This window comes from Saccostrea cucullata, unplaced genomic scaffold (assembly GCF_032062105.1).
Source record: "Saccostrea cucullata isolate Sc308-1 unplaced genomic scaffold, CSIRO_AGI_Scuc_v1 ctg2324, whole genome shotgun sequence".
Taxonomy (NCBI): Eukaryota; Metazoa; Mollusca; class Bivalvia; order Ostreida; family Ostreidae; genus Saccostrea; species Saccostrea cuccullata.
This window is the reverse complement of record NW_026918989.1, coordinates 42484-114572: the sequence shown is the minus strand read 5'-3', so window position 1 is coordinate 114572 and position 72089 is coordinate 42484. Positions and strand designations below refer to the sequence as shown.

At 33.1% G+C, this 72089-nt stretch overlaps 4 protein-coding genes and 1 long non-coding RNA gene across 5 annotated transcripts; 4 read left to right on the top strand and 1 right to left on the bottom strand.

The window, feature by feature from the left end:
• Positions 1-4870: 4870 nt before the first annotated feature.
• Positions 4871-6584, bottom strand: LOC134276674 (uncharacterized). Its single transcript, XM_062758950.1, has 2 exons — positions 6394-6584; positions 4871-6110 (listed from the first exon to the last, which is right to left on the bottom strand). The coding sequence occupies exon 2, from the start codon at positions 6104-6106 to the stop codon at positions 4871-4873; it is 1236 nt and encodes a 411-aa protein (XP_062614934.1). The 5' UTR covers positions 6107-6110; positions 6394-6584.
• Positions 6585-18966: 12382 nt separating this feature from the next.
• LOC134276666 (ladderlectin-like) lies at positions 18967-21615 on the top strand. Its single transcript, XM_062758943.1, has 4 exons — positions 18967-19186; positions 19462-19550; positions 20533-20629; positions 21419-21615. The coding sequence occupies exons 1-4, from the start codon at positions 18967-18969 to the stop codon at positions 21613-21615; spliced, it is 603 nt and encodes a 200-aa protein (XP_062614927.1).
• A 19735-nt stretch (positions 21616-41350) lies between these two features.
• On the top strand, positions 41351-42543 carry LOC134276657 (uncharacterized). Its single transcript, XM_062758931.1, has 4 exons — positions 41351-41620; positions 42103-42237; positions 42343-42408; positions 42523-42543. The coding sequence occupies exons 1-4, from the start codon at positions 41393-41395 to the stop codon at positions 42541-42543; spliced, it is 450 nt and encodes a 149-aa protein (XP_062614915.1). The 5' UTR covers positions 41351-41392.
• A 76-nt stretch (positions 42544-42619) lies between these two features.
• On the top strand, positions 42620-43111 carry LOC134276636 (uncharacterized). The gene is made up of 3 exons (XR_009994087.1): positions 42620-42703; positions 42822-42898; positions 43005-43111. It is a non-coding gene; the product is annotated as an uncharacterized LOC134276636 (long non-coding RNA).
• Positions 43112-43118: 7 nt separating this feature from the next.
• Positions 43119-45336, top strand: LOC134276648 (uncharacterized). The gene is made up of 4 exons (XM_062758922.1): positions 43119-43135; positions 43280-43956; positions 44095-44382; positions 44540-45336. Exons 1-4 carry the CDS (start codon positions 43119-43121, stop codon positions 45334-45336), a joined length of 1779 nt encoding a protein of 592 aa, XP_062614906.1.
• The last annotated feature ends 26753 nt before the right edge of the window (positions 45337-72089 follow it).

The following is a 72089-nucleotide window of genomic DNA, read 5'->3' as shown; positions in this document are numbered from 1 at the left end:
TTTTTATGATCTGACAACTGCCACTTACACAAGGGAGCCGAGACATCAATATACAGTCGATTAAAGACAATCCTTAAACTGCAAGTGGAACCTACATGTAAGCACGCACGTTTCCTTAACTATATTAGCCTTAAAACGCAAAATCATTGCTTTAGCATATTAAGGATCGGGCAAGAGTATTGCCCGTAAAACCACATTGTTTTATGACATACATTGAAGCGAAAACGTCAATAATACTTATACCTTAAAAAAAAGATTTACCGAGGCGAAAAACAATCCGCGGTTATTATTGATATTTTTCTGGTGAATAACAAAATATTTTCAACACAAGGGTCGATAATTGTAAAATAATAATAATAAGCAACATTGTTAAGGCTTGAAAAAGGGGGCGGGGCCTAATTTATACGGGAAAGGTTTACTGTGACGTCACAAAAGATATGACTTTAATGTATTTCTCATAATACATGAAAATGAAATAATTTGCAACTTCTAACTGTATTAGCATAATAAACAACCAAATAACTTATCAATGCATTAAAAAAGGTGCTATTTAAATCCCATGTAGCTGATTATAAACAAAGCACTGAACATCCAAAGTCAATTAAAGTGCCCCAAAACGAGTTTATGATGTCACAAACGGTTTTTGAAGACATAACCCCACATCTCTAGTTGTTTGATGGGTTAAATGTTATGACAAGTGATGATCGATTTGAAAATATTGATATTACGATGTATTCATCCCGTGTACTTTTCAAAAGTATTTATAACCCTTATTTGATCAAAACAGGATGTCACAAACAAGGGTGGTTGTATTCGGGTTTTTAAAAATAATTTACTAATACCAAAAAAGAAGGCCTAATATTGTATTTCATAACAATGAAGGGATAAACCACTCATTTTTACTTACAATTTCTCTGCGATAGCAAAAAAAAAAAAAATTTGCTTCGCGAAATATGAATGTCCCATTCAATGCAGTGGATTACGTTACGATTTTCTTACAGCTTTAACGGAATTGTAATTGACATAAATGGTTATGTTACATGGATAAAATTGATCATCAAATTATCAGAATAAAAAAAAACATAATGATTTACGGACAAATGAAAACTTTCAATTTGTGCATTTAATTGTGAATTACGTTACACGATCTTGCACACAGTTCCTAAATGCTATGAACTTCAAATATCCTGACTGAGATACACACTTGTGCCCATTATTAATCACACATGGACAATGCCTTCAACTGTCATAATAAATTTTATATTTGAATTAAAGTTGAAATCCGTGAACTACGTTATAGTGAATTACGTTATGATCAACTTTCTTTTTGATGTAAAAGAATCTTAACTAGGCGCAAAATTACCATGAGTCTTAATTCAATGTCATCGCTTATCATACGGGAACTAATAGAGAGGAAGTTTACAGGCTGGAACGGTTTTGACTAAGGCAGTGGTGTTAAAAATTAGTTTAAAACTGAAAATTTGACTTTTAAACGAATAAAACTATTTCATCGTTAACAGTGCTATTGGAATTTCATTCTGAATATGAAGGGTATATGTTCTACTAAGATATCATAAATATAAAACATTGATTCGCTCAGCGTTTAATTCTGAAAAGGTCTGTATAATAGTGTTACGTAATCCAAAACAGTGTAACGTAATTTACACATTATATAAATACAGCTTTAATCTTAGATAATGACTAGAATAAATTATGCTGAGCACGAAAGAAATTTCGGTGGTGGGAAAGGGCCAAAGAAGGAGATAACTACCTGGAAAAAGAGGTTTAACGTGTAAGAAAAAGTATTATGTATCCATTTCATAATTTTTCTAAAAATCACCAACATCTCAATACAGAAATAAACAGATCTTTTCAATAGTAAAAGGGTCTAGAAAAGGTCCAAAATTTGTTTAAAGAACTACATAGAACACACTTAATTGATAAAATTCTCCTTACTTTAAATGTTTTTATTTTAATGCAATAAGTATTTTGATACCCCGGTTACCCATCAACTGGTTAATTTCTTTCCATAATCCTTTCAAAGCTAGAACACCTTATCTTATCCTCCTTCAATGAGTAAAAAGTCTGTAAAACAGTTTGTCGTGTGTTGCCACCTTTGTGACGTTTAATAATTTGTTTGAAATTCTCAAATGTATTATTAATAATGACATATAATTTTTAGCAGACACAAGATATCAAGATGAGAAATAAAACCAATTTTGTAAAGGGAGATAATCCAAATTTACAGTAATTACCACTTAGATTTAACAGAAAAATCATGAAAATGGGTCTGAAAACGCTAAAACATAAATTTAAACAACAAAGAAATGGCGGAGGCGGGGCGGCAGGAGGTAAATAACAAACTTTGAAACAACGTCCGTCTTCCAAGGATGTAGATGGGAGAAAAGGCAGAGTAACGCACTGCATGGTCAGAATTTCATTTGTTAGATTTTAATTGGTCAGATTTTGATTGGTCAATCTCTGCCTCTCCTACCACGGTAAGACATGGAACAAAATTAACATTACAAAGCACAGCTATACAGTATTTCAGACTTTCACATTCAAGGAGGACACTTATTGATTATAATAAAAATTTTCAAGTAAACTTATAATTAAATTTATTTATTTTAATGCAATAAGTATTTTGATACCCCGGTTACCCATCAACTGGTTAATTTCTTTCCATAATCCTTTCAAAGCTAGAACACCTTATCTTATCCTCCTTCAATGAGTAAAAAGTCTGTAAAACAGTAATTGTAAGAGTAAAAACTTTACCATCAGAATGTTTATAATTTTGAAAGTGAATCAAAACTTTACTTTTTTGAAAAGTAATCTGTGAAACTTGTAAAACCTTATTAGCAGTGCCAACTGATGTTATCTCTCCTATTCTGAGGAAGCCGTGAAAAGCCAATAAAAACATTGTTTGAAATAATGCCCTTTTATATATGTTCGATATCGTATGTTCTAAAGCATCACAAATTTTATGCAGAACTACTATGGTTATTGGTAAACGAATATCCATTGAAGGTCTTGATTTGCGACAGGAACTTAATAGTTTCTGAATGAGAAAGCATGATGTATTGTCAGGCAAATTATTAATTTTATGTATATATGCTATTGATGAAATAAATGACACGATAGAGGAGGCTGCATAACCTTCAGCAAATAAATAAGAGATAAACAAAGCCAAAGTTTCCTGAGACAACGGAAGATCATTACTCATATCAAATTTGTTTGCAAAATTTCTATAAATAGACCATGCCCGTTTATATGCTTGAGTGGAAGCTGGTGCCAATGTTGAAGTCAACAGGTTCCTCAAGACTGGTTCTAAGGAGGTAATGTTGGCAGATTGGGAATCACCGTTGGTTCTTTGTCCATCCAAGGAGCAAGTTGATGGAACTGCTGCACCTTCAAACGAGACAAGCAATCACATAGAATATTTTCCTTGGTACCCAGATGCCTAGCTTTAAACAAAATGTTAGACTGCAGACAAATTAGCACTAACTCTCTAACCAAATACATTATACTTTTATCCTTAGACGATTGCTTGTTAATGATATGCACAAGGGCATAATTGTTTGTGTAAAAGTAAATGCATTTGTTTTTAAAAATATGACTCCAAACTTTAAGAGCTAACACTATTGGGTAAAATTCCAAGAGAGTAATATTACATTTTTTCCAATTATCATTCCAAGTCCCATAGAACCAGTGCACACCTAACACTGCCCCGTATCCTATAGATCCTGAAGCGTCTGTATACAGTTTTAATTCATTGGAATCAACCCACCTATCTGGTAAGAAAACCGACCTACCATTAAATTTTTCCAAGAAGGCTAACCAAGTACATAAATCTGCTTTTACTTCTTTGTTTAGTCTAATGCGATAATATGCTTTTGTAATGCCAATAGTAGTGTTGATAAGTCGCCTTAAGAACGCTCTACCTGGCAAGACTACATTACACGCAAAATTAAGAAGACCAATCACTGACTGCATGTCTTTCAAAGTAATCTTTCTGCTTGGTAAAAGCTGTTCAATTGTATCTCTACATTTTTTAACTTTATCAATAGGTAACCTTGCCTCCATCATCTCGGTGTCTAATTCATATCCCAGAAAAGTCATTACCTTGTTAGGACCAAATGTCTTATCCTTAGCCATAGGTACACCTATGTCGGCGCAAACTGTTAAAAATGCCACAAGTTTTTTGTGGCACTCTGTCGCAGATTTGTCAACAATTAGAAAATCATCTAATACATGAGTCATAAATTTAATTCCTAATTTTTCTTGTGCAATCCACTGAAGTGCTGTACTGAACCTTTCAAATATACGACAGGAAGAACTGCAACCCATCTGAAGACATGTGTCAAAATACCAATGACCTTGCCAAGTGAAACCAAAGTATTCAAACTGTGATGCATGTAAGTTGATAATTCGAAATGCATTAGAAATATCTGTTTTGCAACAATATGATCCTTTCCCACACTGCTTAATGTTTTGAATAGCATCCTCTACAGAAGAGTATTGAACAAATGACTCTTCCTCGGGTATGCCATCATTGACAGACTCACCTTCCGGATATGACAAATGATGGATCATACGGTACTCACCCTCTGTTTTCTTACTAACTAGACCTAAAGGGGAACAATTTAAAATTGGCAGTGGTTTCTCTTTGAAAGGACCCATAATTCTACCCAAATTTATCTCCTTTTCTAACTTTTTGCTAATAACTTCTGGTAAGTCCAGTGCCGATTTTAAATTTTTTGAAAGAGTATTTCTACTTTCCCCTGTGTAACCAATGTGGAACCCATATCGAAAACCATTAACTAAAAATTCTGTTTCTACCTTGTCATACCCCACCAACCAGTACTCTAATCTACTGGGATTTACTGGAGTTGGACCCTTTTGTGGGATAGGTTGGCTTTGAGAATTTAGCATTACCTGTGTTGGTTGATGTGCCATTTCCTTGAAATGGTTTTTGGGTTCTGGATTTGTCCAAGAAACGAAATGGCCGTTGAATTGGTTTTTTACATATGTAGATTGGATGGAAGCCACCACAGTTATAACATCTGTGCTGGAATTTGCATGATGAACCAAGCCTACAAAACCTTCCAGCTTTGTGATAGGCAAAGCATGACCCCTGAGGGACTTCCTCATACGTACCAAATGACGAACGGTCTGGTGTTATTTTGCTTGACTTCTTTTCTGATTGTTTGAGGCGAGCATTAACATATATCTCCATATGGACATCACCCCATTCTACCTCACCTTGTTCTATGAGTTCCCTGAACTCCTTATCATATTTTCTCCAGTCCCCCTTTTCCTCTGCAATTTGCCTTACTGATTCCATGTGTTTTGCAAGCTTTGGCTGTGCAAGTGTATCTTTAATGCAATATATTGTCACATACCTATTCCACGCAGTTACCCAGTCATGCAGGGATAACGAACCATCCCTAACTTCGTCGTCATCTGTGGATCGCATATTGTGGATAACCACCTTACCTGTCTGATCCTGTTCCTCTACCTTGATAGAATACTTACTTTTCCCCTTTTCCTTTTTTAACAACAGAGCCATATCAACATATTGTTTTGACCAAATTTTAGATTTTATTTTGTCAGAAACAGTTGCCTCTATCGGTACTGATGAGCTTACAAAACCTGATTTCTTACCCACATTTGCTGCAGGTGGAAGTTCAGTACCTACAATCTGTGAACTGTGTTCGATTACAGCGCCTGATACCAATCCTGAGATACTTGCATCCACTGACTTATTTGTTATTTGACAAACTGACCCAGAAGGACCTGCTGTTAAGCTATTGCTTGATGTAGTGGAAGCATTATTTCCCCTTTCTCCCCCCATATTATGAACAGAGATACTCCCCTGATGTTGCAGTAATGGTTTTATCTCTGCTAACACCTGCTCCGTGACTGCCTTTGTTATGGTTTGGGTTAATGCAGCCAAGGTTTCAGGAGGAACATCAAGGGGTTGAGTGCTTGTATCGACAGCCACAGCATCATTGGTAGTGGACTCTCCAGTTCCGTTCTGTGCACGACGTGGTCTTTTCACCTGACTTGTTTTGGACTGTTGGGCTTTATTCCTTTTGCCTGGCATAATGCTGGTAAATATATACCTATATAAATTTAAAATTAAGGAAGAAGTATGTATCCAATATATTATGTTATGTATAAATATAAACTGTAAAAGGCTTCGGCCTTAATTGACAATGAACAAGAATTGTAAGACCTCACTGCAGCCAGTGTAGGCCCCAACTGTAAGAGTCAGTTAGCCTACATGACAACGTATTTGAGCATATTGATATTTAACATTACATTATATAACCACTTTCATCGCTCAGTACAATGTGTAAATCTAATACAACAAACTAGAAAGTGATGAACCTTTTCCTTCAATTAATTTTTCACTTCATTGATTCTGCCGCTTCTCGATAAAACACCCTGTATCACCTACAGTTGTTGACAAAAATTTTCCGGAAATAGAGTAAATAGTAGAACCAAAAGTGTTTTGGAACAGATCTGTATTTCCCGAATTGCCGTAAGCCAATAAAAGCACCCATTGTGCGACTGCAAAAGCCATTAGTCAACATTACTAAGCCGCTGCTGATCAGTAAGAACTATCCGCCACATAAAACGAAAAGTTGACATAAGTTATAAATCACCACCTTTGAAGCCGACAACCCTCGCACCGTGTCAAATTCCCAAGAAGGCTGTAGTGCCTTTCCCACAGATAACAACCTGTTCGGCTGTTGTTAATTGTTTTCATCACTACTACAAACGAGGTACTTGAAGGGCTTGTAATGTATCTAAGCGCAGTTGCAGAACAATAAAACCTTAATAAATGAATAATGAAAAACCACTATTTGTACAAGACTCAATATCATATAAAGGGGATAGCAAATACAAACAGTAAACTTGTACCTTCAAAAATGATTTTTTTTTTTTTTTTTTAATTTTAATTCCTCCATAATCTGGACCATTGAATCGAACATGATTAGGTAAATCAACTTGTTGTTGAAATCGATATAAAAATCATCAAGGTAAAAGTGGGCCTAACATGAATTAAAAACCAAAACGGCTAAATGTCAAGTACAAAAGACTGCCAGAAACTTGTACCTAGGACTTGCCTAAAGTACTGTAAAAATTCACAATATTTTAGTAATCAACTAATACCGAAACAAACAAATTGGCAGATATTTTTCCAACAAATTGTTTTCTTTTTATACAGAAAAAGGATAAATCTGGAAGGCATCAACATGCACTTCTAGACTTATCAAATAAACAAGCGATGGAAAATAAATCGCCGGGGTAAAAGTTGAAACTAAAATGAAAAGACCCGTATGGGTACAAACTTGGCAAGTACAAAAGACTGCCTGAAACTTGTACTTAGGACTTGCCTAAAGTACTGTAGAATTTCACAATATTTTAGTAATCAACTTATACCGAAACAAACGAATTGGCAGACAATTTCGAACGATTTTCCTTCACAGAAAAAGGATAAGTCGATCTGGAATGCATTGAAATACATTCATAGACATCAAATAAAAACCGATGGAAAAAATCGCCATATGCATGGTAAAAGCTGAAACTAAAATGAAAAAACCCAAACGGGTTTAAACTTGGCAAGTACAAAAGACTGCCTGAAACTTGTACTTAGGACTTGCCTAAAGTACTGAAAAAATTCACAATATTTTAGTAATCAACTAATACCGAAACAAACTAATTGGCAGACATTCTTCCAACGAATTTACTTCACAGAAAAAGGATAAATCTGGAATGCTTTAAAATACATTCCTAGATATCAAATAGAAAAACGATGGAAAAAATCGCCATCTGCATGGTAAAAGCTGAAACCAAAATGAAAAAACCCAAATGGGTTGAAACTTGGCAAGTACCAAAAAACTGCCTGAAACTTGTACTTAGTATCTGCCTAAAGTACTGTAAAAATTAAACCAACAACAAAACAATCAATTTGCTGATACTTTTTCCAACCGAATTTTCTTCACAGAAAAAGGATAAATCCGTTTTACATTATTAGACATCCTAAATGCCTATCGTACTCAGTCTGTTAAAATAACAAATTGTTGTATAATTTCAAAGAATATCTATCTGAAAAATTGACGAACAATAAAAGTAACAAAATGTTGACAAACTTTTATGACTTAGATGTATATCTATTTTCTCGCTGAAATTAAAGCTCCCCTTATACTCCTATATAAATGAACTGTTCAGATGAACTCCGTCATGAACAAATTTACGACTGCAGTCTCCTTCACGGGGAGAAACGAAATAATTCCCATGTTCCCAAAATACGCAGTAACCCAGTGCTGGCAATGCATCTCTCAATATTGCGTTTACTTTGTCTGCAATATTATTGTACCCAAAACGAACACCAAATCGTGGCAATAATTTACAAACAATTATTTTTGCAACTTTATAGCGGCGATGCATTACCGATACCACAGATTCAATTTCTGCAGCTAACAAGGTAGCGTCGGTACTAGGACTAATATCGTTCTCCCCAATCATTAGAACAACTACATCTGGACCTAAAGCAAATACGCTCTCCATATCCTTAGATATTACATCACGAACCTTTCTTCCACCCACACCCCTGTACAGAACGGAATGCGTTTCTCCCAGACCAAGGCTCGCAGAATATCTAATGTCACCATCTTTCAAGAATTCATGAAAACGACGCACAATTGAGTGTCCAAGAATGACAACTGAAGTTTTACTCATAGAAGACATAATGAAATAAATTTACTCACCAAAATCTTGATAAAATAAATAACAAACTTTGAAACAACGTCCGTCCTCCAAGGATGTAGATGGGAGAAAAGGCAGAGTAACGCACCGCATGGTCAGAATTTCATTTGTTAGATTTTAATTGGTCAGATTTTGATTGGTCAATCTCTGCCTCTCCTACCACGGTAAGACATGGAACAAAATTAACATTACAAAACACAGCTATACAGTATTTCAGACTTTCACATTCAAGGAGGACACTTATTGATTACAATAAAAATTTTTAAGTAAACTTAAATTTATTTTTTTTAATATCGATACTTACAATCTGGTATGTGAATTACGTTACATTGTTTGTTTGATAATATATATTGGTTTTGAAATAAAATTTAATGCTTTATCCCACCAAACTTAAGTGAGATGCCAGAAATCGTGTAGATATAATGTTTAGATTATCAGACTTTCAGAATATACAGCTTTTTATTTCATCTGACATGTAACAGGGTGTGTGAAATATGACTTTATTTGATGTTTTACAATTATAACAATCTAGATATATATACTTATGATGTCTATTGCAAAGCTAGTGCAATATTTATAATGATTTTCTGTATTCTAATTTGTAACAATGCAGTTGTTTAAGAAATAAAAATCATTAGATTTGATTTTAGTGATGAATGTGAATTACGTTACAAAGAAGGCAGTTTGTTTCTGTCTCAAAATAAACGTTTACACTGAATTTCAAAGTGCAAAAACTTGAGAGTCATTTTGTAAAAGGTATACTCACGTAAGTACATACAAATTTTTTGTTAATTTGACTATGCGAGTCTAATCAAAGAAAAAATAAGATGCTATTTTCTCAAAATCAATTTTTTTTACGTGGATTCATTATATGTAAATAGGGAATAATGTTTAATATACTGAAAGTTATTTTTTTTTTAATTAATTTTAAATTACAACATTTTTTTTAATTGGATAGTTATTTTATCTCTATCAAATACAACTACTTGAAACATCATTTTGAATGTTTTCGTAATAAATAATTTTAATTTTTAATAATATCGTAAGAAATAACGTAATTCACTGCAAAAATTACATTGGATATGATGTGTGCAGAATATAACACCCCCTTTCAAAAGCTATCATCTGTGTTTTCTGATCATTCAAATATTGTTCTATCAAAATTAAAACATTTCCTTTGTATTCCTAGTTAAAAATCCTCATCCGTTTCTTATTATACTTTTTGGGGCACTTTAACTGACTTTGGATGTGATTGCGATGAACTTGTAAACATGACGACATATTGGTAAAAATGACTTATTTCATGTGCTGTGAGAGGCAGATTGAGGAATTTTTAAACAATGAAAAATGCCTTTTATCATTAGAAGGAATATTATTTACAGGTTTTAAAAAGTCGACTAATACCAATGTTTATTCTTCGTTTAGTGTAATTATTAACTAACTACCAAGAGAATGTATTTTATTAATTATGCCGTGTTTTTATATACAGTCTACGTTTATTTTACATCGAGATGCCTCATAAAATCGTACTTTCGCAAGGGCATACACTGCATAGATCTGAGCCATTTTTTTGAATATAGATAAAGGATATTTTTCTTAAACATGAAAAGTGCTGCTGCTTTCTTTAAATCGAGGGCGTGATTTTATAAGTACTCAAAATATTTGGTAAAAATCAAACATATTTCGACATTGGCCTATTTACTTGAAAATTTAGATATTAAAACGCGAATTCTATTCAAAGCAGCAACACTTTTCAGTAACTAAAAAGTGTTCAAAAACAATTAATTGCTTGAATTTTTAATTTCAACTAGGGTATGCCCTTGCGAATTTGTTAATGACCTACATTCGATAAAGTTCTGTGATAATAAAACAACTTAATTAAAATAAATTCAATTTTAAAAAATCTCCCCTTTTTGCTTGTCTATTTTCCGTTGCTTTCTCGTAGTACAGTACCCGCATCGTTATTCTTTACAATTCTATCGTGTCCTATCGTGCGTGTATCCTATCGTATCGTGCGTGTATCCTATCGTATCTTGTTTTCCGTTTATCGTGTTTTGCGTTTTTATCGTCTTTTCCGTTTATCGTGTTTTGCTTTTATCGTGTTGATCGTTTATCAGGTTCAATGATCATGTATCGTGTTTTGCGTTTATCGTGTATAATCGGAAACCCTCGCTTTTTATCTTTACTACAGGAAGAAACTACCGAGGTATTCCGAGTTTCTTTTTCGTTTCGTTAACTAAAATAAGATTATTTTATCCAAGAAAGAGAAAAAAAAGTTTTATCCCTTAGTTTTTCATCATTAAAAGAAATATTAAAGCGTGGAAGTAAAAGAATAAATATATGAATGATATAATTAATAAATAAATAATTAATAATAAATTAAATTAAGAAAATAATCATATCATATTCAAGCAGAGAATCAAAATTATTTTTTTAAAATGAAATAATCGATTCCCTTTTGTTTTTGTTTAATTCATCGGACTGTATGATTTTTTTTTGGTCAAAATTAAATATTTATAAGATTTTCTTAAATTAGTCAGAGTCAGTAGAGGATGATTTTCGGAAAGTCACGGTGTATACGTAACCCCCCCCCCCCCAAAAAAAAAATTAATAATTAGCAGGGGATTGATATGTATCTTTTTTTAAAAGCAATATTCATTTTCTTCCGATCAATCGTCTGGTAATATTAGGTATGTGTTTTCGCCTCCGATCTGCATGTATGCACATTTATTTAAAATTTTGATTTAAAAAAAATAATAACGAAGCATTTAAGACAACTTTAACATTGATTTTGTCTGTATAGGCTCAATTTTTTAAATTTATTTTGATCACTGTCTAATTAGTTAAATTCCTTATTATGTCTAAATTAAAAAAAATATAATAAAAAAATAAAATGTAATGCATGAACATGCTCTACCCGATTTATCACACCATGGCAGTTACTATAAAATAGAAGTTTTTCATTAATTTTATCTGACATTAGGTAATCTAAAAATAATAAACAGGAAAAACATTGACTTTTAACAGCTTACCTTTTCGGCGTGAAAATAAACTGAAAATATAATCAGTGTCAAATCGAAGAGATTTCCTTGCCAGTTAACCTCTCTAATCAGCACACTGCCTTTCCGTGCGGTCAACACCCCCTCCCCCTTCTCCCCTATCCCCCTAAACGGCAGCTCGGCCCGTGTGTGTTCACCTTCAACACCTGAACTGCTCTCTCACCTTGTGTCAAACAGTATCTATTTTCGGGAGTCTGTCATACCTTGTGTGAACTACACTCATAAACGATTTTTTTTCCTAAATCAATTAAATAATTGTACAATTTATGGATTTTAAAAAAGATCATTTCCCTGCTTGAATTTAAATAAAATTCATATAAATCAATTTATTGAAACAAAGTCTCTTAACTCAATCCGTTGATTAATTTTATTTGTACGATGTTTCCATAATGTTTATTTAAATAAGTCTTTTAATAAACTTGTTTAAAAAAAAAATGCTGCACTTATGGTACATGGACTTTCGGATCATCGGGTTTTCTTTCGGATCACCGGGTTTTCATCGGGTTACAGACAGAATTAATTCTATAGGAAACAATTTATTTGATCGTAGAAAAGATTGAAATAATTCTAACATTTTAAACTATGACAATTTGCTCGCATTAATTTTGTTACGGTATTTTACGGTATTTTACTATAATGATAAAAAAAGAAGTCTGATTCCGCCGTCATTATGCAAGACGAGTAAATGTATTGCACCGAATCAATTTATAGTACCGGGTATTAATCCATTTCATTCCATACATTTATAACTTTATTTAAGAAGTCAATATTATTTTTGGCTATTTGGTTAAATCATGTTTATCTAATTTTAAATTGGTTACGGACTTTCAACATCCCGCCCTTCGAATATGCCTTATATGAGATTACCGGATAGGTCTAAAATAATTTTCAGGGTTTAATAATTCATTTGCAGTAGAAACAGTACATACAAAGTTTAATAGCAATGATTTTTAATTATTTAGTCGGAAACGTCGCAATTTATTCTAATATTTGTTTATTAATTTTTGTATTTTGTATTGAAAAGAAGAAAAAAAGTATTTTATCATTCAATGTTCGTTAATTAATACGATGTTTTAAGTATCTGATGTAAATGTTTACATGTACATGTACATAAGTGAGAGCTAAGCGTAAACGTACATGTACATATGCAATTGTAGCAGATTCATATTCTGTTGGCACAGTTTACATGTATTAATGCAGAGCGCCATTATATAATTATTTATTTAGATTTCTACTCAGGAAAGTAATTTTTTTGAACTATATAGTTCTTTAAAACCGATTTCTTTAGACATTTCTTTCGGCCGGTCGTCTACGTGTATTTTTCCCTAAAATTTTAATATTTTAATTTCAATTTTTGGCTACACCGCAGATTGTAAGCATCAGACATTAAATACAAATATTAAATTTATTGCGTAAATTTCTTACGTGAAATACACGAAACTTAGTACTTGTATATATATTTATCAGGTACAAATGTATCTATATATTTTTCATAAATAATAGATCTTTTTATAGAGTTTCATAAATTTATAATAGTACCCGTGAGAAACGGCACATAATTATATAAGGGATTTTTGTGCAACAATTACATGTATGTTAAAATATCCATAATAAAAGGAGTCATAGTTTAACCTTAAAATGAGAATTTCAACATTTACACAAATATTCGTAAATTCACACCCTTGATTAGAAATTTTAAAAAAAAATTCAGTCTCCATTTCATAATCATTTAATCATTATATAAAAAAATATAAATGAATAAACAACTTTTGTAAAATTACCGGTGATCTCAATTTTTTTATTGTAATAATTAAAGGTACTTTATAATTTAGATTTGAAGCTTTGCAAGGATTTAAATTAAAATATTGCAGTAAGTAAACAAAGTAATCTTTTCGTCTTGTCAGAAAACGTTCCGCATTTTGAAACAATCCTATCAGGTTTTGCGTTTATCCTATCGTGGAGATCGTTTATCAGGTCTATCGTGTTTTGCGTTTATCCTGTTTTGCGTGTATCGTGTTTTGGGTTTATCGTGTTTTGCGTTTATACTATCGTGCGTGTATCCTGTCCTATCGTGCGTGTATCCTATCGTATCGTGCGTGTATCCTATCGTATCGTGCGTGTATCCTATCGTATCGTGTATCCTGTAAAGAATAACGATGCGGGCACTGTAGGTCTTAACAGTGCTGCGTAATCCGAATTCAAATAAATAAGACATTGAAGAGTCCATAACTACATCATCTTCAATTACGAACTTCCGTTGTTGAAAATAAAAAACAATATCCAGATTACAGTTTGTAACCTTTGTGAGTGTTTTGATAATAAGGCAAAACATACAGATAATATCGGATTAGATAGACGCTAAATTATTTGCATTTTTTCGAGCATAAAATATATATATATTAGTTATATAATTATCAACTCTGTTTTACATGTATAGTTTCTTAGAGCGTTTTAACTATTTTTTATTGTAATTTGTTCATTTGTACGTTGTATATTTTGTGTTAATATTTATGATTTGTATTTCATGTATTATCTAAAATGTTAGAGATATTGGTACGTGATATGTCTATCTCTTAATCCAATTTAATTTATCATAACAATATTATAATAATTTGTTGTATAAGTTTTGTTTCATGGAGAGGATTAACTACTTCAAGCTATGTTTTTCTCTTTAACATGAATAAATTAGTCATTTTTCTTTGTTATGTAATGGATAAAACTAATGGCGTGTTATTTTTTCAAATCAAGAATCAAGAATTCTTTGATTAAATGGACGATGTACTTTATCAAATTAGAAAACGGCTAAAAAAAGTTATATCACTTACAGAAGCTTTCAAATCTACATAAATTAATATATTTTTAGTTATCATTATCATTTCCCTACCCCAAAATAAATTACAAAATGTTAATGTGTTGCCTCATTAGCCCGATATCACTTCTCTAGAAAAAATGAAATCATGTGCGTTGTTTTACACTGTTTCATAAAGGATTTCTTGACACGTACATACACGTCAGGTAATTAGTACAGTAAAATTGGTTAGTATTTAAACTGGTTGTTAAGTATTAGATTGTAACTGCCAATTAAAATTCACGTGTTGGCATTAATACACGCTGTCGCAAAATTTACACAAATTACACTGCCATCGTTATCAATATCGAATTGTTCTCTTTAAAGAAAAGAATTTCTGCTGGTCGATATGTGCAAATTCCTTGGATTGCAAAAAATAACGACGATCTGCACAGTCAAAAGCGGTGAAGTAGAAACAACTGCTCATACTTCAAAGTTGGATCTACTTACGTGTATCTACATGGTAAGTCTGCATGCTTAACCCGATTAGGTAAGTTTATAGTTACTATAGGTTTATGTAACATTTGAATTTAAAACATTTGAATTTTAAAACTCTTATTGTGTTATTGTGTTACGTTGCTTTAAAATAAAATAAAAGTAGAAAATGATTACCTTACTAGCCAGATAATCTACCGATGGAGCTACCTTGGCCAATATCCACACCCTAACCATTACATTCCTCCCTCCTCGAAGACACAACCAAAGTTCTTATTTTCCCCCGGCAATGATTTTAAATACAAGTCCAGGGTGGTCAACGGCACAACATCCGTAACAGGAAAGAGAAAAATGTATGGCTTAACCGGGAAACGATACCGATATTCCTCCCTTAATAGTCAGGTGCTCTACCGTCTGAGTAATCTATCCAGTCCAGTATTATAGACTCAAATCATTACAATATAAAGATACAAGAAAAAACGTAAAATATGCGTTTTCATCATTGTTCTTGATTAATTACCTATTATCATACCCCCTGCTTGAAAAGCAGGAGGGTATATAGTAATCGGTATGTCCGTCCGTCCGTCTGTTACGCTTAGGTGTACCCATATCTTATCCGCAACTCTGCATACCACTGAAGGAAATTAAATAAAAACTTTCACAGAATCTTTATTACACATTGCCATTGTGCACCTCTTATCTTACTTTTTGATCTGACATATATTTTGGATTTTCCAAAGCAAAACATGAACACTACCATTATATTCATATTGAAGGCGGGGGTATCATTTAGAGAGCTCATTGCTCACAGTACCTCTACTTTTTTAAGTTTTATTGTTCTTATTATGACCTTTTAAAAAACATGGAGTTAAATCATGGCTGACCTGTTCAGCTCTTTTCTTTATACTGAATACGACTACGAAATCAATGCCCCGTTCACCTGATCACCACACAGGGCTCAGTGTGTGAGACCAGTCGACAGGGGATACATATTGCTCATAAGCGTCTGATTTAAAAAAAAAATCCATTGTACAGTGTTTTTGCCTCGACACAATTTTATGATATCAAACAGATTTTCAGTTCGATCGTTTACACTTTGTTTTAATCATTTTCATTCGATCATATCCCCAAAATACGTTTTTATTGAGAATTCTAAAGACATAAGTACTTGTATTTTAAATTTCCAGAGAAATAATTGACATAGTATTATAATGAATGATATGTGAATAAATATGTTTTTTTTTCTATTTTTTATGGTTCCGTATGCGAAGATTTGGGGATGTATAGTTTTTGCCCTGCCCTTCCATCTGTCTGCCCTGCTGTTTATTTGTCTGCTTTTTCTGCAAAAACTTGAACCTTGCGCATTACCTTTGACTGGGTGGAACTATGGCTGTCATATTTCACAAGTATATATAGTTCCTATGACAAGACCTTTTTTGGGGTACAACCAAATTTGACATTCTGAATTTGATCTTTAAGTTTGACAAACTTTTACACAAAAATACTTAGCTTACTATGACTTTGGTCATAAACTTTTAAATGGTTGGTGCTAGGACTTTTATATTTCATATAAGTAATTCTTGTGTACATCTTTTATTGAATACTTAGAAAATTGACCTTTTGACCCTGACTTAGAGATTGATCTAGATTTAAAAAATTTTAACCTTGGCCATGACGTTTGAACAGTAAAGGCTAGGGCTCCTATACTTCACATATTTATTTCTCGTGACAAGACCTTTCATTGTACACCAACAACTCTGACCTTTTAACCTTGATCCTTCAGTTTGACCTATTTTTGAAAAACTTTGAACTAAGCTATAACTTTTGAACAGGTGGTACTAGTGTCATATTTCACAACTGTATTTCTTTTGAGGCTTTACTGAACATACCAATATACAGTGGCTGGAACGTTATTGTTGACAACTTACACGAACGATCACGTTACACGAATGATTCCGCACGATTAACGCACGATCAAACCTGATACACGATCGATCCTTCACATTCACGATTCTACACGTTACACGATATTACACGATTGCTAACGCAAACGCACGATTCTTCACGCAAAATAGTTCAAATTATTTAGGAATCGATATTGCCAAAACGAAATACGGCTTTATATTGATTTTAGATTCAAAGTATTATCAATAAATATATTATATCATCGACTTTGAAAAAAAAAAAAAAAAAACGGAAATGGGAATTTCTGGTACTAAATACATGTAAGATTTTTTTTTTTATTATTTAAATTTAGATAATAAATAATATTTAGATAATTCTCCGACGTAAGAAAACGGATTTTTTTGTTCTATCAGAAGATAGTAGTAGGTGGACCGTAAAATTTGATTGAATTGGATTTCATAATATGTAGAATGGGGGAAAAATGGCAGCAATGCATGGAATGACTTAACTTAAAAGTTATATCTATATGTTTCATTACTTCAAAATGTTTATGAATCTCTGAAACATGAAAAATGACATTGCAAATTATTGTTTTACTTTAAAAATTAATTAAAAGTAAGATACAGAGATAAACACTGTTAAACAAAACCCCGAAAATCATGTGCGTGACGTGCATGTGCATTCGCCGACTAAACATTTATGTAAGCTTTGAAAAATAAATATTTCTTTATTTGTAAAAATATTTCTTTTTGATTATTTGAAAATAAAAAAAAATATCTTACCACAATTAGCAGCAAACAAGAATGATCTTCAGAAAGATATAGTAAAACATCTTAGTACGGTTTATCACAATAAGTCACGCTATTTGACGAGAACATTATATTGTACGACTTACTATATTGCTTGTTTACATGTACAAGCGATAGTTAGTTCGTTCCGCATTCAATTATGTAAACTGCGCTTTATTCCTTTTATATGTATTAAAAAATAAAATATAAACGGAATACCGTTGTTTCACAGATATCATTCCGATAAAAACTTACAAAACGAAATTTACACGTTTCTAAACGCACGTTCGCGCACAATTAAAACCGCAAACGATTGAGTCTGTTACACGCACGATCTCGCACGTTACACGAACGATCACGCACGATGCACGAACGACTCTACACGATTGGTTTGTCAACATTAACGTTCCAGCCACTGTAATTGATTTGCATTTGAGAAAGTGTAAGTTTTACTACAGCTCAACGCACTTTTTAAACTCACATGGTTTTTCGCACAAATTAAGGTCACATTACTTTGTTACTGGTATAATGCAAAATTGTATAACGTGTCAACAATGTTTATTTTAAAAGTGATTTAGAACTTCATTTTGATATTATTCCATTAATTTGAACATAATTTACATACATGTTTAATAATTGGTTAGGATTTTTATATGCTCTTGGGAAATATATTATGACAGTTTCCATATATTTTTTTATTCCCGTCAAATGCAGCTGTCTTTGTATCCGTTCATTTTAAAGAATACCTTTAAATTGCCCAGATACAGAAACAGTGTAACTTCTGGTTTTATGTATATTAATATGACACTAAAGCGCAAGATGATAGAAGTATTTTTTCATCTGTTTGACTACTTTCCATATTAAAAAGATGCATTTTTTCTAATTAACTTTATGAAATCTAGCATAATGAAAAATACCTTCCAACAAAAAAATTCAGTTTCGGACCATAAATGTCATGTTCATTATCATCTTTATCTTACTTTCACTTAGTTATACCACTTCTTCAACGACAAAAATAACGCTGTTTCTAGAAAAGATGAAGTTTTCAACAAAATTGAAATGGATCTGCACATGCACATATCTTATAAATCATTGTGCAACGATATTGGCAGTTGATAACAATGTGCTGAAGCATGATTCTATGTATAGAAACATGCTACCAAAGAACGAAACTGTGTACATGTTAGAAACACAACAAAAGGTTAGTCGAGTTCAATATGGTCTTCTCTGTTTATTACACGACAAATACTGCGCAGGAATGCTGTACAACAATGCAACAGAAAATTGTAAAATTCTGAAGTCTCGCCTTAATGAACAGTCAGTTGACAGGAGTCAGATAGAAATAGGATGGGAACTTTTTGTGCACACCAATGGTTTGTTTCTGATACATTTTCATATCAAGTGTTATACTTATCCTGATTTAAAACAAATAGCAATATCAATATTTTAAAAAGATTTCACATTTACTTATTTCAACATATTGAGAAAATATTTTTTTTTATTCCAAGAGGTTTCCTGATTTTCTGAACGTTGTTGCTTAAAATATGAGTACTGAGGACACAAAATTAGGAAAAGTATAGATTTTTACAAGCAGTTTATGGAAATAATATTTTTGGTAAGAAATTGTAACTTTGTTGTATTTTTAAAGGCTGTGAATCGGGATGGATACTGTATGATGGCCATGCATTTTTACATCGCTATCCCAACCACTATGAACTGGACGAACGCAGAAGTAAGGTTAACTGTACTGTGGAAATGTTGTCTAATTGTTATTTATAGAATAGATATCATGGAATTATTTTGATTCGTGGAAATCATTGTTCGTTGGTAAGCAAAATTTTACATGTTCGTGGGGATGTTATTTCGAAGGTTCCCTATACGATAATTCAATGACCAATATGTTAACGAAATAAACGTTCGAATGGATGTAAATTCGTGAGTAAGAGTGACCAACGAATTACACGAACATTGATTCCCTACGATCAATGATGAACCTGCAGAAGTGTCGTTATTTCATTATTTTTACGTAAGACCTCTGACGACAGAAAGAAAATATAATTGAGGATTAGAAGCATACGAACGCAAAGACTTTCCATACCTTATTGCAAAAATATCGTTTCAGACAACTGGTATTCTTGGGAAACAGAAATCATGATGAACAAGTTCAAGAATAATCTTTTTAAAAACAACACAGGGGTTATTAGAAGATATCTTTTTTCATGAAAGATGAAAATGAATCATTTATAAAATATAAATATAGAATTGTGTCATCATCTTTTGTTTCTTATATTTTCATTTTCTTAAGTTATTGACAAAGGCCATGAACAACATTTTTTCACATAATGAAATAAACATATAAGTTTCCTTTCAAAACATGTTCCATATTAATAACTGAATACTTTACAAATCAGCTAAATCTCTTAAAACACATATACATAAACGGTTTCAGATCACCACAGTCTTGTTCAATAAGTAATGCTGAAATTGTGTAATTTAAAATGAAAATAAGTTTCTTTAAAAAATATACTCAAGGTTTGTTGACAAAAACGATAAACTCTATACGAAGAGCGTTTAATAACCTGTTTTAAATTGCAAGCTTAAAGATAATTGACAGGTGGACAAAATCTTTTAAAAAGAAAAATAAATCAATTAGAAATAAAACTTCATCACAAGAATCGTTAGCAAAGTTAATACATAATGTTAAAAATATATATTGCAGCTGCACTGTAAGAATCTCGGTGCTAACATGGTTACCATAGATACTGAGGAAGAGAACCAATGGATGATGGATGTTTTTGTGCCACCTTGGAATTCTAGTAAGTAATTTAAGATATTTTAAATGTATATGAAAAAAAGTTAAAGCTGAATATGACTCGTTAATACCATGCTAACTTACCTACCTCTGATATTTTGTACTTGGGTATTCATTCGAATTCGTTAGACCTGATTGTTTTCTTGTCATTGGTATCTGCAGTAGATAAACAACAGCTAGGTGTTCTTTATAATTAACATACGAATATATCATACGTTTACACAGGTTAAAAGTGATTACAGTGAACTAGGGACTAAGTGAATGGCTTATACAGAAGCATCAAATAAAAATGAAATACTGTAGATTCCTAATTATACACGAGGAATCATTTTTTTTTTTGGATGATGAAATCCATTTAAAATCTATTGATCAACTGTCCATTCGCGAATTATTATTCTCGCCATTTGACGTTGAACAGCCAGTACGCGATAAAAAGTACTTGCAAAAAATATACAGTAATGAAAGAATATGGTGGAGAAATTCCTTTTACGAATTGTGTTCATCTTTATCTAGTTAATCAGTGTGCATAGTGTATGTGTACATAAATTGGCGAATCATGCATGAATAAGATCATCGTTGTCCGCCCCAAAACTGCTAAAGAAATGTATCCCGCTTGTATAATAAAATATAATACAAATACAGTCATATTTGATGATGCATTACTGTGTACAATTCCATCAACAACATTTTAAAAATTGGGGAAAAGTTTTTCCATACAAATGTACAGTGTGTGATAAAGGTTTTAATATTGAAAGTAGACTACATGTAACTATGTTTTATATTTTTTCTTCAGCTGCCTGTTCGGAAATATGGAGATGTTGTAATACCTGGATAGGGTTAAGTGATATAGATCAAGAGTGTCTGTTTACCTGGACCCAGCAAAGAAGTACGATGTATTGGAAATGGAACACGGGTGACCCGAATAATGGTGGTGGAAATCAGGATTGTGCAGCTCTGTGTCAGAATGGATATTGGATTGATCGCAATTGAACTTTCACTGCTACCTTTGTCTGTGAAAAGGATTAAGATTTAAAGTTTTTTATGTGCCCAATATGCATTTGCCACTCTATGGTAACAATGACCTAGCTGGAATCTTCTCGACTGGATTGCTTAAGACTCATAAAAATCATAATAGAACAGTGCATATATTAGTTAGGGAAAAAAACTTTTTTGAGAGAAACTTTTTAAGCTTAATCAAGTTACATTAAGTGTATTACATTAGTGTATTATTAAGATTTTGTCGGTTATCAACCTTCCCTGGTAGAATCATTGTCATCTTAATCTGAACAAGAATCATTTGCTTACATGTAGCATATTTAAGATATTAAATATTCAAGACATTCATATACTCAGTATATGGGAAAATTAATGACGTTTTAACAAACGTGGTACCAGCATCCGTTTTCCAATGGTTATATTAAGAAATAAATGAAGTTTTCTGAGTCTCTGAATATTGTCATGCATTTCCCAGCCGTGACCAAATCAGAGTTTGCCAATGTAATTAATTTACATCTTCTTCTTTAAACAACGTAATTTCAAAAGCAGTCATTTCACAGTATCATCAAACTATGATCATAACAAATTATCTGTATTCCGTTGACTTTGATTTTTTTTTCCAAAACTATTTTTCGTGATAGAGACTAAAATGCAGCATGAATTTAATCCAAAGATATGAATAGATTGATTGATTGATTGATTGTATACTGTTTAACGTCTCGCTCCAGAATATTTCACTGATATGGAGACGTCACCATTGCCGGTGAAGGGCTGCAAATCTAGGCCTGTGCTCGGCACTCACGGTTTTTGAGCAGGGAGGGATCTTTATCATGCCACACCTGCCGTGACACGGGGCCTCGGTTTATACGGTCTCATCCGAAGGACCACCCCCTTTAGTCGCCTTTTACGACAAGCAAGGGGGTACTGAGGACCTATTCTAACCCGGATCCCCACGGGACGATATGAATAGATAAAAACAGAGATCATTCCATAATATATTGAAATGACTTCCTTTTCTTTTTCGTATACAATAGATCAAAGTTTGAATTTCCTACGTTTTTACTGATATGAATGTAATTGATCAAATTTTTTTATTTATGTCAGAAACACATCAGACCTAAGCAATAAATTAGAAAAATTTTTTTTAATATGAATAGACCTACACTCAATTTTTCTTTAACTTACGGCAATTTTTTTTTTATCTCTGAAGCACGTGTTTTAGATGATCGATGATGAAAAACAAACATCAACATCATTCAATGAAATAATAAGAGTTATATATAATCATATTTTGAAGTGATTTGATCGTAGGCCACATGTCTTACATGGACATTTTATGCGTAAAATAGGTACCACATCCACAGAAATGATTTACAATTTCAATATAATTAAATATGACATAATACTTTTAATTAAATGCTTATCAAACTTTTTTCAGCATCAATCGGTGTGAATTTTGTATAGATTTACATTCAAAATCTACAAAATGTGGATGCATCGGAATTCTTGTCATAAAAAATATCTTTAGCATTAGATTAAAATAAATCTTCGCATTTATTGCTTAGGTCTGGTGTGTTTCTGACATACATAAACAATTTTTGATCATTTACATTCAGAAACTTGCATAGAAATGTAAGAAATGAGGTTTTTTAGTTTCTATCGACTATTGAACTATAAAAGCTATGTATCAAATGTTGAAAGCACTGAATGGATTTTGATCGAGATTAAATAAAACTAAAGTAGTAATTAATAAAAGAAATTCAACAATTGCAGAAAATAAATAATTAATTAACAGTCTAACAATATTAATGCAGATACATATTGACTATCCACACAAGTAAATAGTCAATACATAAAACTCAGGGGTTACATTAAAATATACAGCTCTAAGTAAAATGAAATAACGTCGTAAATGCCTTTGCCTTTATTTAATTACTCATGTTGCACGATATATTTTATTTAAAATGCTATCTAAACTTCATGTATTTACATGTTTAAAAAATGATACCCCCTCCCCCTCTTTTCTATCGGAACAACATAAAAATAAAGTAGATTTATAACAGTTTCTTTCACTATGCCTATCAGAAGTTTTCGTATTTATACGGACTAATAGAGTTCTACAACATCCTAGGTACAAAATGGGCCCTAAGGGTTTGATGCTCAATTCGCACTCTTAGATTCAGTCTCTTTACCAGTGCAGCGTCGAAAACTTGTTTCTCACGGGTAGTAGCAGTTCTCAACCTAAGTCTTAAGCATTTAAAAGAAAATGGAATGGGTCTTTTGGATATCACTCTAAAAGAAATCCTAAAATGGGGTAACGCAATATTCAATTATCAATCGCATACGGCATTTAGGAAACCCTCTCCTCCTTACCAATTTATTTTCTAAGACAGGACTATTGTTCTCGTAACTTATATCGATGCTATCAAAGATGTATGATGAATAGATTGAGTCCTCTCAAGGCAAGACCCAGTTAATAATATATATATGGATACTATTTCACTCGTACGGAAAAGTGTTCTTCCAAAAGGCATGTGTGTATCCATAGAAAATAAATCTATAACACAAATAGGAAGGTTATGGTGAAAACGAACAGTATTCAATCTCAAAATCCATAAACAAGTACAAAATAAAAGCAGAGCAAATACGAACTCCAGAAACATCAGAGGTGGGATCAGGTGCCATGGAGGAGTGAGCATCCCCTGCCGACCGGTCACACCCGCCGTGTGCTATTTGCGTAATGCTATTTACCGCTTCAACAATGATGGCTTTTATCATTTCTAGAACATATATAGTACTCATAATGAAAACAATGTACGAATTTAGATAGTGATATGAAAAATTACATCAATATTTTTGGCGCCTATAAAATGAAAACAGACTTAAGTCATAAATTTGATTTTAAATAGCTTGTCGTTTATAATACATGCACATTAAGGTAGTATACAAAATTTAGGCCAACGTTTTCTTCACATTCAATTTTTGCAATTTTGTACTAGGATACAAAATCTCTCTTTAGATGTAATTTGAACAATATTCAACCGCGCGGGTATGTTAAGGCAGCACATGGATCAGATTTCGGCGAATTGACACTTTTTTTTTAACATGTAACACTAATAAATAGGAAAAGTCATGGATAAATCTTTTACTATCTATATGCATTCTATAGACGTCAATGAGACATATACCACAATTTAAGAGGCAATACATCTCGACTTAACCACGTGACGTCTACAATTAGAAAAAAATGTCTTAATGAAAAAGTGAAAAGTTCAACACTACCCCGGGGATAATTAATTTCAATTTGTTGTCATAGTTATCTAAAAACATCTCTGTACCATGAAAAGTGCTGCTAAAATCCTACTGTCCTATCACATTAATAATTATTCAACACTTTCGGAGGAGCCCAGATAGCTTGAAATATACCCTGTCTCAACACTAGTACTTTTGATCAGAGGAACCAACATCCTTAAAAGAATCGCTTCTGCATTCCCTTGAATTGAATTGTACATGTAAGGATATTTTCAAATAAGTTAGCCTTTTACCAGATTGGGACCAATTGCCCAAATAGGATATGATATTTGAGACGGTATATAAATTTACAGTGCAAAGAAATGAAAATAATTATTTTGGTAATAAATACATGGATAATAAATCCGCATCAAGATACTTGTTAAGGAATAACTTTTGGTTAGCAAGTTTTTCTGTATGCCCATTGTTTTGGACATTGACCCCTCGGAATTTCCTAAACGTTTTAGGATCAATCTTAAAAAGTGTAGGGTTAAAAAAATCGCGTGCCAAAAGTTTTTTCTTTTAAAGTATTTTCATGCGGATTTTTGATATTTATTATCAAAATGAACATTTGCTTTTTTGCACAGTAAAGAATGATTGCACTTAGTGTACAAAAAGTGGCCCCCGGTAAATTGTGCAAAAATAAAGTATAGAAAGTAGCCTAATTTGATTAATAAAACAATTCTTCTAGGTCTTAATCGCAACTTTGCAAAATTACAGGAATTAAAACACTGTAAAAGTAAGTTAAAATAAAGAACGGGGCTGCGTTTTATAAGACGGGTCACTGCAATTCATGAATTTCCATTGTTATTCAAAGTTATTCCGATCTTTAAAGCTTGAATACATGGAGAGTGCATTCTTGCCCAAATTTTTCAAAAGGACAGAAGGTGTAGAACTGTTGGACATACAACATATTTAAAGGAGAAATTTGGGCAAGCCTGCGCTCGGGGTAAACTTTTTGAAAAAAAGGTACAAAACGCTGACCGTTTTCTTCGCTATTTACGGGTATTTACATGTCATTAACCTCATTGTGACCTGTTTAGTATTCCAATATATCACGTGATTTGTAGACTCAGGTAACTGTGAATACCAAAAAAAATCAATAAATCACATGGCTGTATCTCCGATTGATAATATAGGATCGAAAAGCGACCAACTTATACCGTTACTTGTACATTTTCAATTAATCAACACCGAATTCTTTATTTCGGTTTTGTATTTTTTATAGGTACTGGAATTAAAAATTGGTCAAAATGTAATGATATTTTATCTATCATAGTCCTTAGATTTAGGGGTCACGTTTAGAGGGTCAAAGATTTTAAAGATATTTAGTCCCAATCGCCGCAATACCATCATTCCTCAAGTGTTTTTTTTTTTTTTTTACTTAAAAAATATATACACACAGGGTATAGAATTACGTAGATGGTTTAACACTGCATGGAATGCTTTCTGGGACCCCCCCCCCCCCCCCAAGAAAAAAACACAAGCAAACAAACAAACAAAAATAATCACACATACAATTGATAAAATTGTTTTAGTAATAAAATATCACCACACGCAGCATCACAACAACAACAAATTCTGTACACCATTATATGTACTAAGTATTTACTTTACTTTTAAAAGTACGTAGAGAGAGATGGAGATTTTATAAATTCGATACGGCACTAATCTTTTAAAAAAAAATACAAAAGAAGTTTTTTTTTTTCTTTCATGGGGTTTTATTCCATTTTTATTTACAAACTTGTAGGCTTCTTTTATCAGGTTTTCTTAAGTGTAAAATTTTCACCTAGAAACGACTAAAACTGAGGGTAAAATCTGGATTTAGTGAGGTAGTACATGTACATCCCCGCGCAAGATCCCCAAGCGCCCCTTCACCCAAAAATCAAACAACAAGAAAAAGAAAAAACTGGCGAAAATTAAGGATAAATAACACAAACAAACTTTTTTTCAGAAATCAGCAATATTTATCATAGATTTACATTTAAATTGGTAGCCTAAATAATGTTTAACAAGTATAGTGACCGAATTTTGTAAGATTTTGCCATAAGGTTAAAAATTGTTGCAAAATTTTGTATGGAATTATATAGAAAGCAAAACAAAAGCTTATATTTAAGCACCATGGAAAACCTACGATTTCTTAACATTTCAGGGATTTATTTTTATTTTTGTTTGTGGTAAGTACCCTTAAGCTTGAGATTTTTTTTGTGTTTACTTTTCTGTATATAATTGGCTTTTTATACATGTTTCCCTCTCTACATAAGTGCAAATATTTTTTGGACAATGTGAAAAATATATTGTATAAAAGGATTAATATTAAACATATTTATTTCATTTTCACTATATGGTGCGTGGCATTTGCCCGCAGGAAAAATGTTCAAAGACAAGACAGTATCAGTGGAATAGAAATCACTGTTAATTACTTCAGTAGAGAAAATACATGAAAATAACACGTTCACTTAATTTATCTTGGTCTTTTGAAATGTTAAGAATACTTGAATTAATTACAAATTGAGTAATATATTGTAAATTTCTATTTTTTAGAATTTAGATCTAAGGGCAGATCACTCTAACTGCAGAAAAATACCTTAGAATCAAAACTCTTTAGTGTGCAGTGTAGAGAGAGTTCTTAAAACCCAACTCGGAAAAGCGCAACGTTCCGGTATTAACATCTTTAATTATCTTGAATAAAACTAAAGCGCCGTTTTCAATGATTTTTTTTTTTGCAAGTTATGAACCACACTAATAACAAAATATCAGTTAGCTGTAAAATTATGAAGACTATAGTAAATTAGATAAAGTTAGAGGGGTCCAAAAAAGGGGCCACGGCCCTATGCTTAAGTGGAAACATTCTTTATATCCTAGTTTGAGATAATAATTATCCCAAACAGGCTAATAAATCCCATTTGGGCGACTGGTAACAACCTATTTAATGATAAAATTTTATCGTATTTTGTATGATATGCAAAATAGACAAAGCGCAATTTTTAAAAAAAAGTTGTTTTTTTTTCTAAAATACTGAGTAATTTTTATTGTATGCATTTACTTCACTGCAAACGGAATTTCAGACGTCGTGCAAAGTATTGGGGTTTGAAATTGCGCAAATTGTATCACTGTTAACGACGGGCGTTAGTATTTTTTATCATTTTGTCGTTTTGGCTACATAGGTTTTTCTGCAAATTTGTACGATGCTTCTGTAATGTGATGTGATGATGTCACACAGTATGTATTATTTAATTTCCAATTAACTGGCCGATTCCGACTGTTCATAAAATTGGAAGCATTCCGTAATATGCCTTGATCTTGTAACAAGAAAAGAGAGAATGTTTGATGAAATTTTGTTACTATGTAACAGGTTCTTTTCGTAAATCAAAGTTGATTAATGAATTGTGCAAATAAAACAGTTGTCAAATATTTCTTTACAAAACTGTAAGCAAATAAAAGGAGAGATTGAGAGAGTGATTTTGATGTCTAGTCGGTTTTGTTACAACGACATTTATATGCACATGATGGTATTTAATAGGACGTATAAAATCAATATGAACTGTATTCTATTTTACTGGAAAAACTTGTAACAGATAAAATCTTATTTTTAAAATGTGCAAATAAATAAAATTTTGTATTTAAAGAAACACTAAAAATAAGACATTTTTTAGAAAACAGGAGCAAAAATTGGATGTCTAGTCTAATTTGTTACGCCTTTAGTTTTTGACGTTTTTACGCTCAAACGATGTATGAAATAACGTCAGAAATGTTTATTTTGACGTTACAAAGTTCAGCCCGAATTCTATGCGCGACGTCTTTAGCGGTCATTTATTATAATAACCTGTCATTATATCCCACATGCAACGATTCCTAGGTCATTATTATTGTAAACAGTACCTTTTGGAGTCATTATTGAATTTTAAAGCATTCTTACTAGTGAATCAAATTCGAGCATTATCAATAGAGGTATAATGATGATTGTTAGTTCATTATCTACACATTAAATTCGTCACGGATTTTTTTTCAATTTTCCCGAAAATGACATTGATCACTCGGCGGATGTGACCGCTAAACAGTTCTAAGAAGTAAACTCCGCTTTGTCACCTGATTCCACCATTGATGTTTGGAGGTCCGTGTTTCATTTTCTCCTGATTTCTACTGTTTAAATAGACCAATGAGCTTGACTTCTGTTTGTTATCTCGATATTTGACTTGATTTTATTTACTTCTGATTTTTTTTCTCTTGCTTTTAAGTATTGAAAAACATGAACATACTTCAAAACTTTATTTCTGTAACATGGGTGTCTGTTGACAAAATGGAATAATCATTTACAGTTTATGACCTGAAAAAATATGCAAAAGTATCATACAAATGAATTCGACGCCTGGAATTTATTTTTGTCGAAACCTTGCTTCCTTTCTTTAGTTTTACGATCATGTGACCACATGTGCTTGACCAATATCTTGGCTGTTTTTCAATTACTGCGGGTGATTATAGTTTTTCATCAACATATCCATAAACATAGACATCACAAAGTGCATCACGACTATACCTAAATATATACACTGTACAGCTGTAGATAATTGAAATAAGAAATGAAAGTACCACTTTTTCTCTTTCTAAAACAATAAGAGCAAAAATTTATTTATAACTTTTTTAACTTCAGATAACAAGTGTGTCAGAGGTTAACCTTTATTAAACCAATATTTCAGATTTTTTTTTTTTTGTAAAGTATATTTCATTTTAATAGAGTAAATCAAAGTGCATTATTATAATTTTCTTTCTTTTTTTTTTTTTAATTTTCATTATCTCTCAATTTTGATTTTGTTGGTTAAAACTTTATATTTTGAACTAAAATATTCAGATTTTATTTAATTTACATTTGTAAAGGTACAGGAAAAGTAAAATTTTAAGTATGATACTATAGAAGGTTCAAAGAAGCAACGTTCATCAAAGTATTAAATATTTACTTGTAAACATAGTGCACAATTTTGTTCACAGTAGAATGATACATTTATTGCTCGTATATTGAAGTAATTGGTTACAAAATGTAAGCCGGAATCGAGAGTTAGCGTGCGTATCTCTTATACTTGAATACAACGAATGCAAAAATTTGTCATATTTAAATATATAAATATGACACATGTACACACCGGTAATTTATTACTTTTACGAATATTCATGTGTCACTTACAGACTTCTTTTTTATTGCAAATGTCTTACAAGGTTTTAAGTGATGTTTATGGTCAACTTGTAATAGTCGGAATCAAAGATATATATTCACTAAGCTGGTCTCTTAAAGAATGACTGAACTTAAGCTATGAGAATTGGATCCCGATGTTTTGCGCAAAATAAAATTCCAAAATTCATTTAATTTATGTTTTACAGGTATTAAACAATATCTTAAGAGCAGGTTTTGGTATATTATATTGCATGACAGTACTAAATAATTCCGAGCGACACTAGCTTTTGAGACGGGGGTCTAACAATTTTGTGTCATTTCTATTTCTATTCATATGCATACCAGTTTTCAACGACTTTGTTTACATCGAGCCGCAAATTGGCCATTTTTCTCATTTGCACAGAATGTGTATTTTAACTTAAACTTATACATATCTAAAGGACAATGTTGGCCAAGTTGCGGCTCATATCTAATTTATAAAAAAAAAAAAATGAACCCAAACTACACTCGAGTTAGCTACTAAATTAGTAGGTCACCGAGTGTCAACCCATGTGACCCGTTTGATATTATTATCACTTTTCTCACGTGATATTCAAGTGTTCGATACGCTTTCATTGTGTCAATCGTTGGAAAATTCTTTTTCAATCTACTTTCATCTTCAAAATATTGAAGATTCTTGCGTAAATTTTATTGGCGTTTTAAAGTTAACATTGACCTCTTTCACTGTAGTGTTTTTGTTCGGGGTATTTTAAAGGTAAAGTATATTATTTTTCTGATTACATGCTGTACATAGAGCACTGTATATACATGTAGGTAATATTTTAGCTTGGGTGTTATATCAAAATCATTGTAAGTACATTTGGGGCTAGTTCTTGGGGTGGTTGTTATAGCTTTTCGTAATTTGTTAAGGCGCTTTACTCCGACGCATATTTTGGTTTTTCCAGCCACAGCAGAACATGGACATTATAACCATATGGGAATTGGCGGTATCAGTTAGTGAACTCATTGGTCACAATACCTCTAGTCTTCATATACTTTATCCAAAGTTCCTAATTTCATAACTCTTATATTTTAAAAAGATATGAAGAATTTTGAGAACTTTGTATTTCAGTTGTAAGGTCTTGATGGGGCTATTCTGATCAATGTCATTACAAAAGAATTTATGAAGTTATGGTTTATTGTAGCAACATCACAATACAATTTACTTCTAATTTTAAAACAATGTTTGGTAGAGAAAATTAATTAGTGCTTTATAATGTAGAAGCCGAAATTCATTTTTGATGCATTGTCCTTTGTACTCTGAATACCGATCAAAACTTTTTTGAAAACTCTGGCAATAATCAATATTTGGATCAACTGTGTGTACTTATTTCAAATTATCCTATGGACAGGTTGCAAAGTATTTTTCATTTATGCGAAGACAGTCCTTTATGTTCAGAAAATAAAAAACTGTATTACAGTGTCATTTTCATCTACCAATAATTCTTAAAACACACACGACCAACCTAAGCATACAAAATTCATATATATTTATCATAATTATATTTATTTTTATGAGCTTTTCTGTTTTTATGATGATGTATTCTTTATTTTCAATATAAAGTGTATTTCAATTTTGTGTTTAAAGTGGCATATAGGCCCGGTGGGCCGGGTGTTGATTGTTACTTTATAAAGTATGTTAACAAAAGAATTTAATAATTATACACTTGTCACTATAAATAAATAAATAATAGTATCTTACTTACCTACTTTACTTACTTACGTGGATACAGATTAATGAAATTATATGCATGGTTATAAATCATTTATTTTTTGTACACAATGAACACAAAACAGTCCTCTCCGCGCCTTTTTCATATATAATGTAGATTTAATACGGAAAACCATGTGCTTACGATCTATTTCCATGCGATTTAAATGTCTCCGCCCCTTTGCTGCTACCTTAAAATCGAAACCGGTTATATTTTCCGGAATATTTGGTTTGAACGTGTTCATTTCAATAACGTTGTGTGTAATTATAAAAGTTTATATGACTGTAAAATCGAGACATTTATATCAAAAGCATATACATGTACAATAATCATTTATGAATTTAGCGATACATTATAATCAGAAGCTTCAAATGGATAGCCGAAAAGGTTCCAAATAACGTCATTCTTTCTTTTCTTTTTAAATACTTCTTAATTCAATATTTAGAAAGTTTGCATGGAATTAATTTCAATTTTGTATGCAGGCATCAAAACTTTTATGTTAAAGAGGCTGGGGTGGCAGCCATTTTCAGACTATTTCGATCTCCTTTAAAAGAAGAGCTCCATATAAAGATATACAAAAATGATCAATTTTTTAAAATAAATTTATGAATTTTTTCTTTGCCAAATGATAGTTGACAGCTTAAAATACCATATCTAAAAAAAATTAAATAAATATGGAGGTTAATTTGTGGTTAATTTGTAGACCCCTTAGCCTCCTTAAACATACTTTGTTATTTTTTTCACTATTCTTTAAGTTTTAAAATTGCTTTGTTTTTTTCCTCAAATATACAATAGTTTTTATGCCCCCTATATTTTCAAGGGCAAATGTTTCAAGGAATGTAAAGAAAAAGGCATTATCAATGTCAATTCAAGTTTTTATTTCGGTTTCAATCATTTTTCTTAATTGGATTCTTATTTATTGTTTATAACCCATAAAATATGAATAATTATTCCTGTGCAGATAGATATTCTTCCTTGATACATTTTTTGTTGAGACCTTGCTTCCGGCCTTCAGTGCGACTAATAATTGCTCACAAGTTGTAATCCATCTACTAGCCTGATTTTCAATTGTTGCACGAGAATACTCTTTTGCGTCGACATATCCAGAAACATACTTCACAATAGCCCCATCGGCAGGAGCATTTATAATTGCTTTTCAGCACTGCGTAGAAAGCGATCGTTTGCTTCCGATCTGTAAAATACAAAAAAGAAGAAAAATCATATTTCTTGTATAGAATAAATGTATATGAATGCTTTCGTGGTATAAGAAATTAAAAAGAAACAATTGAAACTAATATTAAATTTTACATAAATAATGCTTTTTAATCAAAAGACATAAAAAAGAGATGTACGTACATTGTAATTGAGATATTTATGAAGTATCTTATAGTTTCATATCTGATATTTTCAAAATATATCACAGTGGCAATTAATAGACTAAGTGCATTTTTCTTAAGTTTTATCCATGCTAATCAATCAATCAATCAAGTAATTTCGAAAAATCATTCTTTTATTAACTATTCACAAGGTTAGTTATACAGTTTGGTTCCCAATCCATTTCACGACAAGTTGATTTGCAATCCCTTACATGGTTAAAAAATTCTTCAGAATTAAGCGTACAGTTACATGTAGTAATCTAGGCAAGCCATGCTAAAATTCCTAGAAATGCAGTCTTCATCTTGGTGGTAAAATGTATCTTTCAAGAAAAAATAAAATGGTTAATCAAAAATTATAAACAGAGTGTAATTCTCGTAGAAATGTTATTAAGCTATAATTTTAAATTAAATGTTGAGATAAAACAATATGATTAGTATGGTGGCATGTTTCTGTCCCCCACGTTCAAGATGAATGATGCTAATATGCAACAAAATTATGTAGACATGCAACATACTTATGTTAACATGCAAGTTAATTATGTTGACATGCAAGTTACCAATCTTATAAGAAAGTATAATTTAAATTTAGAACATGCTTCACACAAAGGGTTTTTGCTGCCACCAAATCACTTGGTACACCCTAAGCCCAAGCTTCATGGTTGAGTGACTCTGCCATTGTGTGCATTATTATTGAGCAAATCATTATCAATGATAGGTAATTACAATCATAGACACAGGTCACCAGACAATAGATAATGGACCTGATGTGCTACATAGTAAAAGAAATATACATAGTAACATAAATTAGTACAGGAAGAAAGATCTTTTTCTTTTCCCCTGTCTTTCTTCCTGATTTTTTCAGCTTTAGCCAAAATAAATACAAAAAAAAATTGAAACTAAAATCAAAAGTTAAAGAGAAATTAAGAAATGTCTAGTAATTGTTTGAATATTAATGATTTACCATTTACATTGGTATACTTTAATCAGAATTATCGAGAAGTGAGAACAATAAAATTTTACTTACTATTTAATTTATTCTTCGATTCCAATTAAACAGACATGGACTGATGGGACACATCAAAAAGTCAAAATATGATTTTTTTTTAAGAAGTTAAAATGTGCAGGAACCGTCCTATATTGCTCAAGTTGTGTACATGTACACCCAACCGCAAACCTATCTTTTTCCTGCTTTTCGTTTTCTGTGGAATTCTTTGCTTTTCAGGAGAAATTTATCAATTTTACCACCAAAACGAATGTTTAATAATGTCCACAAAACTTAAATGGTCCTGCCTTAAATCCATTAAAATGACATGACTATCTTCATACAGAGATTTTTGAATCAATAGAAATGAACCTGTTTAAAAACAACTCACTGTAGACCGTCACCTGAAAGGTAGATATTACCCTAAGGGTATAATTATCACATCTGGGCCTGTACAAAATGGCAACAGTCAGGGTCAACCTATCGTAATCTTGATTAAATAATAAGAAACACACAAAGATTTGTAATCAAATAGACAGAGACACAAAAGGCTTAATTTCTCGCGTGAAGCATGTACTAAGTATGATTGTTGTTAAACTTTTCCCTCGCCATTCGATTTGCTCCCTCGCTTCGCTCGGCACCAAATCTCATGGTACTCGGGAAGAGTTTACCAACATATACATGGTTAATTATAAATTTACTTTCTAACACTCGTATCTGACATTGTAGTTGCAAGATGCAAGATAATTATGTGGACATGCGACTTAATTTATGCCAACATACAAGATAATTTTGTCAACATGCAACTTATTTATGTCAACATGCAACTTAAATATGTCAACGTGCAAGATGATTATGTCAACAGGCGACTTATTTAAGTCAACATGCGACTTGATTCTGTCAATACACAAGATAATATTGTTAACATGCACGATATGTATGTTGATCTGCAAATTATAATCTCACATGTTCACATAAATAAGTCGCACGTTGACATAAATAAGTAGCATGTTTACATAAGTATCTTGCATGTACACATAAATATCTTGCATGGGAACATAAATATCCTGCAATTGCATTTCTACATAAGTATCTTGCATGTCAACATAAGTATCTTGCATGTTAACATAAATATCTTGCATGTCTACATAATTATCTCGCATGTCAACATAAGTAACCCGCATCTTGTCATAGTTATGTGGCATCTTGCATCTACGATGTCAGATAAGAGCTACAGTACAGGATTTTACCCATTCTAAGATCAGATTCTCTTAAAAGATTTGTAACTTGCATGTCAACATAATTTTCGTGCAAATTGATATAATTTTCTTGCATGTTGTCATAATTTTCTTGCATGATTAAATAATTAATCTTGCATCTAGGGGGCAGAAATATGCCACCATAGATTAGTAATATCAGTATTAGAATACAAAGAGTACTTACATAAACTTTTAAATATCCCCGGAAAAGGTACTTTGAGATTTGATTTCTTGCCTATATAAATATTGAAAACCAACTGTATAATTAAAACGATATTTGATATACCTGAAACCTGAAACAATGTAGGTAAATGTAGAATTAATGCACGTAATGTACATATACAAATACAAATATTTACAACACAACATGAAAACAAAGCATCTTTGAATTGTTGTAAAATATTCTAACATGCTTGTTTTCATTACTTTTAAATGACGACCATGGGTACGAAACAAATACACTGTTAACAACAATCTGTTGAACGTTAGAATATAAAAGAAAACTGAGATTTAAAAAAAAAAGTACTAACAAGGAACTTCTTTCAAAAGCTGAATATGCACTGTAGTCAGAGAACTAATAAAAAATCACACTAGTTATTTTCTATATTGTGGACAGATATGTACGGATAGTGTCTGTCTCCTTCACTCAGTTCTTCAAAATTACCATGAAGTGTTATTTCATAATTCATCATAAACAGTATTTCTTTCTGGTTTCCATTGCATTGTTTCTCTTTTTCTGACAAAATTATATGAAAGAGTTATCAGACATAGATATTTTTTGAAACATTAGATTTTTTCTGAGAATACATACTTCACTAGAGAAAAAGTGTTTCATTACATGTTGTTATGGGTTCTTTCCCTAGTATTCTCCAAATAATCAAGAAACTCAAAAACATTTTCACATTTATATAGTTAAAATATTGTACATAGTATTCTGGCTCTTGTCTGTCCACACAACGTTAAGTTTCTACATCACACCATACTCCGTACGCTGTGCACCATACACTGTACATGATACACAAAATGAAGTAGAACGTAGAACGGGACCTACATTATACAACAATTGTAAACAAATTAAGTTCCACAGTTAAATACTCAAAGCTACATACAAGTTATTACCCACATAACCAACCATACACAAAAATGGGATAAGAATGGGATCAACATCACAGAACTTGTATTAAATGCTTTTACACAATAATTAAATTATTTTACATGTAACTTACACTTACACTCAGAAACTTCACTTGTATAGTTACTTTACTGTTTAGAATCATAATGAAACTAAAACTAGAATACTAGAGCCGATACTATCAATTAACACTACTCACAATAATATTTATAGAACATATAAACTATACAAATGAATAAACATTCAAACAAATAAACTAAAATTAAAAGACCTTGAAATAACAAAGTTATCCCAGGACCGTTTAATTAACAAAACAGGAAAGAAAATGTAAATAAAACATGTCACTCACCTCAGAAGTCAGTAACTGTAATAACACTTAAAATATACTCAGTACTTTAACTTTACAAAACTTCGGCAGTATAAAATTGGACAATCAGACAGAGCTCGTGCAGCTATATCTTCGAAAGCCGGTTTTGAGAAGGGCGGAAGCCTAAACTCAGTTGAACAAATACAGGTAGTGGAGAGGTACCAAAAAGGGTGTTTGAATAAGAGGTCAAGAATAGGGTAACTGAAAGAAACTACAGAAACTACAGAAAACAATTAGAACAATAATTAGAGTAGATTTAAAATGCAAATAGACAAAATAGCACCGTAAATGTGACAATACCTCCCACTTATGGAAAAGTATGCTAATACTTTAGAACACACATTTACGAAAGAATAAAAAAAGAGGAGTTTATATATACACAAATTGACACAAGTCATCACTACTTAGTTAAGCCTACTATGTTAATCTGCTCCTTGATTATCCCTCCCCCTAATGACGATAACTCGCTATCTATATAATTGAAGACCAAGTGTCCACCTCATGATCTTAGCGTTGATAGCTTTGGCTTTGTTCAAATACATTAACGACTGATGATCTGTTTCAATGAGGAACTCGTGTCCATACAAGTTCAGGTGGAACTTTTGGACTGCCCAAACAATTGCCAAGCATTCTTTTTCGATTGTAGAATACTTACTTTCACTGTCCTTCAATTTTCGACTTGCATACGAAGTTCAAACCACTATGCTCATCAAACTGCATCATCACAGCTCCAATTCGTCTATCCGATGCGTCAGGCTGAAGAATGAACTGTTTTGATAAATCTGGCAGTTTAAGAATAGGCGATTTCAAACGCTTTGCCTTAAATGTTTGAAATGATTTTTCCTTAGGTTGATTCCAAATAATATTATTTGGCGACCCTTCTTTGTCAGATAAGTGAGGGGTTGTGCAACAGACGAAAAATTGGGAACGAATTTCCTGTAGAAACTAACGAGTCCCAAAAAAGATTTTAACTGACGTTAAGTGTTTGGTGCTGGCGCTTCTCGAATTGCTCTTACCTTGTCTGGGTTTGGTTTTAACTGGTTCTCACCTACGATACCGCCTACGCACTCTAAACTCTTGTACCCTATTGCACACTTGGAAAGTTTTGCTGTCAAATTGGCGTTTCTCAGCCTGGTAAAGAGTTCATGAAGAACTTCCAAATGTTGATCTAAGTCCTCTGTAAAAACAATGATGTCATCGATAAAATTATCAATGTTTGACATTCCGTACAACAACTTACGCATCAGTCTGGAAAACGTCGCCGGTGCTGTCAACAAACCAAAGGGCATCACTAGAAATTGGAAGAGGCCTTTGGATGTCTGAAACGCTGTTTTGGCTTTAGCTGATGATGTTAATGGAACCTGCCAGAAGCCTTTGGATAAGTCGATCCTTGAAAATACCTTGTAGTTGAAAAGTTGAAAAACTTTGAAAAGATATCATTTGCATTTGGCATCGGTTCTGTATCGAACTGTGAACATGCACTGAGAGCTCTAAAATCTACGCAGAAACGAAAAGTGTCATCTTTGTTTCTTCAGAAGAACAACTGGAGAAGAAAATGGACTTTCTGAAGGTTCAATGACATTCAATTCCAGCATTTTCTCGACTTCCATATCAGCTATTCCCCTCATTGAAAATGGAATTGCATAAGATTTAGCTCTGATTGGTTGACTTGAGATTATCTTAATGTCGTGTTCAATAAAATTGGTGTAGCTAGCTAGATCATCAGACAATACATCAGTAAACTGATCCAAAAGTGATGTTACCTTTTTTTCTGTATTCAGGTGATAACTCTGGGTTGATGACCACACCTTCGGTATTCCCGACACTCGCTAAGCCATACTCGTCATCCTCCTCCTCCTTCAATTTACCTTTTATTTCAATCTGGTAGTCATCTTTGTTTATCTTCTTCTTGATGATTAATGTTCCTTTCCATTGCATCAGTAACTTATTTGAATCTGTGGGCAGCAATACTAAAACTTTTTCTCCTACCTTCATACTCCTTGCTCTAGTTGATCTGTTGTAGGATCTCGTCTGTCGTTGAGAAGCCTTCTCCAAGTTTTCTCTGGCTATCTCTGCCGTTGTCTCAAGTCTCTCTCGTAAATCCAACAGATAAATAGACTTCACCTGATAATCGTCTATCTCTTTTGTCCAAAGCTCTTTTAAAATGCCCATGGGCCCTCTTACGTGTCTTCCATACACTACGTCATAAGGCGAAAAGCCCTAACTTTCTTGCGGCACTTCCCTGTAAGCAAACAATACTAAGTTAATATATCTATCCCAATCACGTTGACGTTCGGAGCACATACGCTTTAACACATGTTTGAGGGTTCCCTTAAACCTCTCAACCAAGCCGTTTGTCATAAGGTGGTTAGGGGTAGTAGTGAGTTGATTTAACGATAGTAGCCGTTTTACCTCTCTCATAATTGATGATGTAAATGGAGAACCCATATCGCTCAACATTTCCCCGGGAACTCCAATTCTAGAAAATATGTCTCTGAGCGCTTCGGCAACTCTCTCCGTTTCAATTGATGGCAGTGGTACAGCTTCAGGCTATCTAGTAGCAAAATCGACCAAAGTAAGAAAATACCTATTCCCTTTGTCAGTAATATGATGAAAAGGTCCGACGATGTCTACGGCAACCCTCTTGAAAGGAACATCAACAAGTGGCATCTTCTGAAGGGGGTACTTAGAAACCTTACCTTTTTGTACGGTCCTTTGACTGATGTCACAAGAGCGACAAAACATCTTGAAATCAGTCTGTAATCTAGGCCAGTAATTCAGAAAGAATTCTTGACGTTGTACGTGATATAGCTAAATGACCAGACATGATTGACTCATGTACCAATTTCACGACAATTTCCCTCAATTTCTTTGGGACTACAAGCTGTCTGTAAGACTTACCCGATTCAGTCTTGGTTTGATATTCACGATATATAAACCCGTTGAGTATAAGCCATCGAATTGTTGCAGTACGTTTGTCAACCACTTGTCCGGAACTTGCCCATTGTCGTATTCTCTGCAGTGAGTCATCAGTCTGTTGTTCTTGTTTAATCTCGTTTGGAGTGATGTTTCCCTTAAGTATTTTTTGGAACTTGAGTTTAGGATATTGTTTTTAATTTTACCTTTGCTTGTTGACGGGTTTCAACAGCATTTGCCTCTGACCATTCAGGATCAGGATCTCCAGGTGCTCGTACCTTAGCTACATTCCCGATGATTAGATCGTAGACTGGCTCCTCCATACACCATGCTTCAAATGTTCCTGTAATATAGGGCGTGTCAACAAAGATGGAAGCAACTGGTACTCTAGTAGATGAACCATCTGCCAAAATGCATGTTTGAAACTTATCTTAAATTATTTGCTTCATCAATCTTACTTCTTCGAACCACTATGCGCTCAATGATCGGGAGGTCGTGAGTTCGTATCTCGGCCGCGACTGACCTAGTCGTTAATATTGGTAGCAACTGTTCCTTCGCCATGCGCTCGGCACTTTGAAGTGAAAATTGCGGGTCCTTCGGATGAGACCTTAAAAACCGAGGTCCCCTGTCAGCGGCAGGCGTTGGCACGATAAAGATCCCTCACTGCTCAATAGCCCTGAGTGCTTAGTAAAGGTCGAAATTTGAAGCCCTTCACCAGTATACGGTGACGTCTCCATATGAGTGAAGAATTCTCGAGAGGGACGTTAAACAAAATACAATCAATCAATTGAACCACTATGCCGCTGCATCATGTGTCTCTTAGTACCGTAACTGGCTTAAATTTAACAAAACCTGCTGATACTGGCATGTTGTGTTGCAGTTTGTAGCATGATGACGAAACTCTTGTTAATGCATCAAGATTCAAAGAATTGGTTCCAGTGTCTGTTGGCATTGTGCTTACAAATGTTACCTTTGCTGTATGTTCCTCTGTACTAGATGAAGTATCATGGATTTCCTTCTGTTCTTGCGTTGGTACAGCTCCTATCTTCGGTATCTGCATTCTGATCCAATGTGCCCTATTCTGTTGCATTTAAGGACGCTCTAAACACTGCACTACCTAAAGAGTCTTCCGGTAGCTTCGGTATTTTTTGGAACTTGGAGTGATCCGCCCTTCGTATTTATTCGGGAAAAAAAATTCCGTTAATATTCTAAAATTATAAAATGAATCACTCCCCTTTCCGCTCTTTAGGATAAAAAGGTAGGAAAAGAGTGACGAAAATGACAGACAGCATGTCCACTAATTTGACATGTTTGAGAAAACGCTATAAAAGCGGAAGGTTTCGCCCCAAAATAAAGTCTGTTCCAATTCCTACATCTGAAGCAACTGGAAGAAAAACAGAGGTCTCCAGGTAACTGCTCGATAGTCATTCTAATTCTAAAACGGCTTTCGGAAACTTGAAAAAAAACATCATGTCCTTAGAAGTAATAGTATATTTTGTTGTTATTATATTTATCGAAATTTTGTTAAGGATGGATCATGATTATTCAAGACCCCCAAATCATGGTAAAAATATTATGAGTACCACTACCAGCATTGACGAGGGTTGGTCGGAATATGATGAAGAGGACGAGGATGAATTAGATACATCCGATGAAGATTACAGAGGCGACGATAGAAACGACGATCCGCCCGACGAAACTAATGAGGAAGACACTTTGCACCCAGATGTTTCAAAGAATCTACTTGACTGGCATGAGGTATTTCTAAATGTAAACCTTATATGAGGCATTAGTCCTTTAGACAATAACTGTGTTACTACTCTTTTGCAGGGCAAATTAATCAAGTTAATAACGTATGGAAAAGTTTTTGTTGATAGATATTACATTATGTATAGTTAACAATTGCTTCTACATCATATTTCACCAAAAAATTTTCCTGCAAAAGAATAGTACAACAGTTATTTTGAAAGGGTCTCTGTTATTTTATAGGTTTGTAAAACAAGTGAAATGTTTGACAATATTATAAAACAACTTAAAAAATGATAGTTTTCTTTTTTCAAGGCTTTCTGCAAGCTACAAGTTTTACATAGAATGTGCACAAAACATGTAGAATGCAAAAATGAACTTTAGTGTTCATGAATTCCCTTTTCTGTTTTCGTTGTCTTATAATGGTATTTTACGTATTGATATTTTTTTTTATATCAATTTTACTTACAAACAAATACATGTATCATACAAAGGGTCGTCGAGTGGTTGAACTTGGTGTGCTAGCAGCACAGCTACAGAAAGGATGCAAAAAATGTGGGACTGTATTACATCTGTGTGATTGTTTTCAAGAGAGGCATTATGGCCTTGGAAGTATTTTGTACATAAAGGTAAATGTCAAATTCATCATCATCAAAATAAACACTTATAATAAATGAACTTAAATTTGTAAGTAATCACCTTGATTCATATGAAATATTTCATTAATTTTGTAGTGTACTATATGCAGTTTTATTTCAAACATCCCCACTGGAAAGTGGCATGAAAAAAACATTTGGGATGTGAACACTAAGCTTGGTGCAGGTAATTTCAGAAAACTTCGCAATATGATTTAATATTGCAGCATATTTGATAGTGAATAATATTTTATTTTCAATTCACTCTGTGTCTTGTAGGTATTACCAGCAGTGGAATAGGTTTCTCTAATTTACACATGTTATTTGCTTCATTGAATATCCCTGGTGTAGCGGCTGGAACAGTCAAGAAAAGAGACAGAAAAGCAGGAAAGGCTATTGAATCTGTTGCCAAAAAAAGTTGCAATGAGGCTCTTGATGAAGAAATAAAAATGAATGATGGGTAAATTTTATAGAATTAAATTTTATGAAAAAAAAATACCAAGCGTCATGATCTCAACAACCTTTTGTCTTTCTTATTTCTCCTATGACAGTGTAGTTTTTTTATTATATATTTTTAGGAAAGTTGAAATAAGAGTTGCGGCTGATGCTGGATGGCAAACAAGATCTAGTGGAAGGAAATATAACAGCTATTCAGGTATGCATTCAAGAAGAAACTTTGAAAAAAAAATATTTCTTTTTGAAAATAAAACTTATTTATGAGGTGATTATGAATATATCTCTTTTTATTTTTTTAACCACAGGTCACAGTTCACTAATAGGTGATAAATCTGGGAAAATAGTGCGGTATGATTATAGATGCAGAAAATGCAGACTTTGTGAAAATGCAAAAAGAAAAGGCATTCAGCCCATTAACCATGACTGCAGGTAAAAAGTTGATAAGTATCAAATATATAATATATAAAAACAAATATGTAAAGTAAAAAAAAAATCAATAGTGATTGAAGGTCACTGCAAATTAATACAGTGTATAATATTTATATTTTCTACATGCTTATTTTTATATTTCTATTTCCAGGAAGAATTGGGATGGCTCAGCCAAAGCTATGGAGCCTGACATGATTGTGGGGATGTTGAAAGACTTAGAAAAAGATCATATCCATCCACATGAATTAGTAATGGATGATGACAGTACGACAATTTCACGTGCAAGGAAAGAGTGTGAGCAAAGTATTACAAAATTCAGTGACAGAAATCACCTGAAGAAAACATTTTCAAACAAACTGTATGATTTGCAAAGATTCAAAAAGTATCAACAACTTAGAGGAAAAACTATGACACATCTAAAGAAATATTTTTCTTATGTTCTTGCCCAGAACCAGAAAAAACCTGAAGAGTTGAAAAAATCCTTATTGTGTATTATTCCTCATATGTATGGAGACCATCTGGCATGCCCTTCATGGTGTAAATATAAGCGGAATCCAGCGAGTTACCTTCCACGGAATCTTCCATACAGCAGGTATCTAACATGTCCAGAGTTGAAAAAGGACTTGGAAGCCATTATTCAGACGTATGCACAACAAGCTGATAAACTATCAGATCTTGGATCGACACAAGCATGCGAAAGTTTTAATCACATCGTTGCATCAAAAAATCCAAAGAGCCTCTTTCTGTCAGGATCAGAAAGTACAAGTTTCATAATCGCTGCAGCTGTTGCACAGAAAAACATTGGAAAGTCTTATATACAAGAAGTAGGTATATTTGAATAATCGAAAAAATTATGCAATATAAAATAATCATATACATGTATTCTCATTTCATGTAAATGAGTAATGATTATGTTTACATGTATATTTACAGGTCAATGATGAACTGAATATGTCTCCTATACAGAAAAGGCGGTTGAAAAGATGGACAGAAAAAGAAACTTACAGAAGATAAGACAGAGTAGTGCAGAGTACAAGAAAAGGAGATGCCAAATTAGGAAATCCTCAAGTCAAGATCAGGGTTGTAAAGAAGTGCGTGAAGGAAAAACATATGAAACGTCAGTTGGACTAGAGAAAATGGATGAGGAGCAGGACATCAATTCCATTCCAAGTGCCACTGTTGAACCAGAGAGAATACCACTAAGAAATACTGATAGCACATTTGTTTACTTTGACCTAGAAACAACAGGTTTAGGTAAAGTTTTATATACAGATATATATACACATGTATTTCCATGAGACATTGATATATATATATATATATATATATATATATATATATATATATATATATATATATATATATATATTTTTTTTTTCTAGAGATACATTGTCTCAGATTTGTCTTATAGGTTCATCAGCTGAAATATTGGAAATAGGAGCTGCAAGAGGACAGGATATATTTCAAAAATACATAAAACCCAATGGTACAATATCTGCAAATGCAACTTGTGTGACTGGTCTCCATATGAAAAACCATGAACTTTACTACAGGGATCAAAAACTTGCAACAACAGACTTGAAATCAGCACTCCAAAAGTTTTCAGAGTGGCTATCGGACTCAAATTCTAACATTCTTGTGAGCCACAATGGATTACGGTTTGACTTTCCATTATTTATTCAAAACATTATGTCACAAAATATTGTGATGAATACATGTATTGCCGGCTTTATCGACACTTTGGAGGTTTTTAAAAATTCTGATTTAAAGACACAAACTGGCAGTTTTTCTCAGGAGTCTCTTATGAGAGATGCAGGAATCCAGTCACTAGGGGTTTCTCATTGTGCTCTAACTGATGCTATGGACCTACAAAATTTAGTGAACTTTCATAACATTCCTTTCAACACTCTGTTGAGTCAAAGCGTCATGTACGATTATGTTTTGCAGCATCTAAAGTTTTCTTCAGTAAAGAATGACAATTTGAAATCTCTTGACATCTTAGTCCATGGAAAAGTGATTACAGAATTTATGGCAAATAAAATTGCAAAATCTGGTTTAAATATGAATTATATTAAACTAGCACACACAAGAAATGGTGAAGATGGAGTAAAAAACTTGTTTGAAGAAATTGTAAATGGTAAAGCAAGAGTTACAAAGTGTAAGAAAATAATCAACTCGGTGTCGAATTATTTGTCAAGTCAGTTGTAAAGATTTACTTCCCTTTGTTTTTATAATTGTAAAGTTATATATTATTTTATTTTTATCTCTCTTATAAACCTGGCTCCACCATGTAAGATATGAATTTTTGTACACCAAATGGCAAAACCTTTATTTAAATTTGTAGAAAAATTCAGAAATTCCATATATACAAAAAATATCTGTGATTATCCTTACATTTTTTGTAATCTTTTGTATAAAATGTCAAAATATTTCTCAACTGTTGGGGTCATTCTATGTATTTATTTTTTTTTGTATGTTGGTTTATGTAACAATGATGTAGGACTTCGAGAAATTTTGGAGAAAATTATTTATGTAAAAAATAAACATTTTTTCACTTTCCTACATATTCCCTTATTTCTATCATTTTTATTTCATTAAAAAAGGTGGCATCCTTGTATGAAAATATTTTTTAAAAATCATTAATGAACTCAGTTATAAAATATATTTCTATAAAGTCCTAAATTATCCTGATTGTCAGTGTTTAGAGCTCCCTTAAAACAACGTCTTTCCGATTTTGGAACAAATGACTTGTTTGAATTTTGTATTTTCTTTCACCTAAAAAGTCATTTTGATTTCCAGAACGGAACTTAGCTGAGTATCGAAATCCCTTGCCTCTCGACACTGGCCTGCTAATTGTGCCATCTCCCGTATACTCTTCGGTGTTCTCTCTTTTAGAAATAAGGTCAAACCTCTGCTACAAGTATTCAAGGTCTGATCACGCAATACTAAATCAAATAATGCCTCAAATGTGTCTGTTATTTTGGCCATTTTTATCCACCTTAGCAAATAACTACTCATTCTAACAGAAAATTGTACGAATGTCTCACCCGTTTCTGGTTTTACTGATTTGAACTCGTGTTTAAACTCATCCTCTGTTAGCTCATAGCGTTTAAGGAGTGCAATCTTCAGCTTGTCATAATCTAAAGCATCATCTGCTGATAATAATGCATAAATATCGAGAGCCCTACCTTTAAGGAGTGCACTTTGACTCATAGCCCAAGATGTTTTTGGCCACATTTGAAACTCTGCATATCGTTCAAATCTACATAAATAGCTGTCCATTTCATCCTTCCCATCCTCAAAAGCCGGGATTTTTGGACCTTTGAACTTAACACTTACCTCCTCAAACCCTGTTATTTTCAACTTCTCTTTTTCATGAAGCATTTCCATTTGTTTTTAATGAGTCAGCTGCTGCAGCTGCATCTGTTTATCATGTTTCTCCTCCATCCGCTGGTATTCTAGCTCCTCTTTTACACGTTCTCTTCTCTGCAAGCCGCTCTTCTCTCTGAATATCCTGTTGGTGTCTAACGAATACTCTAAGTGTATCTTCTTCATCATACGGACAAACAATAAAAAAAAAAACTGAAATTAGAAATTTCCCCACATACTAGTCTTTACACACCTGAGTTTAGTTGCAAGACTATACACGCACTTTTTTTTACTAACGCGATACGCGATGGGAAAACGCTAACTACTTACAGACACACAACTAACTGAAGTGCTGAATTTGGAAATTTCGTAATATCAGCGTCAGCTGCTGACCTCTAGGTCCCGAATAACTAGGCCACCCACTAATCTACAAAATACAGTGAAAACAATTGAATGAAAATCAAACAAGTAATAGTCTAACAAAAATGTTTCTTTGATAACCAAAACTCAATAACTAAATCAAATTATTAAAGTTTGAAATTCACTTCAATGTATATTATTCAAACGTCAAGAAAACAAATGTTAATTTTGCCAATAAAGGAAAACACTAGCACACTAGGAATTCTGTTCAATGTCTTGGTTCAAATCCAGTGCATATCGCAAGGTTTCTCTCAAGAGGTCAAATTTCCCTCAGGCACTGTTTTCATTTGAACTTCCAGGAGTTGTGCAGTTGTAGTCCAAACCATTGGAACTTCTGTCCATTTGATCTCAATCCCAATCCCAAGATCTAAATTGCTCCAGGGATCCTAGACATACCACGTGTCCAAGACATCACACGCCGAAAGGATTCCACACGTCATCGTGATATCACTCATCGAAGTTATCCCAATTCTTGTTTTCCGTTGATCCTACATGTTGAAGAAATCCCACTTGTTTTCCGTCAATCCCACTTGTTCTCCGTCAATCCCACTTGTTCTCCGTCAATCCCACTTCTGACACCATTTGTTGCGGTTAGTCCCAGTTATCCCAGGAACGTTTAATTAACAAAACAGAAAAGAAAATGTCAATAAAACATGTCACTCACCTCAGAAGTCAGTGTCTGTAATAACACTTTAAAATATACTCAGTACTTTAACTTCACCAAACTTCGGCAGTATAAAATTCGACAATCAGACAGAGCTCGTGCAGCTACTTCTTGGAAAGCCGGTTTTAAGAAAGACGGAAGCCTAAACTCAGTTGAATAAATACAGATAGTGGAGATGTACCAAAAAGGGTGTTCAAATAAGAGGTCCAGAATAGGATAACTGAAAGAAACTACAGAAAACAGTTAGAACAATAATTACAGTAAATTTAAAATGCAAATAGACGAAATAACACCGTAAATGTGACACATGTTCTGAAGCAAGTTTGGCTTCTCACATTTTACGTGACGAAAATTTTCAAAGTTAAATAGACATGTAAAAATGACGTCGGACTATCATTCCTTTACTAGAAATCATTGACCCCTGCTGAAAACTTTTATAATTCTTATTTTACTTGTACCAAAGTTTCTGCCTCTTAATCTACCTTATAGTCTACAACTAAAATATAAAGCGTTATTCATATTTATATATAATATCTATTATAATTAATTTCAATGTAAGCTTTGTAAAGAAATGTTTAAGGTATGTTATACTTTTATTCATGTTGTACTTAATTCTGTGTTTTTGATACGATAAACAAGACACTGTTACTAATTTTCTTAAGTTTACGCTGAGAGATGACAAAGATGACGACAATCAAACAGAGAAGAATGCTCAACTTCTTAGAAATCAAGAGGTGGCGTCTCCATGTGAGTGAAAAATTCTGAGTGAAAAGGACGATAAACAACATACACGTACAAACAAAGGAAACTGTTTAATTTGACAACTAGGCAATCCATTTCACTGTGAATTTCGACATTCAATTTCATACCTTTTTCTACTTATTTTCATGTTTTTTGCGCAGTACAATCCGACAAATTGTTTATAAAAGCAATTTTTTCTTCCTATACATGCCGAATTTGCAGGTTTCACGATATTAAAGGTATTTAAATAGCATGATAAGGTACATTTGACGTTCAAGATTTACAGTATAAATACACATTTTATGCATTGACGTCTACAACCATATAAACGAGTCATGTTTTATTCTTCTTTTATTCTTGCATTGCTTACAAAGTCGGAAAACACGCCATTAGAGCCATTTCAACGTTTTTTTTATTATATTTGTCATAAATCACATTTTCAGACCAGTAGGCGTTTATGTTAACTTTGTATTAAAACCACAATATTTGGAAAGGTCGCACTAATGACTGGCTGTGCAAAGTAGTAATAACTTCTGCTAATTTTTCATTGTCAATATGTAAACAATATGAACCGGACGAAAGGGACGAGAACTGACTTTTGATGAAAAGAAGACTGTAATATCTCTAGTAGAAAGTAAATTAAAATCAGTAAAAGTGGGTGAATAATTTAATTTGAATTCCTCTACCATTTGTCGATTCTTAAAGCAATTCCGTGAGTTAAGAAACTTTGATATTAACACTCGAAGTGGACGATCCTGATCCATGACAGTTCGAGACCAAACAGCTCCCCTTAGAATCGTAAAGGAAGACAGAAGAAAAAGTTTGTCGAAAAGCAACAGTGAATATAACATGTCAGTGCCAAAATCTATATCTAAGAGAATTATTTAGTGCGAGTTTCATCATCATCAGTACTGGCGGAGATCTGCGACAAAAAAAATTGGGGGTCTGTGAAATGTACCGGAAGAAACGACTTAGATATTAAGTCGACTTAAATTAACTTGGATATTCGACCAACATTTAAAGAATTTTATATTTTGTGATGAGTTGAATTTTGTTGTAAAACCTCATGGTAAGGTTAAATTTAGAGGAAAACATCAGAGAAATGGAGAGGTTTTTGCTTAGAGTATCCTTCACGCTGTTTGAAGCTAATGGTTGGGGGAAAATAACGTACCGTGCAACTTGAAAACTGGCATTTGAAGAACTTTCAGAAGTACATTAGTGTGTTAGATGAACATTTATGGCCCGTTATAGTAAAAAAAAATGCAAATTCATCCTGGCATTTTATGGATGAAAATTGCCCTGTCAATCGTTCACGAGAGACAGAAGATTGTAACATAGGGATGACATTTGTTTTAGCCCCCACAATACCATCGACGACTTGAAACACGAATTACAGTATGCTTAAGCTTGGAACAATCTGTCAAAAATTTACCTCAGGGCCCTCTGCTCTAGTCTACCGAAACGATGTCGGAAAGTGATCGAATTCAAAGGCTTTATTTAAAAACATTTAGTCAAAATACAAAGATATAAGGTAATGCATCGTTTTTATTCAAGTAGTAAACAAAAAATAAGGCGGCCATCTTGTGAAAAATTTGACATGCTTTTGGCACGCGAGTGTACATGTTTATATCCCAAGATAATAGAATAAACATTCCAAGATTTTTTGAATTTACATAAAAAAATTGAATTTACATAAAGAAGATATGACACATAATCACAAGATTATAAAACATACATCACAAGATTATCAAACATACATAACAAGATTTTAATCAAACTCACAGAATTTTGAACACGCATTATATGATGTTGCATATACACTAAACAAAATTGCTGACGCACCACCTACGAAAATTAATATTTTACTTTTACTGGTTATATTGCATTTGATAGATAAATATGTTACTTTAATACAAAATAATGCATATTAATGCCAAACTTTATAAATAGCTACGATATTTACTGAAGTGTGACCAACTCATAGAAAAAATTAAAACCGTGTCCATTCACTTTTAGAGGAAAATAATTTCAATTTTGTTTTTGTATTTGAGTTTTTTTTTTACATTTGTACTAATTGAAAATTCAGAAAAAGGTTACGCCGTACGCGGCGTTTGACGCTACAAGAGCGTGTAAAAGCAGTCACTATGGCGTCTGCAGTGGGTTCCTTTTAAGAAATCTGTAAAAATGAAAACAATAAAAGGCTAATGAATTCCATTCATGAAAAATTGTTGCAAATAGACTACCAACCATTAAAATGTTTACTATAGATAGTCTCGGCATTAAGTTAGCAGCATATAATTGAACATCATTCCACAAAACTAGGTCAACCGGAAGTTAAGTGGATTTGGTATGGGCACTAGGGCACCGGATGATTACAAGGCGATATGATAGTCAATATCTATTTGTTATTTGATTTATAAATGTGGGACTACTTCTGTGGCATCCTCATAGACGATCACCTTTAGTGATTAAGAATTTCATATCTGGGCAAAAATGGTGTGGAGTGCACTGGTGGAAATTGGTTTAAATAAATTTTGTCTAGTGTACAATTTTGCACACAATTTTGCATATACATGTACACAACAAAATATTGAATAAACATTACTAGATTTTGGCATGCACATCACAAGATTTTACCTTCTTAAGATTCCTAATTATACGCATGGAATTAATTATTGCGTAATTTCGCAAGAAATGAATTTCTCGCTTTTATTTATAAAGTGTTGAAATCTTTTTAAAATCGCTAGGCAATTCGTCCATTCGCGATTTTTTTTTCTCGCGATTCGACGTTGAATGGCCCATTCGCGATAATAAGTACTCGCGTAAAAATAGGAATTTACAGTATACTTCACAAGATTTTGCATATACACTACAAGATTTTGAAAAAGCATTGCATAAAACACTTTTGTTTTTTAAACGATAATCAATGGTCTGTTCGCTGTCATTCAAATTATGAGAAGAAACACGGGCGTAAAGACAACTCAAGATTATTTTTAAAGATGGGGCATTTTTGGCTTTGTTCTTTTGACATTGTTTAAATTTTAAAATTGGCTTTTAAAATATACTGCTATTCAGCTCAGTTTTAGTATTGATTGTTTGGATATTGAACATTTAAACTTTTGAATAACCACAAGACTACACAAGGTCTACGTTAAAATTTGATCTATTTTACTGAAATATACATCCAGATATTGGTTTAAAATGCTAATCAAAGTTGAAATGAAATTTTTCTTGATTCTGTAAACAGAATGATTTGTATATTTTGTGGTTTTTGTAAATAATTCTTTTGTTTAAGAAAACTTAAGAATATTCTCTTTTTTTTCTTAGATTTTACTATTGAAAGCATATACTGAGGGCTTTACAAGCAAAATACATACATAATAAGAATATTTTATGTTTCTAGCGGTGCAAGAGTAAAATGGCTTTTTTCCTAAATATTATTAACTAAAATCTTTATTAGTTGTAGATTTACATAAATAAAACTTTAATTTCAAATAGAGATCAGGAAGGGGTACATGTAACGCAATACGTTAAATCTTAACATTATATAATTTTGGGACATGCTCTGTTGACGAAATGAGAATAATACAAACATCCGGCTATATTTGCCATTTGATAAAAAGGTTAAACAGGAAATTATATGTTTTAATCGTTTATTATCAAGGCTGCACTTGATAACATTTAATTACATTTAATGCCTCTCAATGCCACTGACTCTATCGGAAGCTCTGTATTGGACAAATACCGCTGAGTGTACCAGAAGATTAGGACTATCTTGGACAAATGCCGCACTATGTCAGTGACTTAACTACTAGAATCTCTGTGTTTGACAAACGCTGCTATCATTATCTCAGGATTGTTTTGAATTGACTCTTAAATAGATTTTTCAATGTATGTTAACCAAGATTTTCTTGAAAGACTGTATATATTTCCTTAGTACTTATAGTTTGATAAAAACTAGTTGAGTAATTTACATGAAGGATTTTGGCATTTACATGAAGGATTTGCCAGGGAAAATGAGGGTTGGTTAAATGAGATGTCTTAATCTATTTTTTATTCTCTCCTCACATGAACCTATTCCAATAACAACAATATACCCGCCATCTTGTAAAATTTTAAAACGTATAGACATATGTATTTGTGTACATTATTCTCGGTGGAGATTCGACTTGGTGTAACGATAATCGGATCTCGAGTCAGTTCTTTATAAATACGTCTGGAAATTAAGCCCCATACTTTGACAGACTAAAGCAAGGATTATTCACACTAGGTTTACTGTGACTCTTATACATCTGAAAATGTTCAAAATGTGTTTGATTATAGCAAAATAAAAAACAATATTCAATAGAACAAATTATCAGATAAAAAGCAATAAAAGAAAATTTGTATAGCGTCAGCAGACAGTGGTTCACAATCACATTAAAAGACAGACTATAGAAACTCTTTCATGCGAGAAGGAAAAAAAAACGTCACGAGAGTCATATTTTGAACGGATTCTAGCATTTCGGTGACTATTTATTTATGTTGGGATTATATTACATGCATAAAGGGTAAGAAATGTAGAAATAATTGTGACATAGAGTTAAATAAACAAAAATATGGCTTAATTGAAGCGAACGGCAGTGTGGTCTACATGTACCTAGGTAAATGTAATCCTTGTTTTAGTCTGACGAAGTTGGGGCTTTTTTTTCAGACGTGAATTATGAAGGGCTGACTCAAGATTCAATGGGTCTTAGACCAAATATCCACCAAGATTGAAGTTTTTAAAACATGCATCTATTTAATTGTCTCGGTTTTGACTATATATTTTAATGTTTAGATATCGAGGTATATAGCAGAAAAAAAAACTTCAATCCCCTAGGTAAAGATACAAAGTATGCAATTTAAAAAAAAATAAATATATAATTACATGTAAGCATGATTCACTTCTAAATTTTTATGATGATTTTCATTAAAGGATTGGCACATCAGTTCCGTTTATTTCACTGTTTACGGATAGAAATTCAGATGTACTAAATTAAATAAATAAACGAAACCCGGGGATATTTGATGTACCCTTTAAAAATGTAAAATAGAACCATGGTATTTGAAAAATAAAACGCAGATGTATATTCTTACGTGTCATTCAGCCATGTAGCAAAATAGGTTTTTAATTGCATGCATTCCGAGCCCTTGATCGCTGTTGCAAATGACCTTGATCACAATTGACAGGTAAAAAGAAGATTCCAATATATTTTAAAAGGGTGTATCTACGTAAATAAACAATTAAGAAAGGCTTAATTTGAATTAAAGAGAATAGAAAATTTAGCATAAGAAGGACATGGAGATAACAATAAACAGTATTCAATATCAAATTAAAGTCCATAAAACAATACAAAATAGGAGCAGAGCAAACACGACCTCCGAATCATCATAAGTGGGATCAGGTGCCATCGAGGAGTGAACATCCCATGCTGACCCGTTATACCCACCGTGTGCTCTTTGCTATGATTGGGAAATAACGGAAAAATAAGTCTTCAATTCAATGCATAAATATTGGACGAACAATAAGTATGAAAAAGTCAGTCAGCATTTGACTTAAAGATAAATTGTATTTGCAGACAAGTTCATTATATCGACCATAGAACTTACGAAATGTTGACTTAAAACGAGACTGTTGATATTCTTGCTTGTCAATAATATACCTATTTAGAAATTGTTTATACGTAAAGCATGCTCTTGCGTATCGAATTAATTGAGATATACAATCTGTATGCAGGTGATGAAGGTATACTGCTGCAAAAGTAATGAAAATTGACGTTAGAAAAGGTCAAGTCATCACGTTTATCACACAGGTTGGTTGTTAGATTACCATTAAATTCTTTTTTCAAGTAAAATATCAAAGAATGAAACAAATGTGTCTGACTGTCGTATCTTTTATCTCAAGCTCACCAAAATATATCGTATTGACGTAGGTAATGAATTCGAAATTACCATAATTGTTAATTGACAAAACGTCGTCAATATATCTAAATGTCCAGTTGAAGGTCACAGCAAGTGTTTTCTTCTATTCATGCATTAGATTGGGTAAAAATTCTGCTTCATATGAATACTAAAATAGGTCTGCTTATAACGAAGCGCAATTAGTACTCATGGGAATTCCAGTAGATTGTTGGAAGACCTGGTATCCCAAAACCACATCGATATTGTCAATCAGAAACTCAAGCATCTTTTTGATGTCAACTTCAGAGTAGTTGTCTGTGCAATCAGAATGTGTTTTTTAACAAAAAATATTCTGCAAGAGATAAATGACCAGGTACATGTAAGTAAATTTATGACCTGCTGTCAATGATATCAAAAGGTCTTTACTCAAATTTATCGTGGGGAATGGTTATATATAAAGTTGAAAAGTCGTTAGTTTATAAGCTTTTGATTTTGGTAAAATCTTTTGATTTCAAATTGTCGCTAATAGAGAGTTAAAAACTATCTCGCGAAAATAAATTGTCACAAAAAAATTAGTGATCTACGGTATCCACATCTGATTAAATATATTGTTGCATTTAATTAAGCACTTGTTAACTACAAAATTTGAAGACTTTAAGTTTCATTTGAACACCCCATCCAAGACATACACTTGACAAAATTGCTAACGCATCACTTAAAATTCTTCTTTGTGAATTGAACATTTGCCTGATTGGTATTAGTATATATAATAAAATCCCAAAAAAGATCTTTTTGCCCGAAAACCAATTTCACGACATGCATCGCTTACCTCTTTTTTTTTTTTGGCCTAGATATGTGTTTTGATAATCACCGATAGTGGTGCTTGAGTTTACACCAGAAACAGTCTCCCAGTAAAAAAATCAAATAATATGTATTGATCGACAATTACATCGCTTGCTAGTCATTCAATGTATTGGTGTCTATATCCTGTCCACTTAACCTCCGGTTGACCAAATTTTGTGGAACGACATTGAAAATGTGGTGTGGTGTTAACTTAATGACTTGGCTATCTACATTGAACCTTTTCATATTTACTTATCTATTTGCAACAATTTTTCACAAGAAGAATAAACAATATCTTCTTTGTTTGAATTTTTTTGCAAAGGAACCCCCTGCAGACACCATACTATCTGTTTTACCAGGTCCCTGGGTTTACACGCTCTTGCCGCATACGGTATTTTTTGTTCCTGATTTGCTAATCAGTACAAACATAAAGAACAAAAATGCAAAGAAAAAAAAATAAGAAATTTATCCCTCCAAATAAGTATGGATACGATTTTCACGTTTCTATGAAATGGTCACGCTTCACTTAACATTGTAGTTATTAATCAATTAAGACACTTAAATGCTTATTTTTTAATTGTGTAGAATAATTATGTATCAAACACATCATAAACAAGTTCTGAAAAGTGAAATATTACTCTCGTTTGGGGGCGTGTTTGATGGTGTGTTAGCAATTTATTATGTCTAGTGTTTCTTAACCTGTGTTCGTCAGTGCATGTGAATTAGAATTATAACTCATTTATTTAAAAAATTATTTATCAAGAAATATTATGTATCAAAGGGTATTAAATGACACATTGTTTCAAAATTGTCTTATAATTTTAATGTAAAGATAACTGTACTATAGCAAACTCCAGATATATTTTTCTTAAAATAACAAATAATGAATATTTATTTCTCAAAACATAACTTAAAAAGCAACGATCACGTTGATAAAAAGTATATGAACTTAATGACTTTAAAACCGCTGTACGTGAATCATACGGAGATTACCAGCAGTGTTCAAAATAAATACCATAAAGCAATACTAAATCGGAGCAGAACAACCACTGCCCTCAAACACATCGGAGGTACATGGTATCAGGTGCCATGGAGGAGTGAGCATCCTCTGCCGACAGTTAAATAGTAATTTGTTCAGATTTCCTATCTCTATCCCCTGGAATACAACAACAACAGGGAGGTACATGCAATACCCCCAGAGGTAGGCCCTAAACTTGTCGCAAATAAACGCGAAACATTTCCGTTAGTACCAACAAAGACCAAGTGAACCGAGTTTCTCAGGTACCGCTGAGGTAAACTTCAGCCATGAGAGAATTTCTCATTCGTGTTAACTAGTTTCCCCAAACTTCCTTAGTGTGGGTGACATAACAAACCGATGGCAGCGGATATTTGTGTTATATCCATGACACGAAATTTTGCAACAAGTCAACCCTTCTTGCTTTTTTACGGTAGATTATATGAAACTCGGAATCATATGGTATATTGCATCATCTATTTAAAATAGATAATGTTTAATCATTTCCAAGAATGCACGAGTTCTCGCCCTTGCACTGGTATTAAATGCATTCATCACAATAATTATGGTGAAAAATGCAAATAACTAATTCCAATTTATAACATACTAACACATTTGAAATCCAGACCCATCGATACCATATTTAACATGACTTTCGAATGAATCTTACACGTTTCTCACACGGTTCTACATGTAACATGAACGTTGCAAATTTCTCGCTCGTTACACGGTTTGCACGAAACGCTTGGAAGCTAGCTTACACGAAACGACGCATGGTTTACGCAATACGCTACATGGTTTGCATGAAACGGAAAGCGCCCGGAAATTCCAAGCTTTTTTGGAGTAGTAGCATGCACGTTTCATGGTATGTTATTTGTCAAATGTTTACTTTAAGCATGATCGTTTATATTCTGTCATAATATCAAAAGTCATTAAAAAAAATACTATAGAATCAATTTATCTGCCTGGTAATGTCACCCAAACCAAGGAACAGTTTGGTTCGAGGGTTGACAAAACGCAATTTGCCCGAGAACACAGTCAATAAATATACTGAAAGAAAAATATTCAACTTTTTGGGTTAATTATATTCATTTTTCTTTTCATTTTCATTTTCACATCAGATCTTGTGTTATAATTCATGCGTCGTAGAATTTATGATTTAGAGATAACGAAGAGTATTCAGTATCAAAGTACATAAAACAATATAGAGAATTGGCAAAGCAAACACGAACCTCCGAAACATCAGAGGTAGGATCAGGTGCCATTAAAGAGTGGACATTCCCTGCTGACTGGTCACACCCGCAGTGTGTGTCATGATCGGTAAATTACAGAAAAATCCGTCGTAACTTCCGTGTATAAATAATACACTAAATTGTATTTGCTGACAAGGTCATATGACGATAATCCAAAATTGAAAAGTGAGGACTTTCATTATCTATAATTTCTCGCCTGCGCATCTGTCACAGCCTTGATATTTCTTTTTCATGGAATTCATCAGAGTGTTTATCTTTCTGCCCTGTCTATACTGGACGTGGGTAACCACACCGAAGAAATGGTCAAACGACTCGAAAATGCGCAAGTGAAAGGAACAAAAACGTAAAATTCACCAGTTTAAAAATCCATAGTGCATAATTGGTTTCTTTCAGTATTATGACAAATATAATGGCTATGACAGTCTACTGCATTAACAGGGGCTTTTGTGGTAGTGGGGTGTCGATTAAATATCTTCGTCACAATATAATTGATTGAAATCCATTCCATGCTCTCCCTCCCTCTGAAAATGGGTACATGTAACACGTTCTATTGGATAGAATTGACAAGAACATGTTCAGTAACGTGTTGTTGCCTTTGTCCTTTCTTAGCCAATTCAAAACAAGACCCCATGGAACCTCCTTAAACTTAACCAAGATTGCAGGAAATTCATGTTGTCTGTAAATATTGGAAAACAATTGATATACCTTATCAGGTGCATTAACTGGTAAAAACAGATTTGTTGACAAATTCGTCGTCATCACTTTGCATGTCTTTTGGGCTTTTTAACGTTGTCCCTGAGTGATATCATATATATTACGGTTTAGTTATTCTGTATTGGATGTATGCTGAGTACAGTTCTGTATTTTAAAAAAAATATCAGTTTGAGGCCCGTTAGGGCCGAAAACTGTCTGATAGTTTTTAATACAGAATTGTATTCGGCATATATCGTACTTAAGCATTGATTTTGATTTACCTGAGGCAGTCCGATATTAGAACAAAACACAAAGTTTTTAATAACCACTGAAGCAATTCCTTAAAAATTACATGCTTAAATGAAAAGTACTCAATATTTAGGGATTTGATTACACTGAAGAAGGTATTTGAAAGAATTTGATAAGGAGAGGGGGACACATTTTTTTCTATTAAAACATACACGGATATAAAAAGTGGTACAACGAATTCGAATTATCATACAATCTAGTAAATGATGCATTTGGAATGGAATGGAAAATCTCGAATGAAAAATATCCACAGAAAGTTAAGCAGATGCTAAAGGTACACTAGTCCATTTCATTTTTTCCTTACGTTAAGCTTATACATATACATATACCTTTGTTTTTGATGTTCCATTACAGAAAAACAAAAATAATCAATAATCCAGGAGTTTTGAGGGAAACGTTGAAAATCTTCAAATTTCTTTCAAAATTTGAACTTGCGAATCTGTCAAATTAAGTATTAATCATTATATACTAGGCCTTGTAACCCTGGTTTTGCATGAAGGCATTTTTCTTTCTATTGGAAAAAGGAAATCAAATTGTTTGAATGCTGTTCTATATAGTTCCTAATCTTTGTGTTTTATTGTGAATTAATTTTTGGGGCTTTGAAAGTTTATGTGATGGTGGACCCCAGTGTGCCCACTCTTTTTCAAAAACCAGAGAAAGGGGTTGAAACACTTTTCCAGTTTTAATGAGTCAATTAGAAGTATACTTTGTGTGTGTGTATTTTTTTTTCATTTGCTTTACCTGGTCTGCTGCATTTTCTTCTTCCTAATACAGTATATTCAGTATAATAGAATGTTTAATTTTTTTATTTTGCAATTCTGTTAGATCAATGTTTCAAAATCATCATTCTATGTGAGAAATTTAAATTGCTGTTAGTTATAAAATCACACTTTTTATTTCTTTTGTTCAGTAACGGTCCATTTTTTAAGGATGATTTTTGAAGTACTGAGACAGTCTGATATTTCTTTTAATATCAGACTGTTCACTTATATCGGACTGCCACAAGTAAATTTTTAGACTGCAAGAACAAAGGAATGGCATCACAGCAATGTTTTAAGAACACTTTTTTGGTGCATAGTAACTGATATTCTCATCAGACCAATTTTTGTAATTTTCGGTCATGCGTTCACAATAATATCGAATATTATGCTACCCTGCGTTTCTTTTTCCTTTTAGTATATTTGTTGTTCCATTTATTTAAAGATTTGACATACATGTATCTGGTTTTGTCTTTCGTGATGTAAATCTAAGTTAAGTCACTGTAAAACACCATGCAACGAATGCAAATGAGATCAAGCTCCAACCATTGTGTGAGGTAATGAGCCTTACATCTCATCGGCAGGCCTTACATCTCATTTAGCGGTCAAACGTCAATTTTTGCTGTCGCCCGGGTGGCGCAGTAGTTAGAGCGTCTGCTCTAGAGTCGCGAAGTAAGGAGTCAATCCTTACGTTGTGGATTGGAATCCCACTGTGGGACGTGGAGACCAGTCCTTCGGATGAGACCAAATAAACCGAGGTCCCGTGTCGCAGTAGGTGCTGGCTCCAAAAAAATCCCTCCCTGCTCAATGGCCCTGACTGCCTAGTACAGGCCAAAATTTGCAGCTCTCCACCGGCAAGTGGTGGCGTCTCCATATGAGTGGAAAATTCTCGAGATGGACGTTAAACAATATACAATCAATCAATCAATTTTTGCTTATACCAGCTCAATAAAACCTTAGAAATGTTAGACTTTTTTCGCATACACAAGACCAAATTCCTAATGCCCCACTGAAGACAATTGATATCCCCCCTTTTTTTCAAACAGAATTTTTACTATTGAAATATTCATTGAAAGACCAGTTACATCCCATCCCCACCTCCGACTTTTGGCTGATGTAAAGTGATAGCATGGGTAATGTAGTAACTGTATGAAGACAATTTGATACAGAAAGTTGTTCACTCTTTTTGACCCGTTCCTCTATACACATGCAGTCTGAGAAGGGACGGAACAGAAATCGTAATATTAAGGGATTTTTAGAAAAATCCCCTCCTCTTAGTCTTGCAGGCACGAAGCAACAAGGGGCCTAGGAGCGCCAGTTTTTTTTTTTTTAAACATAACTTTAACTATTGAAATATTCATTCAATGCTGTTAGCTCCGACTTTGGGCTTAAATAAAGTGATAAAAATGCTGATGTAGTAGTAATTGTATGAAGAAAATATGAAACAAAATATATGATTTTAGAGTTTTGGCAAATTGTCCTTCCTGTTTTGTTTTGCTTGTCAACTTTTATCAGGTAAGTATTTTTTTCTGCCCCCCCCCCCACCCCTTCCCTCATTTTTTAAAAATGATACAACGTCACTGGTCTTGTCATGTCATCAAGATATTGGTTAATTCCTCTGTATGGGAAAAGATATGTATTAGATATACTAGTTGCAAAGACGCAAATGTCAAAATCACAAACAGAAACAAGTGGTGCGTTAACAATTTTGTCTAGTGCAGATTTGTATAGGAACAAGATTTTAAAGGTATAATAATGTCATTTGCTTCTGTTACACTGTGCAAAATGAACAATCTGTGTCAAATTACCATACAGGGCTCATTCCATAGCTACCTTTTCGTAATATCATTGAAACCGTAAATAATTCAATTGAAAATATTTCTTTAGCAGAATACCCCTCTGTAAACAAAAAAGACACCGAAGAATGCAGCATGAATAATGCTTCGATCAGAGATTAAAGTTACTGACTTGAAACCTTTTTTTCCCTTTGATAAACTAATATTAAGTGATGTAATGAGTCATAGAATCTTGATCCAATATATAAATACAGGGAAAGGCTTTTCTAAGTTGTAAGAGCTTTTAAACAATCCATTTGTATAAATTTAGAATAAAATATGTTCAGAACACACAAAACAAACAAACATATAAGATCAAATGAATTGGAAATTCCAAATTCAACAAATAATCATTGATGATGTTTGATTGACTTTACGACACATAGCAAATTCGACAGAATTCATTTATGGAGTAGTTCACACTCAGGTTGTATCAAATAAACATTTGATAGTAAATAAAAAAGCTTAGTACTCAAAGGTCATCCTATGTTTTGAAAAAATAGTGAAAACAGTGAGTAAGAATATCTCAACAATTATTTTAAAATATCGGTAATATATAGGGTTATTGAACTTATATTGGTGAATATTGGCACGAGTTGGCTCTGCAAATGCACGAGCCTGTGAGTGCATTTGAACAGCCAATGAGTGACAAAAGTCACCAATATAAGTTGGTCGAAAGCAAACAGTTTGATTCGAGGGTCGACAAACGAGGGCCGACAAACGCATTTCGCCCGAGAATGTTTTGTTATATCTTTCATTGAATTTTTTCACAAACATGTATTTTTTACTGTCTTTCGTGATGTACAACAGGACCGTCACTTTTGAACAACATCGGATGAAAATGAGTTAAAGCTCCGTCTATTCTGTGAAGTAAGCGGTCCAATATCTCACTCAGCGGTCCAACATCGATTTTTTATGCCCGCATAGCAAAACATTAGAAATGTCAGACTTTCTGTATAGATTTTTATAGTAACAGATTTTAAAAGGTGTAACAAACATGTATCTTTTTCATCATGATAATCACAGTTTGCTTATATAATATTGGTACATGTAATGCAAATGTAGTTCTTTTCCAGAGAGTGTCAAAATGAAGCAAACAATCTGGTGGTCGACATGGTTTTGCTCATTCACCTTCCTGTCTGCAGTAGAAGTTACAACTGTATGTATTGGGGTGGATGAGATTGGGGGAGAGAGAGAGAGGGAGAGAGAGAGAGAGATTCAATAAACTATTTCGGGCTTACCTAACTAGAATCAGATGTAAGATTTCTTAAATTAAATTTGTATTAGTATATTTTATTATGATATTGTCTATTTATAGTCCCTAAATAATCTATACAAACGCAAACAGTTCATAACACTACATATTCACCGGATTTTAGGCCGTATTCACCGGAGGGTCAATGTGCGTGCAACGGCATTGTGACGTCACAATTAAAACATCAAAAAACATTGTAAACAATGGTTGCAATGGCCGCAGAGAGCTACGTATTTGACCAGGAAAACTATCATTCAAACCTATTTCAGGATTATTTTTTATCATTTGGACGTCTTACACATAGGGAAACTCTGAACACGGAGTTTACAAATAGTAATCGTGAGATTTTTTTTTTCAACAATGGAAGATCGCAAATGAAAATGATGTCGTCATACGGCCTTCAATGTCTTATTAATTCAAATCCCAACTATATAATAAATTAATGATGGACTCTTTTGGTGTTGAATATGGTTTGTTATTCTCCAGAAAAATATACATATTGACCTCGGCTTCGCATCGGTCAATATGAATATTTTTCTGGTGAATAACAAAAATATTCAACACCAAAGAGTCCATAATTGTATAATGTTAATTCTTTAGTTAAAATTAAGTTTAAAGTATTAATTTTCGAACTCCCTCATACACAGTATGATGCAATATATATTTTCGTACAAAATGTGGACCTTTTTACACGCGCGTTCCAACTTGCATATTTATAGGGGAAATAAAGTAGTTTATAAATAGAGATTGAAATCTCGGTAGTTATTTTTAACATTTTAATCATGCGACATTTCATGTGTCACGTGATTTTATTGTCATCTGCTACGTAAACAAATCTGAACCGGCGGAAACAAGATGGGGCGAAAAGGGAAGGAGTTAAGCAACAAGGTAAAAGAAATCGCTTGAAATTATTACAAGAAGAAAAACTATAAGTTACGTGTCAGAAACATTAGATGTGTTCAGGACTACAATCGCAAGTTTTAAGAAGCGTGTAGAACGTCGAGGTTTCATAGAAAACATCCCGAAACGAGTCAGGAAACCTATCGTGACAGCCCAAGACTAACGGAAGCTAGAAAGGCTTGTAAAAACCCACAGAAGAGAGAGTTAACAGGATATAACGGACAAATTAGATGAAAATAAAGAACTGTACAATTACACTTGCATAAACATGGATTCGTGAGACAGGTTGCAAAGAAAAAACTGGTAATTCCGAGAAATAAATAGGTGAAAGCGTTTATTTTGGTGTCGTGAAAGGAGAAAAGTAACTGTTGACAACTTTTGGAGAAAAGTTATATTCTCAGAAGAGTCCAAGATTGTTGTGGGACAAGACTCTCGTGTGTATATTTGAAGGAAACGGGGAGAAGGTTGGAGGCCGGATTTGGTAGAGGCGCGCAAAACAAAACCATGTTACCAAGTTATGACCTGGGTATCTATCACGTGGCAGGGAGTTGGCACTATTTCTGAAGTGGATGGAAATATAAATGCTGAGTGATAAATATCAGACAATCTTAGACGTCAATTTGTGGCCAGTTTTAGCCCGTTATTTTTCGACTGGAAATTATATTTTCCAAGACGACAATGCTCCTGTACATCGAGCACATTCGACTCAGGACAATTTGCACAGGAACGGGATAACAACGATGAGCTGGCCAGCCCAGAGTACAGACTTATATATAATTGAAAATTTCTGGCTCCTTTTTCAAAGAAAGCTCCGAGGAAGAATAGGGCGAATTGAGAACAAAGACGATCTCTTCCGTGAAATCCAGCGCATCTGGACCGACATTACACCAGAGTATGTCAAAAGCCTGAACAGGACCATTCCGAGATGGTTACTAAGTGAAATACGCTAAAAGGGTCACCTGACAAAGTATAGGTTAGGTATTTTTGATATATTTAATTTCTGACATGAAATAAATGAGTTACAATGTTGACCTACTTTCGTCGCGAGTGTAAATACACCGCCATTTTGTACGAATATATATTGCATTATACTGTATTATACGTCAAGTACACATTTGAATAATAATGCAGTTCACTGTTAAAGTGATGCTTTATCATCTAAATACGTAAATGCCACAAACCTTAAATAACTAATGCACTAAAAAATGAATTATGCCAATAGATAAAATATACCAATAGATACAATATCTTTTTATCAATTATCATATTTAGACAACCATATTGATTAAAACACCTTCTTACAAGGACATCATCACTACACCTAGATTTGTATTTCGTAGAAACCGATAGCATAAATGATTGATGTTTTGTTTTGAAAATATTTTATTGGCAATGTGTCAAAAGGATTGCACAAAAGTTCCAAAAACTTGACGTGTGTAGTCTTATCCAATATATAAAATCTAAATAGCCATACGACATTTACAAAATTTTACAATTATAATATATTATACATATACATATAAGAATAACAATTCCTTTTATGAATAAGGAAACCAAGGACAGAGACCTTGGGTACCAACGCATGCACATTTTTTACAGAAGAAAATTACTTTTGATACATGACTTCTTTATCTATGCTACAAGTGACTTTCCAACCATTCTAACATATTACCGGATATACCATACATTTTTAATTTATGAATAATTTGAAAAAGTTCATTCATTTGAAAAAAAAAATATTTAAAAAAATTAATCGGTATATGTGCATACTGTAAAGCAGGTTGTTAAAATCAAGGTAGTTATTAATTACATTGACAACGTTTTTGGCTTTCGTATAGAATTTTTCAAGATTTTTTGAACAGGTTTAATGGTACCAAACATGTTCAATTCAGGTTCTTTTTTCCCATCAAGCCAGCCTTCCTTTATAAATGTTTTTACTATTTTCAATTCATTTCCTATGTAAAATGTTGATAAAATGGGCCTATATTATTGATAACCATAAGTTTTCTCTAAAACCCATTTCTTTCATGGGAATTATACATAAAATATATTGTTGAAACCGTTGACATGCATATACTTTGGCTGAAAATAAAAAAAAATGAAACAAAACACAGCAATACCAGCACTGTTCTTAAATTTTGAGTTACTTCCCTTAACATCTTATCAATATTCCTAATAATTAAGAGACTGGTTGTTTCTTTATATTCTATAATTTACTCTATTGGAAGCAAGCTGTCATAAAATATTTACCGTAATTTTAATGGTGTCTCATTCACATAACCTACAGAATTGTTCTCATCCGGCCTGCCTAACTATCACCACTTTCAGCATAATTATTCCACATCTTTGCACTTCCCAGCATTCATGTACCTATTCTAAATGACGACCTGTTGACTGTCTGCCCCCTCAGCACAATGTAAACAAACCCATCGCTGCTTTTCTTTTATTACTGTAGAGTTGAATATACCGATAAAAAAACACACGTGCCTTTGTTTACTTCTCAGTCTGTAACATATGCTTTATTTGTTTTTCAGCGCCTAAAGAATTCCATACGGGAGATCACTCTCAATGACTTTTCATTATAAGTGAGAAAGCCTATGTATTAACCTTTTTTCTCCGGAAACCCTGCGTTGCCAATGACCTTAAATACAAATTACACATGTACATACTTTTTTTGCTATCTGTTTTCCTCCGTCGGTCGTAAACTTTTGAACATTTTTAGCTTCTTCTCTAGACCCACTGAACCAATTTTAACCATATTTGATATACAGCATGTATGGGTGAAGGGAAACAGAATTTTTGAATTGCATGGTCCTTTTCCACTGAAGATTGATTGGGGGAGGCTAAAAACCACTAAAATTAATGCTTTCTTAAAAAATCTTCCTCACTCCTGGACATGGAGCAGTCAAAACTTTGGCATGGTTGGAATAAAAAGTGAGCCCTGTACCAAATTGTGAAATGCATGACAAAAGGGTCAGGGAAAATCGTTTTAGGGTGGGGCTTTTTTGATTATATAGAAAAAATAAATTAATTGTTCAAAAATATTCTCCTCATGGTATTAAATAAAAAAAGAAAATTCAAGAGAAGGGTATTAAAAAACTAACTTAATATAAAGTCATATTGAATAAGGCTGCCTATTCCAAATTTGTGAAATTGCCCCAGGGTCAGGGGTTTGGATATAAGATAGGGGGCTATTTTGTTTAATTTAGTGAAAATACATTTATTTTGAATTCTTGATCATTTTTAGGTTCTTCTCTAGAACCACTGAACCAATTTCAACCACATTTTGTATACAGATTGTATGGGTAAATTTCATGGTCCTTGCCCCCTGACGCCTAAGGCTTGGAGTTAAAATTACTAAAATTAATTAATTCTTTACAAATCCTTTTCACCTCTGGACATTAAGCAGTCAAACTGTTGACATGATTGGTTTAAATAGTAAGCCCACAACCAAAATTGTTAAATTCATGGCCTCAGGGCTAAGGGATCTGGTGTTAGGTCGAGGCTGCTCCTGAGTATTAAACCTAACTAAGTACATAGTTATGAGGACCAAAAATGCCTTAACCAAAATTTCAAAATTTATGGCCCCAGGGTCATATGTCCTGAAGATAGGGAGGACTCTACTGATTATATAGTGTTTATCAAAAATATGTAAAAGACCGGGAAATTATTTCAAATCAGCTGAAAAACTTACACCCCATAATGTCCCATTTTCAGTACATGTTTCCTTAAAGGTAATTCCTGAAAAAGAAAAGTTCCAAATACTGCACAGTAAAATAATAGGAAGTTCTTATTGCATTCTATTTTAATTATTCAAAGTGGAAAGTTCATTCAGGTGTACATTGACATCATAATTACATTAGTTTTCCATAAACGACATCAATCAACCAGACTTGATAATGAGTTATTGGGACCCGACACTGTAAACCACATTGAATGAAATAGGATGATATTGTTATGATCAAAATGATAGTTATGATGGTAGTAGTAGAGTGTTTCGGCGACGGATTATGCCTCATCAGGGGCCCCAATAACGATATTCCATGTTTATTGTAAACTTGATTTTATCAATAGATCTCCGATGTTTTTATACTTACTATAGCTATACGCAATGATGGGTCCCGATTTGAATAGATCTTTGCATGTTGGGTTTGCTTCCAAAATATTCCAGTACTTTAAAATCCGTTTTTTAATCCTTTGACGCGAGGGTTAAATTTTGTAACCATGACGTGTGGATGGCTTGACTTTGTTTTGTTTCCAATACAACCTTACTCATAGCGAAAGAAACGCTCTTTCCTCGCTGAAGAACAATCTCAATGTTGTCATTAAAAAAGCGGACAAAAGCAACACTATAGTTATAATGGACAAGAATCTGTACATATCTGAAGCAGAGCGCCAGTTACTCTCAAAGCATTGTATATAAGTTGAAAAACCAAACTTAATATACTTGCAAGATCTTATTCAAACAAGAATAAATGACATGCACTCCAGGGGCTCCATAGACAGAATTACTCTACGATTTCTGAAAGAGAAAAATCCGTCACTCAAATGCGGCCAATTTTATCTTCTCCCTAAATTCCAAAACTTCAAGACAATGTCCGAAATGCCCTTATTAATGACCTATGCCGTATCAGGCAATTACCACCTTTGGCGGCCAATTATTACTCAATGGAATACACCAACGACGAAAATTGGGGCATATATTGTGACTACTTTCTTATCCCCATCGTACAAAAACAATTAACTTATATCAAGGACACTACTGATTTTATCAATAAGATCGAATGTTTAGAACTCTCGACTGATGCGTTACTAATCACTTACGATGTAACAAGCATGTATACAAATATGGAATCTGAAGAACTACTAAATGCCGTCAGGAATGCTTACAACAACGCGGATAAAAGCAACTCAGACATCCCGTATCCTGATGTGGACGACTTAATTTTTCTTCTCTGATGCGTATTAGAAAACAATTACTTTGAATTTAACGGAAAATTCTACAAATAAATCATAGGCTGCAGCATGGGCGCAGTACCTTCCCCGGAAATCTCGAGCTCAGACATGAGAATGTACGAAATTTCGCAGATTATTGAATCTAAATTTCAACATGTCAACAAAATTCTGTTCCATGGCAGATTTAGGGATGATGGATTCATAATTTTTAACGGAACAAAGGAAGAAATTCTAGAATTTTTTGACATCAGTAACAGCTGTCATAAACATCTTAAATTCACATTTGAAATAGCTCACTCATCCGTGAATTTCCCGGACACAACGGTTTACAAAGGCAATAGATTTAATCATTGTCAGAAATTTGATATCAAATCTTACATAAAACCAACTAATAATTTTCAATATCTTTATAGAAACAGTGCACACAACGTCCCTTATTTAAAGGTTTCATCAAAGGAGAATGTATAAGACACTCCAGAAATACTAACAACCCCTCAGTTCTTAAAACAATTCTACAGGATTTCAAGGGACATCTTTCAAAGAGAGGCTATTCTGAGGAAGAAATTAACCCAATAGTCGAAGAAACAACACAGAAAGAAAGACAACTCTTTTTAAGAAATAGAGAGAAAGCAAAGTCAAGCCATCCACACGTCATGGTTACAAAATGATGGATGATGGATTCATAATTTTAACGGAACAAAGGAAGAAATTCTAGAATTTTTTGACATCAGTAACAGCTGTCATAAACATCTTAAATTCACATTTGAAATAGCTCACTCATCCGTGAATTTCCCGGACACAACGGTTTACAAAGGCAATAGATTTAATCATTGTCAGAAATTTGATATTAAATCTTACATAAAATCAACCAATAACTTTCAATATCTTCATAGAAACAGTGCACACAACGTCTCTGTATTTAAAGGTTTCATCAAAGGAGAATGTATAAGACACTCCAGAAATACTAACGACCCCTCAGTTCTTAAAACAATTCTACAGGATTTCAAGGGACATCTTTCAAAGAGAGGCTATTCTGAGGAAGAAATTAACTCCTTTTAAGAAATAGAGAGAAAACAAAGTCAAGCCATCCACACGTCATGGTTACAAAATTTAACCCTCGTGTCAAAAGATTAAAAAAACGGATTTTAAAGTACTGGAATATTTTGGAAGCAGACGCAACATGCAAAGATCTATTCAAATCGGAACCCAACATTGCGTAAAGTAAGCATAAAAACATCGGAGATCTAATACACAATAACAAGCTGGAAAATTTTTACCGACCCAAGATGATGCTGAAATATTTAAAGAGGAAGTTGCAACCAAAGCGCCCTCAGATTTTTTTTATTAAAAAGGGGGATAATCAACTAAAATATTTGACAAGAACGATAATCACCAGGAATAAGTACTGAGGTTTCGGTAAATCATTTATGCACTCCCTTTGTTAAAAGCAGCTAATTCAGAGTGAATTAGCTTTGAATATTATCTCAGATAAGTGCATATAAAAAACATCAAGTGTGTATTTAATAAACTTTATTGTGGCGAAAATTGGGCACGGCTGTTTATCCAGAGACACAAATTATGAAAAGCTATTGGTGTCTCTGGCAACACAACAAAGCAAAGATTACATATTAAATATTCAAATTCAGGTTCAAAGTTCATAGTTCAAAGGTCAAAGTTCACAAACACCATATCAGAAAGTAGTAAAAGCCTTGACCCTGGGAGGTGCAGACGTCAAGCACTTATTTATGTATATTTAAATCCAAAGTTTACTTTTCAACTTTCATGAGTTACATGACTGCATTTAAGGATAGTTACTTAGTGCTGCTCGTTAACGCCAGAGGTTCCCGACCACCATATGGATGGGGTAAAGCGCCAAAAGTAGCCATGCCCAAGCCAATACCTATCATGATTGATGAAATTGATTCCCAGTAGAGTTAAACCTAACCCCCCAATTATACATGGAGTGGAAGTGATGACCCCAATAAAATAGTATCTAAGATTTTGGTGATGAGTAGATTAAAGAAACATATACGCATAAATATCACTACACATGTAGAAAACAGGAATATATAAGCAAAATACATAAACGAGAAACAGATAACACATTTAAAATCCATTTTAGTCCGAATTAAAAGGAAACTGTACTAACTTATTACTGGAAATTAGTGGTGTTCCAATCATTGATTATAATCGAAAATCAGTCAATTGCTGGCATAATCCAAGCAATCGATTGCATTTTACCATTAACTTGTCGATATACTTTTTACATGTCCGATTATAAACGATAATTTATTAGTTAGGGTAGCCCAATCATCAATTATGAAATTCTTAACGATTCCCATCGCTACTGGAAAAAAAAATTATTACCTATTTACTGGAATACAGCTGTACATGTATATCAAAGTAATCTTTTGAGAAAACTCGAGAAAAGGAACGTTGATTGTGTTCGGATAAGTGTACATGTATGACCATACAGAGGTGAACATTTCATTGTACACGTACCCTTTTGAATTTCTTTTGGTAGGATCATGTGAAGAGAAAGCATTCCCTAATGACAGTTTGCCTCAAGCTCTATATATATTGATCAAGTGCAATGGGACATTGTGTTGAAATTTAGTATAAAAACAAGGACCTACCAATTGGTATGAAACCTTAAGATATTACCTACTTATGGGTTAAATCTACTAAAAGGTCAATATACAGTAAAATTTGTCTTATCCGGACTTTGTGTACTCCGGATTTTTGTCCATTCCGTCTATAAATTTTAGTCCCATGCACTTCTTTAACAAATTCATTAGAAAAAATTCTGTGTAGTCCGGATACTGTCTATTCTGTATTCCGAATGGCCATACTGGTCCCAACTGCTCATAATTAACGGTAATCATTTTCCCTAATCCAGCCACACCTGAGTTACTTCAAAGCAATTAACACCTTTCGTGGTGGATGTGCTAACCTGTGTTTACATTAGCATAGCGCAATGAGACGAACTCATTGAAATGCGGCGGTGACACAGCCCGCTTGAAAAAAATATTATTAAATTACAATTTAAAAAAACAAGATTAACCTTGTTTTAACTCATTTTACCACATTATAACATGCATACAAAAATATTATATGTACACGATTTACAAATCAAAATATGAATCGGGATCGAAAATCGAACGCATTTCAAAATGGCACCATAACAGTGTGGGGAAGACGTAATGTTCTATCCAATAATTATCACATCGTTAATAATTGTGCATTACTGGTTGTACATTGAATGAGCTCTTTGACAAGCGAAACCCGGTCCGCTTGGTATATAGTAGGCCTATAACACGCGTGCCTGTAGATTTTGACTTAAGTTACATTTCACTCCAACTTTCAAACTTCGTGAACAAACAAGAAAATACAGTAAGTCATGTGAGACTATTTTAAAATGTCAAAACTAATATTTTCCTGCATTTTTCCTGCACTCCGGATTCTGTCTAAACAGGCCAAATTTTATGGAACCGGCGATAGCCGATTTGGACAAATTAAACTGTAACAATAATAGAATTTACAAAATCTAAACTTCAAAGAAGATTTATCTGTGTTTAACAAAATAAGTTACAATTCTGGTTGAAGGATGCTCATTACACCATTTTTTGATGACGTACTACACAAAAAAATAAACCTCCATTATTTCAACCGTTTTCCTCTGGGGACAAATTGTACAGGTAACTCTATAATATGACCCTGACCTTTAAAACGCTTTAAAAATAGATGAAACATGCAGTGTGGTAAACAGTAAAAACAAAGTAACGGATTCATTTTGCATAGTCCAAGAAGGGTTGCTTTTAAGCAGAAACAAAGGAAAACAACAGCCAAATCTTCGCCAAACAAGTATTGTGCAATTTCATAGCGATGCATGCAGTGAACTCTATCAATGACATGTTCGTGTGGAGGAAATTCGAGTTAAATCAACAACCTTATTGAAATTAAAAAAGTTATTTACTTGCACTATTTACTGTGATGGTGTTAATTTATACAAAGTATATTTGCTTTAT

What these genes read in the sequence shown, in the direction of transcription:
- LOC134276666 (XM_062758943.1), top strand. Translation starts at nt 18,967, where the DNA reads ATGCTACCAAAGAACGAAACTGTGTACATGTTAGAAACACAACAAAAG. An exon ending in ACTTTTTGTGCACACCAATG is followed by an intron (nt 19,187 to 19,461) that starts GTTTGTTTCTGA and finishes GTATTTTTAAAG; the next exon opens with GCTGTGAATCGGGATGGATA. An exon ending in TGGACGAACGCAGAAGTAAG is followed by an intron (nt 19,551 to 20,532) that starts GTTAACTGTACT and finishes TATATATTGCAG; the next exon opens with CTGCACTGTAAGAATCTCGG.
- LOC134276674 (XM_062758950.1), bottom strand. Translation starts at nt 6,106, where the DNA reads ATGCCAGGCAAAAGGAATAAAGCCCAACAGTCCAAAACAAGTCAGGTG.
- LOC134276657 (XM_062758931.1), top strand. Translation starts at nt 41,393, where the DNA reads ATGGATCATGATTATTCAAGACCCCCAAATCATGGTAAAAATATTATG. An exon ending in ATCTACTTGACTGGCATGAG is followed by an intron (nt 41,621 to 42,102) that starts GTATTTCTAAAT and finishes TATCATACAAAG; the next exon opens with GGTCGTCGAGTGGTTGAACT. An exon ending in GAAGTATTTTGTACATAAAG is followed by an intron (nt 42,238 to 42,342) that starts GTAAATGTCAAA and finishes TTAATTTTGTAG; the next exon opens with TGTACTATATGCAGTTTTAT.
- LOC134276648 (XM_062758922.1), top strand. An exon ending in GTCTTATATACAAGAAGTAG is followed by an intron (nt 43,957 to 44,094) that starts GTATATTTGAAT and finishes TCTCCTATACAG; the next exon opens with AAAAGGCGGTTGAAAAGATG. An exon ending in CCTAGAAACAACAGGTTTAG is followed by an intron (nt 44,383 to 44,539) that starts GTAAAGTTTTAT and finishes TTTGTCTTATAG; the next exon opens with GTTCATCAGCTGAAATATTG.